Source organism: Lissotriton helveticus, chromosome 12 (genome assembly GCF_964261635.1).
Source record: "Lissotriton helveticus chromosome 12, aLisHel1.1, whole genome shotgun sequence".
In the NCBI taxonomy this organism is placed as follows: domain Eukaryota; kingdom Metazoa; phylum Chordata; class Amphibia; order Caudata; family Salamandridae; genus Lissotriton; species Lissotriton helveticus.
Window position 1 is genome coordinate 827634751 of NC_136073.1, and position 72089 is coordinate 827706839.

General features: G+C 43.4%; 1 protein-coding gene across 1 annotated transcript; it reads left to right on the plus strand.

The window, feature by feature from the left end:
* Nucleotides 1-13525: 13525 nt before the first annotated feature.
* On the plus strand, nt 13526-53626 carry LOC144797744 (uncharacterized). Its single transcript, XM_078668488.1, has 7 exons — nt 13526-13589; nt 14243-14338; nt 22913-23055; nt 38081-38348; nt 41614-41792; nt 49061-49119; nt 51034-53626. The coding sequence occupies exons 1-7, from the start codon at nt 13526-13528 to the stop codon at nt 51179-51181; spliced, it is 957 nt and encodes a 318-aa protein (XP_078524614.1). The 3' UTR covers nt 51182-53626.
* Nucleotides 53627-72089: the final 18463 nt, after the last annotated feature.

The window sequence follows — 72089 nt, forward strand, 5'->3', positions numbered from 1 at the left end:
TATCTCTCCAGCGCATGTCAAGAATCTGTCACCTGCTTGGCAGTCTCCTCCTAGGGTTGCTGCATTGCAGTCTTCTCCTCAGTTGTAAGATATGTTTCCTACTCCCTTCAGGTGAGGCACACAAGGTTTCTGCGTCTGATTCCTGACTTTGCCTACACTGGTGTGTAAAGACCATCAAGTGAAAGGTGAACAGTGGGAATGCCAATTGGCCCACATATATATAGCACACGCCATTTGAGTGACTACCACTGTCAATTTGGTTCCAATGTTGCCCTCAGACTTTTGGGGGAGCCAATCATTACAAAGCGTCTTTGGTGGGTTGTAGCTCCAGGACAATCTTATTCTTGGGGAACTTTCACTCTTTTGGACTGAAATGGAACCAGTTGGCCTCTGTCAAATTGAATGTTATTTTAAGGTCCTGATGGCTCTGGCAGAACAGGACACAGGGCGACCCCAACTCTTTGTTCCTAGTGTGCAACTCTGGCCAAGCCTTTGATCGAAGTCTTTGTTGAATGTGAGTCAGGCCGGCTGCACACTAACCTGCTGAAGATGGTTTAGTAAGCGAAAGTTAAGGCAAAATATCATTCGTAGTCTGTCCACATTTATGTGATCTTAATGTTTTCACTTGTCCTTTTAATGAGCGGGGAAAGGATCAGCCCTGGGTCAAGCAGGGAAGGGGAGATAGCTGGGCTGAATACCACTAATCATATTGAGCACCTGACACACTTTAAGTTCCATACATATACCATGAGGGCCTTTAACCTAGGGTCTCTCTCCTCACATGTACCTTCCTTATCACTTGAGCAAATTACATATAACTGGGGAATGAAGGGGCCTAGGCCTTACAAACTACAATAATTGTTAATGGGGAGAGGAGGGAGGAAGTGTCCATACTTTGCTGCAGGCCATTACCCTGTTACGTATGATCAACACCCACAAATCACTGGTTGTGTCATAGTGACAGCAGTGACCTCTGTTAACTGGAGTACAACTTTGAGTAACTGGAGTACAACTTTGAGTGGTCCACTCTCACTGATCCGAGTTTAGCATTCTATTGGTGAGAATCGGACAAAAACATGTTTACCACCTATCAAAGGACTTGTGAAATGAGTCTCCAGCACAGGAAAGCACACCTGGTTGAGCGAAATGACAAAATAAGAAGCAGGCTTTCACGTGGAGTCCTCACGAGAGACTTTTAACCCTACATTAAGGATGGGTTGAAAATGTGTGTAAGGCGTCGTCAGACTTTTGGTGGCATTTCTGGATGCTGTCAATGCTTGGTTTGTTATAATTACAACACCAGTGATTATATCGATATGTCAAGGCAACAATACTGATTATTTTGTACTATTGTTCATTTTTGGGGTTGGGCACATCCGCATTGATTTTTTTTCACCTCTAAAGTATCTTTTCTTGAAGCACCCCATACTTTCAATACTTCAGAGTGCTAGACTGTTGAACACTTTAGGTCTTTGGTTATATATTTTACATTTTCTTCTGCAACCAGTTCCTCTGTTGCAGCGTTCTACCAATTATCGGCTTGGGTTGCGCTACCAAAATGGTTCCTTTTACATTAGTGTCTCATAAACAAAGTTTTGAACTTTTTGTTTGCAGTGGACTATCTCGAAGTGTTCTCCTGTCGTTTCTCAAGTTAACTGTTGTGTGTTGTTACACATATTAGGAGAGATTATCTTGTCTTTTAGAAGACTGTCTTACATCTGGTGTATGTATGGATGTATTATGTAGTTTGTGGGACATGTGTATGTTTTAAAGTCTGCATGTGGTTTGTTTTTTTATCTCTTAGATCCCTTTTCCCCTTACAGTGGATGTATTTGCAAACTTTCATCACCTATCTTTCTTATTTCAAAAAGGTAAGTGATTTTATCATGAATGATTCAGACCCTCTTATGCTTCTCTTGATACCGACAGCTCTGTAATTGAAGTAGGTTAGTGTGGTTGGTTGTTGCTCTGAGGTAGAACAGTTTTAGGTCTCGCCTGTCGATGCGCATGCGCATCGAGCAAGCGAGACTATAGGGGCTCATCGACTCTTTATCTAACTTGCAAGGAATCGTGGCGATTCCTTGCAGTGCCCGTGACTTTTAAGCTCAATGCGCATGCGCATTGAGCTTAAAAGCGCGTGCACAGCCGCCCGCATTCCTCCGACACCTTTGAAGTGAAGCTTAGCTTCACTTCAAAGGCCCGGCTTCCACGGCCGCCAGGCCACATCAAAGGCTTCCCCAGCACTGCCCCGCCCATCAATCACCCTCCCACTGCCACCCCCCTCCCTCTCCATATGGTGCGCTCTGCCTCAGGCCTCTGAGCCGTCCCTACGCTCCCCGCCCACCCCCATCCTTCACACCCTTTGTCATTACTTCGGCCCGAGCCCGAGCCACCCCTACGCTCCCCGCCCACCCCCATCCTTCACACCCTTCGGCACCACTTTTACATGAGAGCTAGTTGCATAGTACAAGAACACATTGCCTTCTTAAAGCCGCAGGAACATTAACGAATTCTCCCACAGTCACAGTATAGTGAGCTGACATTCTAACTTGTACCTGGCTTTCTAGCTTTTCGCTTGCAGCTCTGGGCATTACGCCACATTCTTGTTATCTCATTCATCCTCCCTGGCTGACCCACATGCATGGCGCTCCTCCTCTCTTTAGATGCCGTCATCCTCCTCGCACTTCAGTCTCCCGCCACTCAGCTCGCGCCCCCTCTATGAACGAAGATGTTTACGGGCGTCGGTCTGAAACAGGCAATTGTCTTCCAGCTCCCGTGTTCTTAAACCCGGACATAGCGCAGAGCTGTAAATAACAGAACTCAACTTTTCAGAGAATATTTTGATCAATAATGTTCGTGTTTGTCTTCAGGCCCTATTACTTGAGTCAGAATGTGGCATAACGGCAAAAGCTGCCGACTTTGGAACTGGGAAACAGGGTTCGAGTCTAGGCGTCGGCTCAACATCCTGTTGTGATTCTGGGCAAATCACTTAATCTCCGTTGCTAACAAAAATGTGTTCTTGTGTAATGCAACTTGTGCTCGTGTAAAAAGCGCTCCTATACCATCGCGTCGAGTTCATGCTATATAAAACTGCAAAAACACATGAACACTCGGAGACGCAGAGCTGTGCCAGGGCACTGACTCAACTTTTCCTATTTTTTATTTTTATTTACTTTTGCCCCTTGCCTCCATCGGATTGCTTCCACGAGCCTTCTTCCGCCAGTAGTTTGAGACTTTGTTAATCACGTCTTAGCTCGGCCTCATTATTTATCTCTCGCCTATCGCCTAATGATATTTAGTGGTAGCCCTCCGCTCCTACCTTACAATTAAACTTCAGCTACAGCCCCGTTTGTCCGCTCCTGCGGACTCCCTGCTGTGTGCCTCACTTGAAAGCGCTACTGCTGTATGTGTTAGCACATAAAAACAAGACCTGTTCTCTTTACCAGTGCTTCTTTTAATAGCCTCGTATTCTTCATTTTCCAGGGTCTGTTTGCCTTAAATTACTATAGTGTTAGAGTGGTCTAACAACCCCATCTCATGAGCCGAAATGGATAGAGCCACATGGCGGCAGGGCTTGAGAACCCTGCGCTCTGGCAACTTGACGAGCGAGGAACTGGTCAGTATTACAGAGAAATAACATTAGAAAGGCCAGAATGCTTCTGTGGGCAGGTGTGTGGAGAAATGCCAGGGCCGGGTCATGTGCCGCTCAAACCCCACAGCATTTTATTTTTAGCTCATTCATCCTCCCTCGCCGACCCACATGGCGCTCCTCCTCTCTTTAGATGCCGTCATCGTCCTCGCACTTTAGTCTCCCGCCACTCAGCTCGCGACCCCTCCATGAACGAAGATGCTTACGGGCGTCTGTCTGAAACAGGCAATTGTCTTCCAGCTCCCGTGTTCTTAAACCCGGACATAGCGCAGAGCTGTAAATAACAGAACTCAACTTTTCAGAGAATATTTTGATCAATAATGTTCGTGTTTGTGTTCAGGCCCTATTACTTGAGTCAGAATGTGGCATAACGGCAAAAGCTGCCGACTTTGGAACTGGGAAACCGGTTCAAGTCTAGGCGTCGGCTCCCTCCTCTTTTGGACACTCGCATTCAGGGGTAGATTCAGCCGAATTTTTTCTCTCCCATTTTATTTTCATTCTTCCCCTTTTCTCTTCCTCCCATCTGCCCCCTTAACCAATTTAGCTCCCTCCTGATTTCTTTACATGCACCTGTCTTTTGTTATCTCTGTTTCTTTGCTCCTCTCACTTTTTTTCTCTCCTCAGTTTTTACCATTCCTCCCCTTTCAATAATGTTTCCATTGTCTCTTAACTCACTCCTCCCGACCACTTACCGTCCCCACTTCCTTCATCTCCCGTTGGACCTTCCCCTCTCACTCCTCCACATTTTGTACCATTCCCTCCTCAATTTTTGCCTTTATTTGCGTCTATCCTTGGGTCCCCCCTCACCCACACTCGTTTACCTCCTCACTCAGCTCTTTTCTATATCTCTGTACCCTCCTCTATACCTCGCTCTCTTCTTTAGCTCTCTGTGGCTCTCCCTCCACCACCCATTCTGTTACCACCTCCTCTGTGTTTATCCCAATTTTTTTTTTCTTGATATGCCTTGTATATTGAGTTTGATTATGTAAACATACAGTAGGTTGATCCTTCTAAATGAATAGGTGATAACTGTCATGTTAAAACCAGTTGTTTATTTATATCTATTGCGTAAAATATATGCACTCTCTTTTTTAAAGTTACAGTTTCCCATATATGTATAAATTAACGAATGTATTGCTTATGACTTCACTGCAATATTCATTGGGAAGAGAATTACATCGCTATGGATACTGTTTTGGGGGGACCACATAATTACACTCCACATAATTACACTGCGCACAATGCAACATACACTCCAAATCCCACTCAGTGCCACATAATTACACCCCACATAATTACACAGCACTCAATGCAGCATACACTCCAAATCCCACTCAGTGCCACATAATTACAATCCACATAATTACACTGCACTCAATGCAACATACACTCCAAATACCACTTAGTGCCACATAATTGCACGCCACATAATTACACTGCATTCAATGCAACATACACTCCAAATCCCACTCAGTGCCACATAATTACACGCCACATAATTACACTGCACTCAATGCAACATACACTCCAAATACCACTCAGTGCCACATAATTACACGCCACATAATTACACTACGCTCAATGCAACATACACTACAAATACCACTCAGTGCCATAGAATTACACACCACATAATTACACTGCGCTCAATGCAACATACACTTCAAATGCCACTCAGTGCCACATAATTACACACCACATAATTACACTAAACTCAATGCAACATACTCCAAATCCCACTCAGTGCCACATAATTACACACCACATAATTACACTAAACTCAATGCAACATACTCCAAATCCCACTCAGTGCCACATAATTACACGCCACATAATTACACAGCACTCAATGCAACATACACTTCAAATCCCACTCAGTACCACATAATTACATGCCACATAATTACACTACGCTCAATGCAACATACACTCCAAATACCACTCAGTGCTACAACACATATTGTGTTACAAATGTTATAGGTGTCACATTTGCGAAAGATAAAACTATTGGCATTGTAAATGATAAAGCTATTAATTTCGCTATTTTCAAAACAAGCACATAAATAAAAAATGTGTCATTTACAATACCAATAGCTCAAACTTTCCTAATGCGAGACCTATTGCATTGCAAATGCTTGTTTAATTTGAGCCCATGGTTTCTGGTGCTTGGCACTGGTACTTAATTGTCAACACCGGCACTCATGACAGTCTGCCACATGGTGGCGGTGTTTTCTAAATTCAGAAATAAGCACAACTACAGTTGTATAATAATTCCATATACATTAAAAATGACTAATGCCTGAAGCCCAAGCCTTTTAGCTTTGTGGCCTGGAATAGTCTGAATTGTCACATTGTATGAGTGTGATGGTTGGTAGTTGTGTTGGTTCCGCCATGGGCAGTGGGTGGTGCAAGCTTCAGTGGCCTGACGAGAGCCCTGGCACTTATTTTATTACAAATTAAGCACGGAGGTATTATAGCCATTTTAAAAGTTGTGCTGTTAGGTTATTTGTGTGTGGTTCATCTTGACGCCATTTTGGTCAGATGTTTAAACAAGTGTAGAAAGAATCACAAGTATTACGTTAAAATCAAGATTTTATTAACCAAAATTCAACAGCTAACTCATTCCACCACACCTACTGAAAAGAAGGTATTTCTTTAGGGTTCTGCGTACCAGCACTGGTAAATTTTGCTTCCCAAGGTTCATGTGAAGTGTTGATCCGATCATGCTGTTGTTTCATAAAGCAAAAAAAGGAAAGCCAAAAGAAAAGAAAAACACTTAACTTTCACCTATGACTTTCACTACAGCCTGAGTTTTCTTTGCGGCAGTTAAGAACATTTGCATTGCTTCCACAGTTCACTGGCGATAGTCTAGAAAATATTAAATGCAAAGGTTGAAAAGCTTTCCAATAATGTCACACAAAAATGACGGAAATGTACTGCAAAAAAAGAGGTAACTGAACACAGCAACGCATATATACACGCAGGCTCATTTACCATATGACTATGGGGGCCTAATGCAAGCATTTCTCAAACCTGCTCAACAATTACACTGGAAACGTTAGCTAAGGAAAATCAAGCCTAGAGCTGACAGCAGCACTACTTTTGCTCTTTTCTTTAGGACTAACTTGGCCCAAGGGCGTTTAAGTTGCTTTCTACGAGAACTTTTTTGGCGGGGGCTGTACACAGGACATTATGCAGTCTGCCCTGAATCGCAGGATGGACGAGACGAGTCCGGGACTCAAACCTCGGGCCCCAGTTCTGTAGTCCGCAGCTCCAGTCGATAAGCCACATCTCTTCTCCCATTACAGAGTGCAGGCAGACTGAAAATCCACACTAGTGAGAAATAAAATTGCATAATGCAAAAAAACCAAAAATAAAGCCGCGGTGGGAGTGCTGTAAGCTTCACTCACGAGGTCCCAGCAGCGCCTTGGCTCCTCGTGCATACATTAACATGTCTTTGATCTGTTTGTTTATAATGAATGGGTGAAGAGAAAGGGCTGCATGGAAGACAGTTTTCTATACTTCAAAGCCCCCTCGGTGTGAAGAGGAGGGTGTCTCGTCTAGCACTCGCTGGCCAGGGACAAGGGCCCAGGCCTGGTGCTCAGAGGGCGTCTTTTATGTCTACTGCAGAGACATTGTTCGAGGCTACACAATGCCTTAGTTCTTAGGTCTGGCTTGACAGCCGAGTTGTGTGTAGCTATTGTTACTAACTTTTTTAATAGAATTAAAGCGGGGTTTGGCTCCACCTAGAGGAGTATTGTTTCTTCTCTCAGACTTTTGGCCCTTGAGTAGGGTGACCAGATTTTGAGGACTAAAAACCGGGACACCCCAGAAATAAACATATGTGCCTATGTATATATATGGTAGGCTTTTAAACGTAAGTGCACACACATACACACACACACACACACATATTTTTATATATCTATATATATATAGATATATATACAGACATACATTTACTTAACATTTTAACGTGATCTATGGCAGGACCTACACCCTATACATCCTGCCTTTCTCCCGACCCTATCTCCCTTTCGCTAAGAGCATGCAGCCAAACCACCTGTGCTGCCTGACAAACATAATGAATTGCTTAATTTCTGTATTCTTCCGAAGTGCTCGTGTAAGTAGAGAAAGAATTCCTTCCAATTGGAATTCCCTGACTTTTCGTCCTCAAAACCGGGACATTTATTCAAAATCAAGAAATGTGTCGGGACACCGGGACAGTCTCCTCAAAACCGGCACCGTTCCAGTAATGGAGTGATTAGGCCTTACCTCTTGTTACCTTTCAGAGAAACCCACTCTCCCAGGGGCCAGTGACCTCTACTTGTTATGTCACTAAATAATGTATAGAACAGCATTTGCCAATTTTGTAGGCATGCATGCTTAATGACACGTGCACGAGCATGTCATCACATATGCACTGGTCATTGTGACTTTTTAGGTCAGGCCTTCCAGACAGAGCTGCTAACTGGTTACGAAAGTGATATTGTGGGCTGACCTTGAACATTGAGGGGCTTTGAGTCCTCTCCTGGCTTACATTTGGTTGTCTTTCCTGTCACTCTCATTTGCATGCTTCTTATTCAGTGTCCCACCTGTCAATCTTGCGCTTGCCCCACTCGTGGAGCACCACCTCTTTTCCATCTCCTTCTATTGGATGGCTTCAACGCATCAACGGCTTGCTTTTACAGCACTACTTTTTAGGTCTCGCGACCTATCAATGCGCGCAAGCGCATTGAGCGGAGCGAGAATTCAAGTGCTCAAAACGCTCGTCAAACCAAGGGCTTTTTGCTGCGGTTTTCTTAGAGTTCACGTGGCCACAGGCACGCGCTTTTGGGCAATAAACTTTCACCATCTGTTCCCCAGCACCTCCCCTCTCTCTCCCCGCACACAGCCTTACTTTGATTTCTCCTCCCCCTCCCCAGCCAGCTTCCCCCAGGCCGTGTTCCCTCCCACCTTTCCTCTGCCGCAAACTTGATTAACAGGAGGCCATGCTAATCACTGCCTTCTCCCAATGACCTGCAGTTTCCACCCCCTCCCCAATCACCCACAGCAATGCCTATATGCTCGGCTAGTTGGTGACTCTGCTTTCATGTTTAGCGAGCGTCATGTGAAGATCCTGACTACGCAGTTGCCGAAGATTTCCAGTTCTTCTAAACAGCGTTAGACTGCGGTTAGACAACAGAGCCGCTTCAGAGTCCATCCTCGTAGGCGTTGATCACCATCCAGTGAATGCAATAAAAGTCCCCGTCAACATCCCACAGTAAGAGTCATAAGCGATCTGGGGCTACTATAAAACTACTGCGGTTTCATGCAACTCCTCACGACCTCGTGCTGAGGACTCAGCGCACGAGTCGCTCCATTGCTTCCCTGCCTTTTTTTTGTATTATGATGCTCTTCATATATTTGGGTTCGCATTTTCCCCATGTCCCCGTCAACATCCCACAATAAGAGTCATAAGCGATCTGGGGCTTCTATAAAACTACTGCGGTTTCATGCAACTCCTCACGACCTCGTGCTGAGGACTCAGCGCAGGAGTCGCTCCATTGCTTCCCTGCCTTTTTTGTACTCTTTATAATGAAATATCGCTGCCGCACATTATTTTTAACCTGTAGTTTGATTGTGTTTTCTCCACAGAGACAGGTATGTATGTATTGCGCAAATGTGTATTTTGAAGCTCAGCTGCCATATTGTCTTAAAATGTAAGTTTCCAAGTCACTGACTCACTGTAGGTAGCCTTGCCTGACACTGCAAATAGTCCCACTCGTTGCCTTTCAGGCTAGCTTTTGTTTCCGCTGTGCTTCCCCCCCCCCCATCTCACGCCCGAGCACGTGCACACGTACTCCCTGTGAATTATTTCACTTCAAACAATGAGGCTGCAGTTTGGTTTGTAGTTTCATTACCCGTCCGCATGTATACGGCGTGGCCCCTTCTCAGCCTTCCGCGGTTGGAAAAGAAAATATGCTTGCCTTCATAAATCCAATTAAAAAGGAAGCAGCATTTACATTTCACCCCCACTCCCCAGACCCACGTATAATGGCGCACGATGTCAGAAAACATGACGCGTGTTTTCCCTTTGTGACAGAAACCATTACATTTAAAAATCCGTTACAGTTAGCTTAGTTAGACACGTGATGAATGCCTCCCTAATCCTGCCATATATTATTACAGCTAAAAGGCGCTCGATGAAAAATATTTTGTGGTTATCAGCATTTATGGGCAAATGTGTTTTTGCAGTGATATATTGTATCTTTTATTTTCTCTTCATGTTATGGAGATGAAGGAACACACACACCGATTTAGTGCTTTTTAAAGGCTAGCATTATAGACATACATGTTTATTACTGCAGGTTCCTAAGTAATGCGGCGCAGTTTTACATATGGGTGTGTGGGTCTCTATAGGTGGCACAGGCTGATGGGTGCTATGGCGACATCTCTTTTCCCTCGCGTCGTCACTGTCACTGCCGTCTCTCTTACCTTCTCCCATGCCTCTCTCTCTCCCAGCCCTCAGACCTTCTCCCTACCCCCTCTCTGCCCCTGCTGCTTCACACCCTCATCGCCGCTCCGCCCCCTCCCCTGCCCGCCTTGTCGCATTTCTCCTCCCCCCTCCTGTTTTAAACTCTTAACACGTTGCATTCTGGAACTTTTATTTCCGCATTCCCATCAGCGACCCTCAGGTCACAAAAAGCAGAATGTCTTTGGCCATCATCTTGATCGGTATATTGAGAGAGGAGCATACAGGCGCCGCGCTTGTCCAGAGGAGGCGGAGAGCGAGGCCCACTGCCTGCATGCGCCATCCGTGAAACGTGGACTTTGGTCGCGGCTTCCCACTCCAACACATCGTGTGATTCTGAGCAAATCATTTCCTATTGTGCACTAATCTGGTAGCGTATGTGCCACAGATGTTTAAGAAGGTAGCATTTGGGGTCATTGCTGGGTGAGGTGGTTGTCACATTGCATGCACGAGTGAGTGCTGCAGATCAGGTGCAGAGCGTAGTGTACAGCATCAGACGCCAGTAGCGTCATAGTCGTCATATAAACATATGCAAGGACGGGTACCGAGGGCTGGGTATAGCTCATCGCTTTATTGGCTTGCTGTCTGCAAGATAGCACAGCGAGTTGAATACTCCCTGCTGGCAAATATAGTGATCTGAAAGTCGCCATTTAAAATCCTGGCAATGCCGACGAGCCTGTCATCCTTCTGAGGTTGGTAAAGTGAGTGGTAAAAGCAACATCTGTTATTTTACAATGCTTATTTTATTGATACATTATTAGGGTGCTTTCAAACACCAGGTCTCGTATGAAACGCTCTCTCTATATGTGCAAGCATTATAGACATACATGTTTATTACTGCAGGTTCCTAAGTAATGCGGCGCAGTTTTACATATGGGTGTGTGGGTCTCTATAGGTGGCACAGGCTGATGGGTGCTATGGCGACATCTCTTTACCCTCGCGTCGTCACTGTCACTGCCGTCTCTCTTACCTTCTCCCATGCCTCTCTCTCTCCCAGCCCTCAGACCTTCTCCCTACCCCCTCTCTCTCTCTGTACCCTTTCTTTTTATGGCCCCTCTCAACGCTCTGCTATGTTGTCTCCATCCCTCAACTCTCTCACAGCATCACTCAGCTCAACCACAGCATCACTCAGCGCAACCACAGCATCACTCAGCGCAACCACAGCATCACTCAGCATCACCACAGCATCACTGGTTCAAATATGTTCTCTCAATGTTTCAAGCTTTATTACAAATGTCAAAAAAGATGTTAATATTTCACTTCTGTTCTTGGATTTTCGTCACAATAAAATACACTGAACATAATCTTCACAAAAATGATTTACAAAAGTTTAAGCTATTGCCATTATAAATTACAATAGCTTTTTAAAAATTATTAATTATTGAAAAAAAAATTAAAAGCCATTATTATTTGTAATTTCAATACATGTAAGTCACGTAAATACAACACATATTGCATTACAAATGCTATAGGTGTCACATTTGCGAAAGTTATAACTTTTGGCATTGTAAATGACAAAGATATTAATTTCGCTATTTTCAAAACCAACACATAAATAATAAATGTGTCATTTACAATACCAATAGCTCAAACTTTCCTAATGTGAGACCTATTGGCAACGCCAGTGCTTGTTTCTTTTGGGTTAAGACCTCCACAAGAGTGAATTTGTTTTCCAGCTGTCTCGCTAATATACTTCTCTCCAGGTGCATTTGTTGAACACTTTTGCCCGTGTGCTTCTTCCCGCACCCTCTTTGTTGTGGTCACCACGGGTCCTCCCCCATTGCATTTTACCAGTGTGCTTCTCCACTGCCCATACATGTTGCTCTTGCCCCCTTTGGGGCTCTACCCAACCCTACCCTCATTGTTGCTTCCTTCCCCACCACTGCTGTGTTTTGCAGCCTTCCCGCCCACGACGTCCTTCTTCTTTGCCTAGATACCCTATCAGGTGATTAGTTGCACTTTATAAATCCTGATAGACTCTTGTTCACAACCCCTCTCACTGTATTGCTTCCATTCCCCGCCGCACTCCTTGTCGCTTCCCTGCACACGTTTACTCCTTCTCTGTTGCCTGTTGCTTGTCTTACCCCCACCCTTGTTTCTTCCCCCACCTGCTCTCTTTGTTTTGCCCGCCCTCACCGGTGCTTTAAAAAACAAATCCCTTTTGCACATGTTTTCTTCTCATTTGCCGATCAAACATGGATCATCAAATAAAAAGTAAAAAAAGAAGGCATGTCAGTTTGTAGGCACATTTATTTAGCCATGCTGCACAGTATTAGGTTTGCTGCATATGTTGTGCAGCAGGGCTAAAAGCCATTAACAAAACCAATAGGTTTTTAAAGGCAAGAGCTATTGGCTTTGCCACTGCTTGTTTTTTCTTCTTTTTGCCACACCGAACAGCATAACCAAAAGGCAGTCAGTGACAGAGACAACAGTTCACGAGAGCTATTGGCTTTGCCAATGCTTTTTTTCAAAGTTATTTGTAGCTATCTCCATTCTGGCGCCTGAGGTTATCCTGCCCCTTGGGTTTCATTCGTCGTCTCCGGTTCCCGTGGTTCCCTGGGTCCGGTTTTCCGGTTCCGATGGTGCCACATTCGGGCCCCTGCGATTAATCTTCTATTTCCAGCTGCAGGTGTTTGTAATGTGTGATCTTGGTCCTATTGTCGCCATTATGAAACAGTCACACTTTGTTCACTGAGGGAAATGTTGTCTAGTCGTTAAAACCCCAGATGACAGAATGTCACCCTCACCTCCCCTTATCAAATTGTGTGTCCCTGAGACAAAACATTATCTTCATGACGCGTACGTGCAGAAATTGCGAAATTGTTAAGGGGTGCATATAAAATACAAACTCGAGGGGTCTTTCTAGTCGGAGTGTCCCCAAAATATCCTCCCTTCTGTGGTTCTGAACTTTAAAGGTCTGAAAAAAAAAGTTTCATGAGCTCAAAAACAATTGACTTCTGTGAATGGCTCTAAATGCCTTTGTTCCTTGCCAATTAACCCGGTTTAAAGTGACACAAAAGCTACTTAGAGGTTAATTAGTTTGGACGGGGTGCCCAGAACAAACAGCCCCCGCCGGGAGAGTCCACACAGGCCGGTACCTGGGGAGACGGGCCCTCCATTCACCGCCTGCTCTTTGAAGTGTCTCCGGGGAGCGCGGTCGCCGGGACGGCTCCGTGTTGAAATGTAATTAGTTGGGGGGCCTGACACCCCTTTGTGTTGTGCTATGGTCGCTGGGCAGGCGGCCTGTTGGCGAACATTTGGCAACCCCGTCCAAGCAGGCCGCCCCCTGGCATGGGGCCCGGGGCTCATATATTGGGAGGGGGCACGTGGAGGGCGCATTCACTGTCCGCCCACCGTAGGCCATGGATCTGGGGTGCCTGTCGCTGCTGCTACTCGGGGTGCTCATGGAAAGCCTTAGCTTTGCCGGTAAGTGCAGAATCTCCCTGCGCGTGGTGCATGCTGGGTGTGGCGACGTGCGCAGGCCCGTAGGGCTGGGGAGGTGCATGCAATTCAGGGTCGAGGGTCTAAAAGTGTGACAGCCCATACGGCAGGGGAGTTGGATACGTTTCCTTAACTCACTGATCTGTTTTTAGCGGAAAGTGCTATGAATGCACGTGTCTAGGCGCTTTGCAAAGGATCCTGCCCCGTCTTTGCTGTGTTTTTTGTGTCGTTTTGGTTTCCTGTAGCTCCTGTCTCGGGCCCTTAGAAACGCTTTACCATGACCCGATCCCACAGTTGGGATGTCGTCCATATCCGATAAAGGGAGGCAATTGCAAATCCACCCACCCCCTAAGGCAGAATGGGCGGTTCACCTTTTAACACCTTTATTTCACTTGGTTGAGATGTGGTAAACACCTTTCTCGGCAAAGCCCGGAGGAGCTGTCCAGCCCACGCCACAAATGGAATATTTTATTTACTATGCGTCCGACAGACCAGCATTCTTTTTTCGTCTCTTGAGCAGAGTTATCCCAGCACATCTTTGCATCTCTCTGCTGCGCTTGCCCAACCCACCGAGCTATCCCTCTCTGTGGTTAATTGCAGGCACTGTATAACGTGTGTTTTCTCTGTGCTTCCTTCAGACGCAGGAGTAGTGAGCCGGCCGAGCGAGCGAAGGAACCTGTACGCAGAGCGGGGGTGCTGCAAGCGACTGAGCCACTTCATGTACATTGGACAGGGTGAGTGATGCACGTGTCATTGTGCTCTTGCACGCACACTGTCTCTGTGTGCCTGTCACCCGTGGGAATGTCTTTTACTATCAATCAATGAAACAAAACGCACGAGCAGAGGTGGACTGGCCCGTAAATGAAGGCCGGTGGCTCTGAAAGGCTGTGCTGCTGGGGAAAAAGTCATCCTAATATCAGGAGGCAAATAAAAGGTGCACTCCTTTTATTCCACAAATCGCCAGAAGGCCTTCACGCCAGGCAGGGTATATAGAAGAATGGAAAGGGATCTTGATCTAATATCAGAGTAGAAACTATGTGAATCAGTGCTTCGTCATCGTCAAACACAAGATAATGCCTTTGAGTTATTGAACAGAAATACAATGATTCACTTCATTATCTTTTGATTGACAATGATCTAACTTTGATGACAGGATACAGGTTAAAGGTTACGAGACTGAAGCGTGTGCATTTTGGAGCCTCTCCGTCACTTAAATAGAAAGACACTCATTGATATAAAAAACAAGCATTGGAAATGCAATAGGTCTCGCATTAGGAAAGTTTGAGCAATTGGTATTGCAAATGACACTTTTTATTTATGTGTTGGTTTTGAAAATAGCAAAAGTAATAGCTTTGTCAGTTACAATGTCAATAGTTTTAACTTTCGCAAATGTGACACCTATAGCATTTGTAATGCAATGTGTGTTGTATTTACGTGACTTAGATGTATTGATATTGCAAATAACAATGGCTTTTAATTTTGTAAATAATTAAAACTTAAATAAAAAAAATTGTAATTTATAATGGCAATAGCTTAAACGTTTGTAAATAACTTTTGTGAAGATTATGTTCAGTGTATTTTATTGTGATGAAAATCCAAGAACATTGCATTTTCACCTACACACAAACACAGCCACACACACACACACACACACACACACACACACACACATAGATGTGGTGGTGGTGGATCTGGGGGATATGGTGGTGGTGGATGTGGTGGTGGTGGATGTGGTGGTGGTGGTGGTGGATGTGGTGGTGATGGTGGTGGATGTGGGGGTGGATGTGGTGGTGGATGTGGTGGTGGAGGTGGTGGTGGAGGTGGTGGTGGATGTGGTGGTGGTGGATGTGGTGGTGGATGTGGTGAAAGTGGTGGTGGATGTGGTGGTGGATGTGGTGAAAGTGGTGGTGGATGTGATGGTGGATGTGGTGGTGGAAGTGATGGTGGTGGAAGTGATGGTGGTGGTGGATGCGGTGGTGGATGTGGTGGTGGATGTGGTGGTGGTGGATGCGGTGGTGGTGGATGCGGTGGTGGTGGTGGATGCGGTGGTGGTGGATGTCGTGGTGGTGGATGTGGTGGATGTGGTGGTGGTGGATGCGGTGGATGTGGTGGTGGATGTGGTGGGTGTGGTGGATGTGGTGGTGGATGTGGTGGTGGATGCGGTGGTGGTGCATGTGGTGGATGTGGTGGTGGTGGATGTGGTGGTGGATGTGGTGGTGGATGTGGCGGTGTATGTCATGGTGGATGTGGAGGTGATGGTGGATGTGGTGGATGTGGTGGTGGATGCGGTGGTGGTGGTGGATGTGGTGGATGTGGTGGTGGATGTGGTGGATGCGGTGGATGTGGTGGTGGATGTGGTGGTGGATGTGGTGGATGTGGTGGATGTGGTGGTGGTGGATGCGGTGGATGTGGTGGATGTGGTGGTGGATGTCATGGTGGATGTGGAGGTGATGGTGGATGTGGTGGATGTGGTGGTGGATGCGGTGGTGGTGGTGGATGTGGTGGTGGTGGAAGTGGTGGTGGATGTGTTGGATGTGGTGGTGGATGTGGTGGTGGATGTGGTGGTGGATGTGGTGGATGTGGGTGTGGTGGATGCGGTGGATGTGGTGGTTCATGTGGTGGATGTGGTGGTGGATGTCATGGTGGATGTGGAGGTGATGGTGGATGTGGTGGATGTGGTGGTGGATGCAGTGGTGGTGGTGGATGCGGTGGTGGTGGAAGTGGTGGTGGATGTGTTGGATGTGGTGGTGGATGTGGTGGTGGATGTGGTGGTGGATGTGGTGGTGGATGTGGTGGTGGATGTGGTGGTGGATGTGGTGGTGGTGGATGTGGTGGTCGATGTGGCGGTGGATGTGGCGGTGGATGTGGCGGTGGATGTCATGGTGGATGTGGAGGTGATGGTGGATGTGGTGGTGGATTTGGTGGTGATGGTGGATGTGGTGGTGGATGTGGTGGTGGATGTGGTGGTGGATGCTGTGGTGGTGGTGGATGCGGTGGTGGTGGATGGGGTGGTGGATGTGGCGGTGGATGTCATGGTGGATGTGGAGGTGATGGTGGATGTGGTGGTGATGGTGGATGTGGTGGTGGATGTGGTGGTGGATGCGGTGGTGGATGCGGTGGTGGATGCGGTGGATGTGGTTGTGGTGGATGCGGTGGATGTGGTGGTGGTGGATGCAGTGGATGTGGTGGTGGATGTGGCATGACATTTTTATTATATACAGAGGGGTACTTATTTTGTACCAATCACTGACCGATGTTAATGTAAGGGTTGTAGATGGTGGGTTGCGCATGCCTTGTTTTCATTTCCATTATAATGACAATAATCCTTTCTTTGACCCTGTGCTCAATCAACGTGGACTGTATTATAGTGAATACGAGGGGCTTAGATAAAGAAATAGGAGAGGCGAGGAGGAAGGGAAACTGGGGTAAGGAACAAGCGACGGAGGAGAACAAGACGGAGGGCATTGCTGGGGGGAGGAGAATTGCGACACGGCGGGCAGGGGAGGGGGCGGAGCGGGGAGAGCGTCGATGAGGGTGTGAAGGTCTCACATGAGGGGGCGTGGTATCTTAAGTCGTGTTGCTTTGGGAGGCAAGATTAAAAATGTGTAAGCACATCTCTTTCGTAGGGAGTTAAACAAAGTTAAAACAACTGGCTCCAAAGGTTTTGCTTAAGTATGTGTGAAGTTATTAGCTGTCTGCCTCTAGTTTCTTCCATTGCACTGGCATCTAGGTGTTAGGCTCAGATGGCTTGAACAAAAGACGGGCTGATGGTCTTTTAAATCAGGCCTTTGTTTCTGCCCAGCTGGATGTTAAAATAAAGCCCCCTCCCTTCCACGCAGGTTAATACAGACAAATGCCGGCACTGCTGAATGATGTCCCAGCGTCCAAAAACGACACCAGAAGAAATTCAGCATGTTTTACTGAGCCAGAAATATCCGCCACATAACCCTTCTCTCCAACACTGTTTGGAATCGATCGGCTGATTTGTAAAATTACAAGTGGTCAGAGGGATAAATCTGACGGCAAAGAAGAAAAGGAACGCAAGGCTTAAGGAGATTAATGTAGGGATGGATTTGACAGAGAAAAACAGATATTTGAGATTATAACATTTCAAAGCAATGTGTCACCCGGAGATGGGAACATTAGATCCACAGAGTAGGAGAGAAAAGAAATGGTTTACTTTTTTGCTTTGGGTTATTTTAGATTTGGGAATTTCGAGCATCATTTGCTTAATGTAAAATCGATTTTTAAAGTGGGGTCCGCAGCACCTACTCAGGGGGTCCTTGAAAATTAAACAATATAAACTTGCTGATAAAATAAAAATGCACATAAATAGCCACATTGAAGAAAAAAAAAACCCTATAAATGAAAATAAATGTGAAATTGCAGACAAAGAAATGAAGCTTGTAACTTGGCATGCTTGAGACGCGGCCGTGAAACTGAAAGTATGGCCGACCGGCCGTGAATAATTAGGGGGTGAGAAATGCGCTGGGAGGTCTGCCTTTGATGTGGTAATGCGAGGCAGGCAGGCAGGCGGCTGGTGGCATTGTGCACGCGCTTTTTAGGGCTTGCACTTGCGCAATGACCTAAAAAGCACATGCACTGCATGGGATCGCCAGAGGAATCGCCAGTTAGGTAAACTCTCGATAAGCCCCTATATATCTCTCTCCCGCTCAATGCGCATGCGCATTGAGATAGGTCGCTCGACCTAAAAACACACGTGACAACAACACCTCCAACATTAGAAACCAACATTTGGGAGTACTGTAATTAAATGACCTCGACAATTTGTGCACATCACAATGTATTATACATTTTTAAGATCTTCATTAGTGTTGTGTATAAGGAGACACTTCAGCAGATGTCAGAATTCTAAAATGTGATATAACTTAGGAGTTTGTCAGAGTCAGGGCCACTGGAACTATACGGCAGGAAAGGACCAAATTATGTGGCACTGGTGAGTAAATTATGTGGCAAAAAAGGGCACATTATGCAGCTTAATACAGCACATTTTGTAATAGAATTACTTCATTATTTCATCATTTTTAAACTTGGTAACACTCTCTGGGCATTAGTGCCAGTTTAACACCCAAATATTGCAATACGCAGCAGAAAGGTGACCAGTCCAGCTTTGCAAAGGTCATTCTACTGTGCAGCAACACATGTAGTCGTATTTTGGTAACTTTTGAACCATTTAAGCTAGAAACAAAATTAATTTTTTTGTTAAAATCTGCAGATTATGCAGCAGATGATGGATTGTGTGGCAAATGCAGCAAATATATAATTATGCAAAAATCGCCTCACAATTGCATAGTTCCAGTGGCCATGTTCATTGTCTTGTACTCCACTAATGGCATGTTATCTTCACTGAAATAAAATTCTACACCACACACCGACATTCTACTTTTGGAACTCAAATTTAGTGAACTATAAATCGTAATTTATGGAGGTGACTAGTTGTGTTTAAAGTTTAGGAAGAATAGTGAGCACAAAGTGCAATAATTACTAGTCGAAGAATCAATAAAAAAAGTATGAGTACATTATACAACCCATAAACCTGTTGGCAGAAAAAAAAGTGACAAAGGTGGATGTAATACAAATATTATAAGGTAATTCAGTTATTTGAAAAGTAAAAATAGGGAATACTTCAGAGTAATACCATAAAACAGGCAATTACTCTGTGAACTCCTGTGTCAATAGATGGCTACCCAAATACTGTGAGGAATAGCTACTTAGGAGAATTACAACCACTGTATATTAAAATATACAAATATAGAATAACAACATTAACATAAACACATTAATAACAAATATATTGCTACAAAAATAAAACATCCATGAAATTAACTTATGAAATAAAACAAAAATATATAATAATATATTTTATAAATCAGATTAAAAAAATTACACTTAGTGTGTTTAATTCACTACTCTCAGTCCATCCTGACTTACAGTAGAGTAATTATCAGGCTTTGGTTGAGCCACATTTACTGTTCCCCCTACAACATAATGACAAGTAGGGAAAGTGTTGGATTTTGGGGTGTGCGGATTTACTATTCACACTACAATCTGAGCTCCAGCAGGGAATGTTTTGGATTTTTGGTAGTCAGATTTACTATACCCACTCCAACATGAGTAAAAGTATGGAAAGTGCTAGACTTTGTAGGATTAGGTTTACTATTCGCACTCCAACATTAGCTAAATTAGGGAAAGTGTTGGACTCTACAAAGTTCAGATTTACTATTCCCCCTCCAGTATGTTAAGTGTTGTACTTTGCAAGGGTCTGATTTACTATTTCCATTCCAATCTTAGCCACAATAGGGCAAGGTTTGTAATTTAGAGCTGTCAAATTTAGTTTTTCCAGTTCATTTTTAGCAGCAGTAGTAAAATTGTTCAACTTTGGAGGTGTCAGATTTGCAATTCACACTCCAAACGGAGCTACAGTAGCGAAAGTGTTGGACTTCAGAACAATCACATTTATTATTCCCAATCCAAATTATGCAAAAGTAGGGAAAGTGTTGAAACTGGAGGGTTTTAATGTGCTATTCACATTCCAATCAGAGCAACCTTATGGAGAGTGTTGGATTTTGGAGGGTTCTGATTTCCTATTCCCACTCCAATGCAAACAAAAGTAGGGTAAGTGTTGGACTTTGGAGGGGTCAAATATAATATCCAATCTCCAGTGTTAGCAAAAGAAGAATAATTATTGGACTTTGCTATTCCCACTCCAACCTGGGTAACAGTAGGGAAAGTGTTGGGCTTCGGAGGGGTCAAGTTTACTATTCCTGCTTCAACAAAAGCAAAAGTAGGGAGAGTGTTCCATTTTTGGAGAGGTTCCATTTTTGGAGAGGTTACATTTACTATTCATTCTCCAATCTGAGCGACAGTAGAGAAAGTGTTGGATTTTGGAGGTGTTAGATTTATTATTTCCAATCCCCAAAAACAAAAATAGGGACAGAGTTGGAATTTGTAAAGATCAGATTTACTATCCCCACTCCAATGTAAGGAAACATAGGGAAAGCATTGGACTTTTAGTGGTCATATTTACTATTCCACTCCAATGTTACCAACAGTAGGGAAAGTGTTGGACTTTGAAGGAGTTAGGTTTACTATTCCCCACTTCAATGTTAGTACCAGTAGTGAAGTGTTTGAGTTTTGTGGGTTCAAATTTACTATTCACACCCCAGTCTTAGCAACGGTAGGTACATTGTTGGACTAATTGTTTGTCAAATTAACTTTGATTACATTTTATGCTATTCAGACGCCAATCCATGTAACAGCAGGGAAATTATTGGGCTTCAGAGAGGTAAAATTTTCTCTTTCAATTCCAGCATATGCAAAAGTATGGGAAGTGTTGTTATTTCAATGAGTTACATTTACTATTCCCTCTATATTCTGAGCAAGAATAGGGAAGGAAGGGGTCACATTCACTATTCTAAATTCTAAAACATTTAAATATAGACAAAATTATATTATTATAAAATACCTTTAAAATAATAAACATGTTTATTAAATATGAAACAAATACAATTCAATGTAATAAATATATGAAATAACAAATAAAATAATAATTGTTTAAACAATTACAAATATTGTCAATTCAAACACTTGCCCTTTTATAAGTCATACAAAATTAAGTCATCTAAAAATGATGAATCTGTAATGTTACATTAAAAATTAAATAAAACAATTAAAAGTAGTAAATAGAAATTAATCAACACAATAAAAACATAAATACATTGTTCAACCAATTAATTAAACATACAAAAATATTTAAAGCAAAGATTTAATAATTTACATAATTACCGGTTAATTAAAGAAATTACATAAAACATATTAAAAATTATCATTTCAATATTTAGAAAACATCCATTCTAATCCCTTACAAAACCAACAACCCGTTAGTAAATTAACAATATTTAATTCAATTTAAAAATATTTACTTTTCATATGACAAGTTACAAAATATACTAACAATTTAAACACAAATAATGCTACAATACAAATAACCAATAATACTAAAATAACTAAAATGTATAAAACAATGTTGTGAATTATGTAAAAAAACTATACAGCTTTATTTAAGTACGATATTAAAAGCACACAATTCTTACCTTCTTTATTCTGTTCCACAATGTTCTTGACCTCTCAATATTTTTGTTGCATGATATTTTTATACAATATTTTGTCGGAATACCATCTTGATAGCAAATATTCTTATCTTTCAGTTTATCCTTCCATTAATGATACTCATTTAGAGTATACTTCATTCCAAAAACCAAAATAGCTTAAAACATTTTTGTTACTCTTTCAAATTTAATTGATAGTTGAAAAGTGCCCCATTCTTGTCACATTTTGATACTATCCTCAAAGATTCTGATTATATTTTGGCACCAATTAATTTTAGAGCAAAATTTGTTTTAAAGAAAGATCTACAAATATTGTTAGAATGATGGATGATTGAAAGGTTTTACTTTTGAAGGTGTTCCCCACAAGAAATTCAAATTGGTAACATAAAAAAATGGACACATTTGGTACATTACAGCACTTGATACTGACATAGGGATTGTGCATTGTAAAGGAAGCAGTTTTCAAACTTCCAAATAGTTAACTAATTTCAGCACATCACAAAACAAACAAATATAAACGCAAACAAATGTTAGTGGATGAGCAAAGAATTGTAGTCCTACTGTTGGATGAAGAGCATTATTCTTCTATTGCTGCTATGAACAGTAAAGGTGGTGACCTTAGAGATAAAAGCGGATTGGATTACACTTTTTCATGTTGACAACATTCAAGAATGTTATTTTATTAATTTGAAAAGTTTTTAGAAACAATTGTAATTGGTTTTGGAACTTTTCAACAAGTGACTATGTAATGTGTTACTTTGGCTAAACAAATATACCCATAGGCTTAACACAACTGAGCAAATAAGTGCAAATAAGTGAGCAAGTAAATGACTTAGTGTGTCAGTGAGTGAGTGTAGAGGTACCTAAATCACATCATCACTCTGATGACAAGTGAGAGAACAAAGGACTGAACGAGTGTGAGTGACTAAGTAAATCACTGCAACAATACATGCTCAGGTGAACAAATAAATCAAAGTAAAGCTGAAGAAGGTATCACATAAGTGAGTAGGATCTGAGTGAGTGAGTATCTCAGTGGTTAAATAGTGTTGATCTCCATCATACTTGTGTGTATATATGGCGTGGCTAAGCTCTGAGATCCAATTTGGGCTAGGGTTCTGTTATCACTCAGACAATGACATGGCTCTATAATTAAACATTTCTATTCCTCTCCATTTACAGACATCTCTGGCAGTCCAGTAAGCGTAGATGTGGGTATGTGCAGGTCCCATTGTGGGGCTCCTTCCCGTGTTAGCACCTACAACCCTGGATTCCCTGGGCTTCCTAAACACTCCTCCATGCTGGACTTCCTGAAAACCAAAAAGGTGAGTGATATGCAAGAGGGCACCTGCTTATAGGTGATGTAAGATAACACGTAGTGTCCAGGTAATTTGGGAAGCAAGATAGATCTGGGCTATCCAAGAGGGCATGTGGATTTGATTTTAAATGACATGTGGATGATCTGCTATATGAAAGGGCCAGAGGATTCTTATTTTTCAAATGGAAGTACAAGTTTGTTTTAAAAGATTTGTCAGAAACGTAAGTTTATAATCAAATGTTATGAAATGTAATGAATGTGTGAAATAAAATACAAAAGGACCAGAGGATCGGGGGGTAACCCGCAAGCATGGATGTAATGTAAGAGGACAATTAGATTTGAGACTGTCTAAGGAGAAAGGTTGCAGAAATAGAGTGATCTAAGAGTGTAACTTGATTGGGGTGATATAAAGGAGCAAGCAGGTGTGTGGTAAATGAATGCAAGACGGTCTTGGAGTGTATCTGGATCTGCATTGCTCAAAAAATGCATGTGGATCTGAGGGTATGTGAGAGGGCAAGTAGATCTGAGATGATGAGGAAACTATTTGGATCTGAAGACATCTGATAGGTCATGTAAATTTGACGTGATCTAAAATGTGAATTTGAGGTGATCTAAAATAATGCAACGATAGCATCTAATTTGATCAGTTGGTGGTTATAAAGGAATGACATTTGAGACATAGATTAAAGTGGTTGTGGAGGGCACTAAGGTGTGAAGTAGCCTGAGGCATATATCTCAGGTGATCTGAGAGTGTAAGGGGATTATGTGTAATCTAAAATGACAGAAGAATACAAAGTGATTCAAGCAGACATGTGAATCTTAGGTTCTCTGAAAGTACATGTGTGTCAGACAGTATCTATGTGGACAGGCAGATCTGAGGCCATCAAGTGGGGGATCTGATGTGATTTTGGAAGCAGCTGTATCTAGCTTAATCTGAAAGAGCATGTAGCTCTGAAGGGATATAACAGGGCATGTACATCTGTGAAATCTTTTAGAACATATGGATCTGAGGTGAACTCTATATTCAATCAGCCTGAGGCCACAGCCGTCAGTTTTCATGCATGTCTCACTGAGATCATGACCTGGATGAACCATAGTTACCTGAAAATGAACACAGATAAAACAGAAATTTGGCCAGGGCCGATCCCTGTGGAATGACTCCTGGTGGCCGTTTGAGGCTGGGGAATGCCCGTGCCCTGTCTCTAAGGTCAGGAACCTTGGAGTCATCTTCAATGACCAGTTGAACTTTTCTGCCCAAGTTAACGGTCTCACTTGCTCCTGCTTCTTTGTACTAAAAACCTTGAGAACAATGTTTCTTTTAATTTCACAAGAACTGCAAAAGACGGTGGTGGTGGCTCTATTCCTGTCCAAACTGGATTACTGCAATGCCCTTTTTTTGGGCATTGATAAGACCCAGCTGAGGAAACTGCAGTCTTTACAGAATGCTGCAGCACAATTATTTTTAAATATACCTTAAGGACAATCAACCTCGGCAGGAATTAAGCCACTGCACTGGCTTCCTATCCAGCAGCGCGTGGAATTTCAGGCCTTATGCCTGGTGCACAAGGTACTGTTCGGTGGTGGTGCCGAGGATATCCCAAACATTTTTATACCTTACACTCCCACTCGAGCTCTTAGATCTGCAAATTTGGGCCTTATCCAGACTGCTAAAATTAGTCGGGCAAGATGGGGTGGCAGGACTTTATCGAACTGTGCAGCAAAGTTATGGAACAAAATGCCAGTGGCTATGAGATTTCAGTCTAATCGGGAGTTCTTTAGGAAGAATTTGAAAACATGACTGTTTATCTCCACCTAGTCCCCCTGGTAATACTGGCTGTACTTCCTCTCACATACACTAGTGCCAAGACGCCATGGCAATCGAGCGCTCCATAAACACATATCCTATCCTATCCTATCCTAACTGAGAGGTAGGCGGGTCTGAGAAAGTACGTATTTAAAAGTGATGTGAGGGTTTGATTCATTTAAGGGATCAAGGAAGTGGCGGAGTTCACATGTGGAACAAATTGCATAGGAATTGAAGGGAGCCAGAATACAGATCCACATGAAGCAATATGAGATACAGAGAAGAGAGCATTGGAATCTGACATCATCGAAGGTTATTAATCTGACATGATCTGAAAGGTGGCATGTATCACGAGTAAGCATAAAAGAAAGGTTGGAACTCGGATGATTTGATAGCATGCATATCTGATGCTCAGTTGCAACAATATAGTGCAAGTATCAGAGAAGCAATGCAGGTTTCTGGTAACAGCAATCTTTGAGGGGAAAGCATACCAAGAATAAGTGTTGTACAAGTGGCAGGACAGAGAGGACTCTCAAACAAAAGTACCTGTTCCCTTTCACCTTGGATTTTATTCTGACCCATTGTTCATAGCGGCTCTCAAAAGATTTGCAATGAGAGTGTCGGGGCTTCCAGTTATGACCTTTAGAAAACACAAAATAAGTTCATAGGCAATCTGCAAGTACATATTGATCACAGAGGATACTAAAATCCTCATTGGTTAGAAAGAGGACATGAGTCCCAGATGACTTGATGGAGAAAGTGAATTTGATGGAATTTGTGAACGCATGTGGCGCTCAGGTGATCTTGGATTGAATATGGATTCTAGATAGATAATGTCATCTGATTGGTCTTGTAGACGTGACTTAATCTGAGTGGATATATTAATCCCAGGCGGTCTGAAAGGGCCCATGGATTGGTAAACCAAGTGGACGTACAAATACTAGGTTACCTCAGAGGGCAAATGAATGGTGTCAGATCCTCTGAGAGGCCACGTTGATCACCAGTGATCTGACCGTGGGGACGGGACAGATGGATCTTTATCCAGCCAGAAAGGGTGCACACACGATGAAAGGTGGCTCGGTGAGCGAAGAGGGTCTGTGGATCCCTTTGTGATCTGAGATGGAACTTAAATGATCTCTGGTTATCCCAGAATGAACATAGATGATGTCATTTTAAATCAGAAAGTTAGTTGAGTACAGGTGATCTAGACAGTACTTTAATCTTTGGTAATCTTTAAGGGCCTGGGAAACATTTTTATTCAGATAAATTGAGCGGTTGTGTGTCCTCTGGATAATTGAAGATTCAGGGGACCACAGGGCAGCAGGATTCCAAATATAATTCCTCCAAAAGAAACCAATGCAGAAGTTCACATGGCACTTGGTATTACATTATTTGAAAAAAGTCCATGCGACAACAAAGCAGGCCAGCAATCAAGTCTCATGGAGCAGTCAATGCTCCAAAAATCATGACATTACCATCCCTCACAAGGAGGATACTTTTCTTTCTTTTGGATTCTTTTGGAGGCATTATAATTGTTATCTTGCTGCCCTCGTGGTCGTGTGAAACTTTGATTATTCTGATGTTTACTTCAAGGGGGGGCTTTCCCCCTGAATAAGTACCTTGCTGTATAACCTCACTTACTCACTATGGTGGTCTGAATTTTATACGGTAGTGCTCCCCTAATCATTAAGGATACTTCAGGTGTCCCCATACTATAATTGTCTTGATGAGACCCTTGTAACCCTCTATGGGCCGAAACGTCATTGACAAATAACAAACAGGTAAAGGCATCATTATTAATTGAACTAAAACCTTAGGCGGTTTTATGTTCATAATAAGTCAAACCTTTTGTAACTGTATTTTGTTGTTCATTATTTCATTTTGTGGGGTTACATTGCACTAATTTATGCATTCATTTACGCATTCATTCTTGTGGGTTTTTCATGTCATTGAGCTTGATTGGTAATTAAATATTTTCTTACTTTATGGTGGTTTTCTGTTTCCCTAATGCCATTAAAGCATTGATTTGCACGTATGAGGTCATCCAACCTTAAAATACACATGTTGACTTGAAAGGCAGGATTGTTTTTGTGCAGAAAGTGATACCTTCCTGTACAAAAAACAATCCTTAGAGGCTTATCCATCTTTCTATGTGTGATGCAGAATGCAAGATGTGAGAAGAGGTAATAACAGGGAAAAATAATGATATTTCTCCTCACTATGCCCCTGCTGGGTAGGCACACCATTTTGGTTTAAACCCTGGTTTACAGGTATTTGATAAATGTGGGTTTGCATCAAAATACATGGGTGGGTGCCTGGGGACACCCATTCTCCACACATGTAATGCCTACCCGGAGCAAAGTAAAGCAAGGTAGTGCTATGCGCTGCTTTATGTTACTTTATATTACCAAAACCACTTCAAGCCAAGCAAAGTGGCTTAGCATGGCTTAGTAAATGGAAAAAATGATTTTACATCAGGGTTGCACCACAAAAGTGACACAACCCCGACACAGAATACTGATTCTCCTAGATTTATTGCACAGAGAATCGTGATTTCATGAAAGACAAGGACATTATGCATAAAACTTTTATTCACCACTTCTGAGCAGCACTTCAAAGAACTTTAGAATAGAACTTTAACATCAAGCAATTGAAAAGAACACTAATGTTCCATAAGATTCTGACGTCTGCCATCTTCTTCCTCTTTTGTTTCTTCTTCCCAAATTTGCTTTAAAATAAACATAACATCTTCTTAAAACTACTTCTTGTACCAACACAGATCCAAAAACGTTCCCCAATTTTCTGCAAATAATAATAAAACCAATGAATTATTTAATCCAAAACTCCATTCAATCACCAAAATTCTCTTCTTCTTTCCTGAACTTAACTCAAACTTATTCATAAATACATATACCTCTTAAAAACATCATGAAACCCAACGACCTTTCCTCCAAACCCAATGCACAGAGTGGGGGAGGGATAATGCTTGCCCCCTTGTCTTTAATAAAATCATGATTCTCTATGCAATAAATCTATGACAGGAGGCTAGCATTATACATGTTCAAAGCCATCTAATACTTTTTTTGCAACATGCTCAATAGGTTTGAGATAAAACTTGATAAAAAAAACTCTGCATTTGACCAATCAGCTGCTTATAATATGTCATGTAAACTACCCTCACTCAAAAAAGCCTTACTAGCCATTGCACCACTTACAAAATGAGCTGAAAAACAATTCAAGTTCACACCAGCCTCTTTCATAACTGATTTAACCCATCTGGAAATTGTAGCTGTAGAAAGCGCCTCAAAAGGCTTAACATACAAAATCACTAATTGATCTACACCAACTCGAAAACTCTATTCTCATATTCCTTCAAACAACTTACAATACAAAGTTTCGGGAACGCATCCAACAAGGGGTAAAATAGAACTTGACATAGTCTTAGTTCTCCTCCAAATCTCAAACATAACTCATTGAGGTTGGTAAAGCCTAGAACTAACATCTAAAGCTTTAACAACTGATACTCTCTTGATAGAAACCAAACATAGTAAACTCGCCAACTTCCATGTTAACTCTCCCAACCCCAGATACCTAATAGCAGGCCATCCTTCAAACAACTTAAATATCACATTCACATGCCAAACTGAACCATACTTAGCCATAGGAGGTCTTTTTAACCTAATACCCTTCATAATTCTACACACCACAGGACTTCTTCCTATCCCTGCACCCTGGATTAAAAATTTCGAGATAGGGTGAGCAACCCAATATACCCTTGTGGGCTTGGGCAAAAGTTCAATTGAAAAGTAATGGGCAGCAAGGGATTTCGTTAAGGTGTTTGAATAACAGCTGAAAGGGGAATGAATTTAATTTAAACACCCTCACTGGTTTGATTTGAGTAGCTGAACTTGATGATGAAGGACCAGTAAATGGTGTTACCACACTAATAAAGAAAAGCAATAAATACAAAGACCAGGTTTTTTTATCAAAAGATTGTTATTTTCTTGAGAATAAAGATGTTACTGATGTAACAGGATACAGAATAAAAAATGGGGGTACAAAACAAAATGCATTTCAGATGTACAAGGGAGTTGATAATATATTCCTATAATACATCTAAAAGGTAAGTCTAAACTGCTACACAGAGTAAAGCAATGACTTCAAATCAAACATAAATGAAAGCCAATTGTAGTCGGTCAGTAATGTGCAGAATTAGACACAACAGTCGACGTTTCGGTCTTTGGCGAATTAATTTCAAAAGACCATCATCAGGACATGGGTTTTTGTGCATATATTTGATGACCCTTAAAAGATATCAACCATCCAGGTTCTATTCTCATCAAATGTTCGTGTTGGAAGGGACAATGTTTCTGTTATTTAGGCAGGGACTCCAAAATAGGAGATCCTTTGAATGATATCTCCGGAAGTAGATAGTTGAACGTCACTTTTCTTAGTTTGCGTGAGCAACCACTCCCGCATTTGAGACTGTTTCGCTGCTGACGTTGACCACGCTGTAGCTACATATCCTATCTCGAGAAATTGTGACGTTTGTCCAAACTGCAACTGAAGCATCAAACTTTGATGAAAGGAAGTAAAAACTAAGAAAAGTGACGTTCAACTATCTACTTCCTGAGATATCATTCAAAGGATCTCCTATTTTGGAGTCCCTGCCTAAATAACAGAAACATTGTCCCTTCCAACACGAACATTTGATGAGAATAGAACCTGGATGGTTGATATCTTTTAAGGGTCATCAAATATATGCACAAAAACCCATGTCCTGATGATGGTCTTTTGAAATTAATTCGCCAAAGACCGAAACGTCGACTGTTGTGTCTAATTCTGCACATTACTGACCGACTACAATTGGCTTTCATTTATGTTTGATTTGAAGTCATTGCTTTACTCTGTGTAGCAGTTTAGACTTACCTTTTAGATGTATTATAGGAATATATTATCAACTCCCTTGTACATCTGAAATGCATTTTGTTTTGTACCCCCATTTTTTATTCTGTATCCTGTTACATCAGTAACATCTTTATTCTCAAGAAAATAACAATCTTTTGATAAAAAAACCTGGTCTTTGTATTTATTGCTTTTCTTTATTAGTGTGGTAACACCATTTACTGGTCCTTCATCATCAATTTCAGCTACTCAAATCAAACCAGTGAGGGTGTTTAAATTAAATTCATTCCCCTTTCAGCTGTTATTCAAACACCTTAACGAAATCCCTTGCTGGCCCATTACTTTTCAATTGCATTGATTAAGGCATGCCCAGATGAAATTGCTGACCTTATAATTAATGGTCCTGTATGACAACCCTGTCTCAAACAATTCTGCCAAAAAATTAGATACCATCATCTCATCAGCCCCCACGGGATCCAAATCCCTCTCCAAGCACCAACGTAACCATACTGACTATGCACCCTTGTATCTCTTTCTAGTCCCTGGTGCCCAAGATTCTTTGAGTAAAGTTGAAGCTGTTCCCAAAAGATCTGAGAATCCTTCAGATGTCCTGATATCCTCCAAACTAGAAGGTTGAGCGAAGGTTGAGCGAACCGTCTTTCAGCAAAGGATGATCTATTCCTTCCTGACTGTCCCGGGGGTGCCGGGTTTACAGGGATGTCGACCACCTGAGGGGGTTCTCAGGCTCCTGGGGGCTGGACCCGTGACACTGACCAATCAACCTTCCATTGTATGCTCGAATCAAAAAAGTTTCTTCCATCAGCATCTCCAGAACTGCAGGGAACCATGTCTGTGATGTCCAAAAAGGAGTCACCAACACAATCTTTGTGATCTGTTTCCGAACCTCCAAAAACACCCTCTGAATCATCGCAAACTGGGGAAATGCATACCCCCTCCTTTTCTTCCAACTCTGTGTGAAGCTATCCACCGCTAATGCTCCTGGATCCGGTCTCCAACTGTTGTAATCCTTCAACTGAAATGTCAGTCTGGAAGCAAACAGATCTATATCCATTGGAACCCACCAACTTTGAACCTGTAGAAAAACCTCCTTGTCCAGCATCCAATCGCTCTAATCTATCATATTTCTTGCATGCCAATCTGCTACCATATTCTGTTGCCTTGGAAGATACTGAGCCTGAAGTGAAATTTTGTGTTGCATGCAAAATTCCCAAATGTCCTGTGCAATTTCTGTCAATCTTCTCGACCTGCTTCCCCCTTACTTGTTTATATACGTGACTGCTGTGAGGTTGTCCATCTTCAAAAGAACTGAACTCCCTTGGAATAGAATCCTGAAACTTTGCAAAGCAAAGCTCCCTACCTTCATGTCTAAATAATTAATATACTCTGTTCTATCCTGCTCCAAACTTCACCTGTTGTCTGTTCCAAACAAGAGCTCTCCAACCAAGCTTGCTCGCTGCTGTTTCTAACACAAAATCCAGTTTCATACCAAAAATTGCTTGTCCACTCCATAATATCGAATTTTCCAATCACCAGAATAGCTCTCTCCTCGCTTCTTCTGTCATTTGAACACAATCTCCGTACCATAAACCAACAGCCAGACCTGAACTCTTTAAGTGTTGTAAAGCTCTGTAATGAAAAGGTCCAGGAAACAATGCATGTATTGAGGATGACAAAAGGCCGATAACCCTTGCTAACTCTCTCAAACTTACCATCTGTTTCCTCAATAAATATTTCACCTCTTGCAGAATCTTTTTTTATCTTCTTTTACATTTTCTGGTAACAACAAATGACCTTTGACTGTGTCCACTACAAAACCTCAAAATGTGAATGCTTGAGCTGGCTCCAAAATTGATTTCTCTACATTTATCAGAAACCCCAAGGACTGCAACAGGTCCTTGACAGTCTCTAATTGTGACCTCAGCACTGTCACATTCTGATTTATAATAAGCAGATTGTCTAAGTAAACAATCCGAATTCCCCTTCGTCTCTAAAAAAAAAACCAATTATAAAACCAATTAATCTCATAAATTTTGTAAAACACCATGAGGCTGAAGATAAACCGAATGGTAGGCAAACAAACTGATAAACATGACCTTTCTACCTGAATTGGAGATATCTCTGACTCTTGCTGTTCATTGGAATCATGAAATAAGCATCTTTCAGATCCAACTTCACTAACCAATCTAGATCTTGTAACACATCTCTCAAAAGATGAACACCTTCCATCTTGAAATGTCTGTAAATCACATAGTAGTTTAAGTCCCTTAAATTTATCTCTGGTCTCCATCTATTTTCTTTCTTTTCCACAAGAAATAATGTACTCACAAACCCTACTTGATTCTCTCCTACTTCCACAATAGCGCCTTTCACAAGCAGACTCTCTATTTCTGCCATCACTATTTTTTCTTGTTCTTCATTGAACCTAAACTCTCTCGGTTCCTTTATTTGGACTGGCTCTGAATTGAACTCTATTTTGTACCCTGCTATTGTCTCCAACACCCAAGCGTCTTTTGTTATCTCCTTCCAACTTTTAACATTTTTTGTTAACCTTCCTCCCACCTCTCCTTGGATAAAACCAGTACAAATCCTCATACTCGAACCTACCTGATGCTTACGCAGAGGATTGTCCTCTTCCTCTTGATCCTCTAAATCTGACTCTTCTTCCCCTCTGAGCTAACAATCTGTATTGATTTTGGGATCCTCTTACAAACCCTCTGTTATTACTATACTGGGATCCTATAAAAACTCAGGCCGGGAGGTTGCCCTCTCCTCCCAGCCCTGCCATAAAAACTATTTGTCACACTAAAAACTTTCCTCATATTCACCTGAGCTTTATCTGAGGCATTGAACTCATGTACATACTTCCCAATGCCTTGACCAAGCCCTCCCCAAAAAGCAAGCCTTTTGGGTTTTCATTTGTTTCCTTTCATGCAAATTCACCAAGTTAGGGTTTATTTTAAACAATACTGCTTTCCTTCTTTTGGCAATCAACCCCGCATTTGCATTCCCTAAGAAGCAAATCGCTATATGGCACCAGCCCCTTAACAAATTAATATCCAAATCCGTACCCTTAAGAAACGCCTCTTCAATTAAATCAAACATTCTAGCCAGAGGACCTAAGGTATTCAACAGCTTGTCATCACATTGCTTCAATGCCTTCTCTAGAGCCTTTCTTGGATCTCTTCCTAATTTAAACATGTAAGTAATTATGTCAGGATCTAGATTAGGAGTCAAACAGTCCTTTTCTCCAATCACAGGGCGTGAACATTCTGCCCTCATGATATTTCCTTCACCCTTCTCCAGTAGTATTTTTCTTAACCAGTACCTAATATAATCTGACACATGACTCATAGGCCACCAGTCAGATCCCCGGGGGTGACCTACATCCTTCGGATCAAATTGTTTTTTCCCAAAAGGGTCAAGCAACATTTTTTCTCCTCTTATTGGAATTCTCACTCCCCAAATCATCCTCCAAATTGTCTTTATAGTCTAAATCTGAAATATATTAATCCATGTCTGATAAATAAGTAGGGAATTCCTGCCCATCTTTAATGTTGCTATGAACATTCATTCTCTGTGAACCGCTTGGGACTCCATTTTCTTCAGCACTGTACTCCAGATGCTTTATTTTGCTTTTACATTTTCCTCCTACACCTCTACTATCTCTTTCCTCATTTTCTGAAACAGAAAAATACTCCTTCTCCTCATTCCCATGAGGCCTCTTCATACCAGACATTGCCGCGTTACCGTGTTTCTTTATTAAAGCTCTTAATTTCCTCAGATAATACGTTTTTAACCAAACTCCCTGACTCTCCAACACTCACTTCTTCTTCTGACATTTTACAATTTTTTTCCTACTTAAATTAGCGCTAGTAACCGAAAAACTGAATGACCCCCTTCACCACAGCTGATCAAACCTGCTCTTTCCGTTATTTTGCTCATACAAATGGTTGCCTAGCAACGCTTAGACCGTCTTAAAGTAAGCCCATAGGCTTTAGAAATAAAGAGAAGCGCTTATGCCCAATCTAAAAATCTTAATAGTCCAAACTCCAAATACTTATTTGACATTTTTATTTTTTTATCCAATTCTGCAATTGGATCTTCTAACAACAATACGGAGCTCCTCTTCGTGTCTTCGTACAACGTACAAAGTCACACATGCACAGAAACAACTCCTAAAATGTCTGCCCGCGTCACCGAAGCAACACGTGCGCTCTGTTCACTGATCTTTGATCACTAACATGGATGGCCGAACAGACAAGAGCCTCAGGCCGTCATGCCATCCTGAAACATTCTAAAGTCACACACCATCAACGGATATACGCTACATTCTTCCTGCACAAAACTAATTATATTGAAAGCAACTCTAATATAAATTTAGCAGCAAGTTAACAAATAAACATTTGTTTTATAAAACACTCACACGTCTAAAAGGAATTAGCCCATATATTGGACTGTCATCCATCAGTAATTAAAACATACACACAATCTTTCAACAATATAAAGTCAAATCATCAAATAAGCGAAGAGTACTTATCTGCTCCAGAAGCAGCAAATAAAAGAGGAAGAAGATGGCAGACGTCAGGATCTTATTGGACATTAGTGTTCTTTTCAATTGTTTGATGTTAAAGTTCTTTTTTCTAAAGTTCTTTGAAGTGCTGCTCAGGAGTGGTCAATAAAAGTATTATGCATAATGCTAGCCTCCAGTCTTGCCATGAAATCATAATAAATCTGGACCTAAAACTAAGTGGACTTTCAAATTTTAGTAAGTAAAATTTGAGCATTTTCTGAAAGGTTCACTATTTTTAGTTTTATCCCTCACATTCATTAAATTAATTGTATTTGTTTATATGTAACCTAGAACCATGGCGTCTTTTTAGCAGAAAGGAAATCTATTTCCAGTATTTTTGCAATTTCCCCAAAATGTATTATTTTATTTTTTGGGGACTTTCAATGCGTTTTCTAAACAATACAATTTTATTGTGTATATTTTTCTACGTCCCAATTACATTTGAGCTGCTGAAAAATACAAAATCCTGAGTGTATTACCAAGTAGGCCCTAGATGGCGCCAGTGTACAACTAATGCAGGCAGGCATGCCCTTTCCACTCCACGAGCAATATCCGAGTCGAATTGCTTCCCAGGATTCGAAGATTGGCCGCCATTTTGGAGTCGAAAGGGATCAATCTGAGGGCCAGCGCTGTAATGTTTGGAAAGAGTCAGACACATGACAGGCTTCACCCTCAAAGGCTGTGGCAGAGTAAGTCTCACAACTGGATGGGGCCTGTGTTATGCTCGTGATGCTAAATGCTGTTTTTTAGGCAGCAAAAAATGAAGATCAGATCACATCTCAAAGGTATGTAGGCGTGGGACCTAGTCACTCATAGGGCCGGACTGGCCGTAGTGGGCACTGGGCATTTCCCTGGTGGGCCGGAGGGGTGGGGGCCGGTTTTGTGTCCGCAGGGGGGCGCTTTTCTTACAGGGTGCCGGTTTTGCGGCAAAATTGGCCCTCTGTTAGAAAAGCGGGAGCAGTGGATAGCGGCTAACAACCCCCTCCCCTCCCGTTCCCAGGGCCGGTAGAGCTGCAACCTGCCAGGGCTGGTTGCTGTTTCCAGTCCGGCCGTGGTCACTCCGAGGTGCTCAACCCTAAAAAGTCCGTAAGGCAGCAGCAGTAGTAGCATGCCAAGCTGCATAGCTGCCAAGTTTTCCAGGTCCATGCGTGATGTGCTGGTCCAGCCCAAGAGGCTCACATTTGAAAGTCCCGGATGACTTTTGAAAGGCCTGTATGGGCTGAGACGAGTTAGTCACAGTCTTATCTGTGAGAAGTTATTAGGGCTCGGGCAACCAGTTACTTGCAGGCTCTTCTTTAAATTACCTGTCGGATTAGGCAACGGTTATCAACAGCTTTAGCCCAAGCTTATAGATCTTTCAAAGTAAATGGTTAGTAAAGAGTCTGAAAATCACCTGTAAAACCAGCTCGCTGCAACTGAAACCTGCAGCATGCAAACACGCATGTGTTAGACTCCTAGTTAATGCACCACATTTTCTGATTTTTTTGTATAAAACATATGCATCCCTATTCGCATGGGTTCAAAACGTTCGGGCTCCCGGCTGAACGGTGAAGCCTTCTTGTGCCTATGGGAAGAAATGATTTTCTAGAACTACTACAGAATCTATTTTCTACTTTGATGCAGTATCGGTTATGTTTTTGAAGGTAGTATGCATTTAAAAAAAAAATTTACTACTCCACTCTATTAAAATTCCCTTCAGCTTATAGTAGGACTAGGACTAGAGATGTCAAACTCTCAACAGAACTTCCCTAAAACATTTTGGAGAAGTCGTATAATTAATGACATTGAATTTTGGAAGTCTTTGCGTTTTTTCTGGCCATCTAAAAAGGTCCATGACAACAAAAATGGAAGTCAATAGTTTAATTAGAAGGAAGAATATTTCGTCTGATTAAATGTTCAGTGCCTGCCTGAGGACAGCTACAGTTTTATGTTATAAACCCAATTTATAAAAAATATAGATAGAGAGTCACAGCTTATTGTATATATTGTCCTTGTGCTGTTGACTTCACGTTACATCATTAATGATGTTGTGGATGATCTAGTTATTTCAGTCATTAACAGCTGTAAAATTGTATATGTGTGGAACAATAGCGCCGCCCTATGTCTTCTGTGTGAATTACAGGCTTATATTCCATTTGCCCTCCTGTGACTTCAACGGAATGCAAGCCAGAAACATTGGCTTTTCCAAGGCTTGTTCAGATCTAAGAACGGAAGGCAGAACAGTCGTTGCGATTTGTAGGGATTGTAATCTAGCACACAGAGTGGAGGGAGAGCCCAGGGACACTTCAAAGTTAAACAAACATGGAGGCATGTCATCAGTGCTCTATAGACAATAATACATTTTGTAGTCATAATGTAACTCAATATGATCTGTGGCAGTCTCTGAATTCTTCGCTCAGCGTTTTCTTTTTAAAAGATTGCCTTTTTTTTGGCGTCAAAGGACATGTGATGGCACATCATGTTGCATCATTAGAAAGTGAGGAGTCCTGTAATCTTCGTTTATGATGTTATAGTGATGTTATAAGGACTCTCTAATGTCATGGTGATATCATAAGAACCCAAAGAGCTTGTAATGAACTTTCTGCTACGTCCTTATTTTGAATAAGGAATCCCAAATGGTTCATTTTTGATTAATAATATTGTTGAAATTAAAGCTAGATTAAAATTCAATTAAATAGGGCACTTTGGTGGCAGAAATCAAGTATGGTAATCTTTTGTCTGTAAATTATGAAATAGAACTGATGACATACATGAAATAATGTTTCAAGGGAAACACTCAGGTTTGTTTTGCTATGAAATAGTTAACATCGCCATGAATTATGGCCGCTGATGCTAGAAAAAGGTTCAAACTTCAAACTGACAATCTATGCCCCACTGGGAATTGCTTTCTTTTTTTGTAGCTTTTTCTGAAAAGATTAGTAGGAGAGAAACAGAGGAGGGTATACTAAAGTTATAGTTGATTGCATAAGGGAGAGATTACAATGTCATTTATATGCTATATTGTAAAACATTTTAATTGCAAGAAAAATAGATTTTCTTCCATCATGTTGAACAATTTTTTTGTCATGTTAGATTTACTTCAGTTCTCCGCCAGCTTTGTGTCTCACTACACCAGCAGAATTCCAAAGCTGGCCCTTTTGGGAAATATCAGCCCACAGGTTTTGCGGAATGATGTGCCTTGCTGTGCTTAATCACTAACATCGATTAGGAGTAAGGTCATTGCTCGCCTGTGTCCCTCTTCTAAATCTACAGCGAAAATTTGGAGTGTGCAAAGTCAAAAAGCACGCAACTTTGATAAATGCTTCTCTAAAACTTTGGGAGATTTAAGAGCCACAAAGATAGCTTGTTGATCAATGAAAACTCCACCTGCTGGCTGGCATTTCCCTACAGCTAGAAGTCCTGCCCAGCTTGGGTGGGACATCCAGCTGTAGGGAATCACATTCTAGTGCAACAAAACTTTCCATTGGGCAAGGTTTGTACACTTTGCCTGTCTCAACGAATGGTCAAATTTCCATCTTTCATTAAATTTAACATGTGAAGTTTACATTTCTCACACCCATAGAGATTAAAAGCTTAATGTTAGTCTGCACACTGATGCATATGTTATGCGTTTGGCAAATCTGGGATAGCTATTACTGAAATATATGGGTTTTTTTTACTCAAACATATTCTATGACTCCCCGTTTCATGCCCTTATAATCTTATAATCTGTGTTCTACTGGGTATTTACAGTTACGTGAGCGGGTGCCGGAGTCGACTCTCGAATCAGAATTGGAGCCATCCTGCCCCAAGAGTTCCACTTGTGAGCCTAGCAAGGTTTTACTGGAGCGGGTCCTGCTCTTCGAAGGTGTTCAAGAAGTGGAGGTGACCGAAGATTGCCAGTGCAACCCTGTACCTGAGGAGTGCATCCGAATGCCTTTTCTGAAGGCCTTCTTTCCAGACAGCCCGTTTGAGACCACGGTCGACGTAGGAAAGTGTTCCAACCCATCAGAGGCAGCAGGTAAAGTAAAGGGAATCTCAAATAAGAAAAAATAAAGGGTTGTACAAGGAGCTTTGGACAGTGAAGAGTACACACCATCAGTGCCAAAGCACTTAGGCACACACGTCAGGCTCATATGACCAATACAGATCCATAGCACAAACTAGCCAGTCTTAATGATATACTGCATTGCTAAACAATACATAGGTTTACTCCAATCTTGTGGCCATTGTCCAGTGCGACTCACCTCTAACACTGTGAAACAAACAAATAACATTTCAAGAAATCAGTGTGTCGCTGGCCAACGAGAATCGCAGACTAGTTAACGCAACACAGGTTTCCAAAGTACTTCAGGACCAGACAACTAGTATGAAAGAACTATACAAATGCATTTATCTTTACAAATATTTTAATCTGTCTGTCTGGTTCTTCAGACAGTGTCAATGGCACAGTGGTTCAGGACAGAGTTGTAGAACGTACAACCCATTTAACATATTTATTTTTCTTAAGAGATCATCATATGACAATTTCTAAAAGTAAAATTTGACTTACTAAGTCCATTTCTGGGATGACAGATATCACATTTGCATGAACTCCAAATTCACAATTGTCGCAAGTTGGCCATGTGATATCAGTCTTAATCTTGGGTTCGAGGCTTGAAGAAGTTGGTGTGAACTTGCGTTATGTTTTGTCATTAGTACAGCCAAACAAGAGTGTCGATCTTTCTTCCTACCCTGTTCTCAAGAAGTCCACCACTATTAGGAATTATGGGATCCTGGGCTTTAAGTGGGCCGGGTCCCTCCAGGTCTCAGATCTAGTAGTAAATAAAATCAGACTTTAAAATGGGTCCATTTCGGGCCCAGTATTAGTGTCCTTATTTTAAAAGCAAAAACACTGATCGATTTATGAACAAGTGAAATAGGTAATCCATGCCATTCCTATTTCTATTTCACACACTTTCACACACTTTACATAATCTTACATTCCCTTGGAATATTTGTTATTTCCAGAATGTTATGTTGTGGTATTTTTTTTTTCAGGCATCATGTCACTCTTGTGTAATGCATACTTTGAACTGAGTCGCCTCCAGGTGTTTTAATGGGCCACAATTGAGCTGTGGCTGAAGCCAGCGCAAGTTTCTCTCAGTGCCTGCCAGTGGCCCTCTGATCCTTGAGGTCACTGCCGAGCGAACAAAGCAACGTTCATGTGTGCCAACTGCAGTTGTGTGGGTAGGGCAGCACATTACGTGAGGTTTAGTTTACATGATTATGCCACACGTAAATTATATAGGCCATGCCCCTTAAGGGACCCTCTACTTTTGTTCATCCCGCTTAAAGTCTTGATAGTAGCATTTCAGGGTCACAGCAGCAAAGTAAGAGCTGTCCTCTTCCCCCCCATGGCCTTCATTAAACTGTCCACGAACTCTGACACCCCCAACTAATGTGTCACCCCCAAACCCAGTCCCTGCCACACACTGCACAGTCATTTGTGACACCTCAGCTTGGCATTGACAGAGGGGCATCACCAGCAGGCTAGTGGGTTCCCATTCTTTGTAAAATAAAATCCGTATTTGTAAAGTGCAAACTACTCACCCTTACGGGTCTCAAGGCGCTGTAGGCCATCGTGGAAATTAAGTGAGCTATTGCCAAGAGTCACATGGTGCTGAGCTGAACTGCCGCCAGAGCTTGGGATCGAACCGTGAAACTGTGCTCCGAAGTCAGCTGCCCTGGCCACTGCACAAGACTGTAAGCAACCACTGTATCTTCTCGTCCTGTCACCCTTTTAGTGTTTTTATGTTGGCATGCACGGCATAGGTCAATTTCGGGTATAGTATAGCTATTGCATGTCTGCACTTCCTATGTGTTAAAATCACAGATAACATTTCAGAGTGAGGAAGTTCCTTCTGCCTTTCTTACCAATACGTTGTGTAGCATGGATTGCCCTGTCAGCCCATTCTGCTCTATATGTGATTCAAATGAGTGTAGATTCCCCAGAGTATAAAGATTCCGTATCATGATCATGCCTGCCTCCAGTTCTATCGTCTTGTCATACTTTTTTGTCATATCTTCACATCTAGGTAGGGACTACAGTGGTATTTCAGTGGCATATAAAGCAGAGTCGTCCACCCTGCTGCTGTCCAGTCCAGCTATCATATCCTTGTGTTAGCTTTGTTTGCCCTAAGTTTTCAGGTTATGCACAGACATGGGTCCCTTGCTCACTTTGCCACTGGATTCAAGCTAACCTGGCTGTTGAGGGCTGTTAGCCAGAAACCGGTCCCAGGATTCTTGTTTCCATTCCAGGGAAGACATGGCTTAGCAGTAGGGGCTGGACTGTTCCTATGAGGCACAGGGTCAAGACTGATTTGCATATAGCTGTGTCTGAACTGGGGTGGCGAAGTAAGCTAAAGATCGATGATGGATTCAACCCATATGTGTGACTGGGGGTGAGTGTCTGAAAGTTTCAGAGCTCTGTCCATCATCTCTTTGTGTTTGCTTTGTGCAGTCCAGCTATAGCACTCGGCACGGATAAAATACAGACCCTTGTCTAGTATACTTGATGTATCCAACTGACCTCATATGCTGATTACTTCTGCCAATCAAAGAAAGCCTTCTGAGTTCCATACAGGACTGGGCACCAGCAAATGTTTCTTCACATCACCATGTAATTATCACAGTCTACCACATGGTGGTGCTGTCTGCCTTTTCGCCCAACACGTCACATCAGCAGAGGGTTTAACAATGTAAGTCTAAATTAATAAATAATCGTACCAGAGCGATTAGATCCTTGTTGCAGCTTTGCGTTACATGGAATTGTCTAAATTGGCATGTACGTGGGAGTATCATGGTTAATAGATAGCATTGGTACATGCATTTGGCAGCACAGGCAGTGACAGTGTGCGGTGTAGCTGTGGTTGCCTCTTGAGCCCAGGCACACAGCACTGTCAGTCTTGGCCCAGTGTCACACAGTGCAGCAATCCTCTGCCACCTCAAATGAGTCAGGACTCCTTTAATATCAATGTAGTGAGCATGAGCGACCTTTAATATTTTTGTATGCACTTTACATGAGCTGAACACCAGCCGAGTAAGCGTACGCTCTGTTTTAGACTTGTGTGCATACTTGAGCTTTGACTTGTAATAATTGTGCACTTACATTCTATCTAGAGCTTTCTTTTGTTGTTTTGTTATTTCTGCTTTACAAACTATCACTGTTGGCACATAAGGCAACCTTTGCTTTCCCTATTTTTGAAGTTGCGATGTTAAATGGTATACACCCTTCTCCCTCGCAGGGCTCTCCTGCTCTCCAACTAAATTCGAGACTGTGGTTGTGGAGAATCCAAATGGGGCGGAGCTTGTGCAGACCGTGGAAAGCTGCGATATGAGGCAGTCCTGCTACCGTGTAGCACACCTGCAGTTTTACTATGAGACGGCCTACAGCACCGCTGGACAGAAGGAGGAGCGTCTGAAGGTAACCAAGAAGCACCATAGCCTGTTTCTGAGCACTTCCAATTTTCTTCTAATAATTGTTGTTGTAGTCATTTTTGTAGGAGGTCAAGTCATTGTAGTTGCAGTAGTAGTTGTGGTATAAGTAGCTGTAGCAGCAGTTGTGGTAGTAGTTGTGGTGGTTGTGGTATAAGTAATTGTAGTAGTATTTATAATAGTAGTTCTGGTTTTAGTAGTACTAGTAATTGTATTCATAGAATTAGTTGTGGTGTTAGTAGGTATAGTAGTAGTTGTGGTTGTACTAATAGTTGTATTTGTAGTAGTTATGGTATTAGTAGAAGTTTTAGTAACCTCGATAGTTGTAGTAGTATTAGTAGTTGTAGCCGTAGTTGTTGTCGTAATTGCATTAGTCATAGTAGTTCTAGTTGTAGTAGGTGTGGTATTGGTAGTTGTAAGTATAGTAGTTGTGTTTTTGTAGTAGTAGTTGTATTGTTAGTAGGAATTGTAGTAGTAGTATTTGTGGTATTAGCAGTTGTCGTTGTAGTAGTAGTTGTGGTTGTTGTAGTAGTTGTAATAGTCATAGTAGTTCTCGTAGTAGTAGGTGTGGCATTGGTAGTAGTAGGCATAGTAGTTGTGTTGTTATAGTAGTAGTTGTATTAGTAGCAGTAATTGTAGTAATAAATGTGGTATTAGCAGTTGTAGTAGTAGTTGTTGTAGTCGCTGTATTAGTCATAGTAGTCTAGTAGTAGTAGGTGTGTTATTGGTAATAGTAGGCATAGTAGTTGTGTTGATATAGTAGTAGTTGTATTAGTAGCAGTATTTTTAGTAATATATGTGGTATTATCAGTTGTAGTAGTCGTTGTGGTTGTTGTAGTAGCTGTAACAGTCATAGTAGTTCTAGTAGTAGTAGGTGTGGTATTGGTAGTAGTAGGCATAGTAGTTGTGCTGTTATTTTAGTAGTTGTATTAGCAGTAATTGTAGTACTAGTATTTGTGGTTTTAGCAGTTGTAGTAAGCAGTTGTAGTAAGAGTTGTGGTTGCTGGAGACTAGTGGCTGGAGTAGTAGTTATTGTTATATTGATTTGTATGGTACATACATGCTACAGAAATTGCCGAAACCATTCTCTCCCATGACCTGGATGTCGCCTTCATCACTGAAACATGGCTTAACACTCTATCCCTTCCCATCATGGACACGCTAGTGCCGCACGGTTTCGCTATTATCCACAAAGACAGGCCCGTACACAAAGGGGGCGGAATAGCTATTATCCACAAAAATGACCTCTCCATCACTGAATCTCCCTCCGTCATTTACAACTCCTTTGAATGCCTTTCGGTCAGCCTCAATTCGCCGAACCACTGTCCAATTCAATGCCTTCTCCTCTACCATCCTCCGGGCAACTCCTCCGAATTTGGCGCTCAGCTAACGGACCTGATCACACAAACCGCTCTGGATAGCGACTTCAGAATAATTCTTGGCGACCTCAACATAAGATGGAATGTAACTAAAAACCCACTCATCCAATCTCTCACCTCCCTTCTACATGACTACGATTTAACCCAGCACTGCACAGAGGAAACCCACCATAGAGGAGCAATCCTTGATGCAATCATCGCGGATAAAAAGACAATCTCGATCGACCACATCATCCCGGTGGACTGGTCGGACCATCACGCCATTCTCTTTCATATCAATCATTCGGTTCTGTCCCTCCCACCTACTCAAACCTCCCCCAAGTGGGTCAGAAACTTTTCGAGAATTCCTCCTGATAAGCTAGAAGAGGGACTTAGCTCACTCCTCTCGAACTTGACGGAACTCCTCTCCACTACGGAACTCACCTCGCTGTACCACGCCAACCTGGAGCTCGTCCTAGATCCGCTGGCACCGCGGAAACTAAAAAAACCAAGAAGCATCCCCTCCAGATCCTGGTTCTCCACAGACATCAATGAAGAAAGAAGACACCTACGATCCATGGAAAGATCCTGGAGGGCCAACCCCATCTCCCTCAACAGGGACCAACTCAAGGCAACTCGTAAAATCTACTACAACCATATCAAGAATAAAAAGTCGTCCTTCTTCTGCTCCGCTCTAGACAATGCTAAAAACCGCCCAAAAGAACTCTTCAACATCATCAGGAACCAAACATCCATTCCTGTGATAGACAATAGGGTAGCATCCAAATCTCAATGTGACGACTTTGCCATCTTTTTCAACGAAAAAATTGCCAAAATCGATCGCTCACTCTGTGCTATGCCCTCAGCCATTCCCTCCGCAACTACCCTCATCAGGCCAGCAACCTCAGCCATTCGCTGGTCCTCCTTCTGGCTTATCCAGGTTGAAGTGATAAGCAATCTCATAGCCACCACCAATCCCTCATCCCACTCCCTTGATCAGCTTCCCCCGAGAATAACAAAAGACCTGAAGCTCACTCCAGCCCCAACTTGGGCCAAGATCATCAACAGCTCTTTGAGCGAGGGCTCCATCCCTGACTGCCTTAAAATAGGTCAAGTCACTCCACTACTAAAAAAACCCGGCCTGGACCACAAGGACATGAACAACTTCAGACCAGTTTCGAACCTTCCACTCTTATCGAAAATTCTGGAAAAATGTGTGTTGTCTCAGCTTTCCCAGCACCTAGAAAGCATGAATCTTCTCGACCCACACCAATCAGGGTTTAGAAAAGGCTGCAGTACAGAAACCGCAATCCTAAATGTCCTGGACGTTCTTCACATGTCACTCGACTCCAACCAATGTAGCCTTCTCATCCTCTTAGACCTTTCGGCTGCATTTGACACAGTGGATCATGCCCTGTTACTCAATGTCCTCCAGAAGAGAGCAGGTATGGCAAAGACGGTCCTAAAATGGTTCTCCTCCTTTCTCAACAACCGCACTCAAAGAATCAAAATTAAAAGCTGCAAATCGGACCCTCTCCCCATCACTAGAGGTGTGCCTCAAGGGTCAGTACTCTTACCTCAACTTTTCAACATCTACATGGAGCCCCTCACGTCAATTCTAAGGAAGTCCAACATCCCCTTCCACCTCTACGCGGACGACACACAACTCTACCTGGAAACCACTTTGATCGCAGACATCCACAGACTGAACTGCACACTCATTGAAGTTCAACATTGGCTCTCATCCAACAACCTCAAACTCATGAAGGAAAAACCGAAGTGCTCCTCATCTCGAACAAAGATGAAACCCCCCAAATTCTAGAATGGCTCAAACCCTTAAACGCCCTGAATGTTCCACTTGTTCCTACAAACTCCGTAAAATCCCTAGGGATCACCCTTGACCCTAAACTGGACATGAAAGAACACATCTCAAAAACTGCCAAAAGTGCTTTCCTGAACCTGAAACTCCTCTACAAACTGAAACCCTTCCTCCCCTCGAAAGACCTGAAACAGGCCACTCAGGCTCTGGTACTCTCCAGAATTGACTATGGCATCGCTACGCTGACTGGATCAGCCAAATCTCACCTGGGTCCTCTGACCTCTACCCTCAACGCCGCAGCAAGAATGGTCACGGGAACCAGGAAATACGAACACATCTCCCCGGCTCTTAAGGATCTGAAGTGGCTCCCTATTGTCCAACGAGCCAGTTTCCGCACAGCTTGCCTCACTCACAAAGCCCAGCATACAGGCAAACCTGAATATCTGGCCAACAAGCTCAAAAAGGCCGGTCAATCTAGGAACCTCAGAAGCTCCAACACGCTCCTACTCATTCCTCTGAAATCCCAGAAACACAAAACATCCAGCAAATCCTTTGCGGGCAATGCTCCCAAGATTTGGAACGCCATCCCCCCACATATCAGAACGACCGCCTCCTTCCCGATATTCAAGATGTTACTCAAAGCCCTCTTCCTTGAGCGCTCTGGATAGTAGTATGATCTCTACGTCTGACTTTTAAAGCCCTTTTTCTCTGCGGTCCAAGAGCTGGATGACTTGCTTTTGACTCTACCCTGTTTTTGCGCTCCTGTTACTATTGTAAAGTCTTTCTCTCCACCCATGTGCTCCCTGCTCTGTTCTCCTTCCTCACTGCCTCGCTGATGCCTATTTGTACGTGTTGTGAAGTGCTCTGATACCCTCGGGTCCAGCTAGCGCTATACAAAACTTTAATAAATAAAAAATAAATAAATAAAAAAGTATGGCAATGCCTTACGACATAAAGGCCATTGCAAAGGGCTGAATCTTTTAAAAGCTGTGGTTTAACATTTCAAAGGACATCTACCACTGAGTCAGCAGTTGTCGCTCAGGTTGGATAAGTGAACCGATGTTAACTTGCTTTCAAGTCGGACCAAATGTCTTTAGTGGGGACATTTTCCTCTTTTAGGATGGAGGTGGCATTTGTGGCTTCAAGGCGGCTGAGTAAGTCACTTTGAAAAGTCTCCTTTCAAATTTCATTCAGGGGATGACAAATGTACTTATTTTTGCTTCAGTCGTTGGATACCTAACAGACTGACTGTACGTCCTCCATTTGTTGTTTGAGTAAATCGAGTTCATCAAATCCGATTTGCTTTGCTTGAACTGAGGTTGGGATTGGGCTCGTATAGCAGTGTTAACTGAGACCTACCTGCATTTTGAAAATTATGCAGTGTAAATATTGAATATAATTTTTTTCTTTTTATTAAACAGTTGTGATGGTATAATGACAGGCCATAGGACCACTCAGCAGTATCAAAAGCACAAACAAGGCATCAGTACAGGTTGACGCAGCACATAATACTAGACCGAGCATCAATGTCATCAGCATTTTTCTCTAGTTTGGCTGAGGGGGAGATACAGATATTTCCTCTGGATACATTCCACTTTGCCCATTTATGGTCCCACTTTGCCGGGCACCCTCAATGCTTGAACACACCTTTTTCTGCTATCATAGTATTGTCCGTATCCTTGGCCCACTTCGAGTATTTCGTCGGGAAACCGGTTCCCCACCGCTGAGCAATGTTTCTTTCTGCTAGTGCAAACCCTTGGAAGGCCCATGTACGTTCGGTACTGGTCAAGTCCGTAGCTTATCTATGTGAAAATAGGCGCACTCCAGGTATCAAAGTTACTCTTACGAGAATAATTTTAAACCAAGGGTGCTCCACTACTATTGTGTGTTGACGACACACACTAATAGAAGTGAAAAACGTACAGGGCAAACCCTGATTGTAGTGAGCACTGTTCCTCCTGAGAAGACGCTCTCTAATGACAAATTTATTGTTTTTCAATATATTCTTGATCATATTCTGATTTTACAAAAACTTATTATAAACGCATACATTTTAACCTTGTTCAACATAAGGCATTATTTGTTATATATACATTGACAATTCTATGTTTCCAGAATACTGCCCCTGAGGAAGAGACTTGTGAGTCCCGAAATGCATTGGGCTTCGAGCTTTGTGACATCTATTGGCCAGTTGAAAGCTATGCACCGACTGAGATGGGAACTGTAACATATGGAAACATTGTATTGGAAAATTGCATTGTACAATACTGAATTTTATTTCAAAATTAAGGATTTGTTTTGTACAAGTGAATTATGTTGTTATCAGATGCAAACGTAAAAGTACGCTGATAAATGTAAGAATTGCCTTACACTTCATGATTTATTGTTTAATAATACCTTTTTGAAAAAACAGAATATTGATTGAGAATGTTTCTATATTGATAAACAATAAGTTTATCATTAGAGGGTGTCTTCGCAGTAGGAACAGTGCTCACTACAATCAGGGTTTACCCTGTAAGGTTTTCAGGTCCGTAGCTTCCAATACATCCAGGAGACAGAGTTGTGGGGATAGTGTGATAGAGATTTCCTGCCCACTCTCACCAGATCTGAGACAATTTTCCCCCAGTATGGTTGCAGCTGTGTGCCAGATCATGTGAAAAAAAGGTACCTTCGGAAGTGCACCCCCTAAGGCAACTGGAGTCATTCCAACGGCCCATCTTGACCAGTGTGTGTGCTGCAAGATATGATCTATGTAAAACTTTAAGTTGGACCAGTCGTATTGACTATCATTTTTGATCGGTAAACTTACATCATTTATCTTGATGTCGAAAGATACCAGTGCAAATCTCAAAACACAGTAGATGTAGGTGTGACTAGTTCCATTACTTAAATGGCAGAAATCTAATACACCAAAAAATACTCGCAAGTCTGTGTTTGGACAGACATGGGCCTACGTGGAGCTGAGACTTATACTTTCTTGTTTGTGCATGAGTCAAAGAATTCACAAGCCTTCCAGGCGGAAGTTGTTTCTGCTTTAACTCCCCTTAGCCGAGTCTGTCTCCATTAACCCCCCCCCCCTCCAAAAAAAGTTTCATCATTGAGGAAAATCAGAAAGAAGAGCGTTCGGATAATTGGGAAATGTCACCAGTGTATTTTATTTTCATTTTTTTATTCTCACTGAAAATGTTTCCAAAATAAAGGCTTCCCTTCCCACACATCCCCCTTAGCACTTGGAGTAGCACTTCTACCTATTACATTTAGGTGCGAGCTTTAAAGTAGAGATAATACGTGTGGGAAAGGCATTGCAAATGTTTGTGAAGGCCAAAAGCAAACACCCTGTGGGTGTCAACTCCTCTTGCATGGCTCACTCTCCCGAGAAAAGACTCTCACCTCTGCAGTACGTTTAAGACGGCAACAAATCTGCAATTGGGCATACATTTTACAGATTTAAAGTTTTTAGACTATCATTACTTGTAGTGAGCCATTAACAAAGGATGTAAATCCATAGGCGAGGCAGCTGGATTGCTGTCACGGTTCACAGTTAGAAATGGTACTGAAAGAGAGATCACATTGATAATGTATTGTGTCCAGGATCACACGGTGTGCTTAAGTAGGGAAACCGGGAATAGAAGCAAGCTCGTTAAATTGGGTGTTCGACCACAGTTATCCTGAGCTCGCATCTCTCTCTCTTCTCTCTCTTTTCTCTCTTCTCTCTATTCTCTCTATTCTCTCTCTCGACATTAAATGTCTTATTCTCCCTCTCTTTCTCTGCTTAATGCATCTCTCTTTCTCGTTCCTCTCAATAATGTTGTCTCTCTCGCCTTCTTTTTCCCGCTAAATACATTTGCAGGCTAAAAGTCCAGGCCCTCAGTTGTAGACAGAGGCGCTTTCCGGGCTGTTCTCATCCCACGGAACTGCAGCCCTGGTAAATGTACCCCCCTGAGTATGTTGATTCCCCTGACAGACCCACAGAGCGCTCCCCTTCATGTGAACAGCTGGTCCAGGCTGCAGGCCTGCCCTCCGCCAGCAGGGGGTGCTGGTGCGACGCTTGCTAATGGCTTTGTCTTGTTAATGTTGCAGGAAATTGATGTTGGCCGATGCCTGGGGAGCTGTTCGGCAGGAAACCACTGCCTGCTCAGGTAAGCACACAGCTGTGCGGCGCTACCACCTCTGCGGGTGGGGGGAGATGGACGTTACTACTATGACACCCAGGAAGGGGAGGGTGAGAGAAAGGAAGCGAAATGGAGGGTCGGAGGCACAAAGATACACAGACAGAGAGATGCGGATACAGAGGAAGAGATGGAGAGAGTAAAAGAAAAACAGACAGAGGCCGAGAAAGAAAGAAAGGGACAGAGAAAACCAGTGGTCTTGTCCGTCCACAAAATGTACATTGTAGGCATGCCTTGGGTTCAAGCACCGCTGTCTGCCATGCCTGGGAGGGCAACAATGGCTCTGGCCGCTGCGTCAGATGGCCTCGCTGCCTGGTAGGGGTTGGGGAGGGTTCAAATCGCAAGTTCCATTAGCACCAATTAAGGCAATACTTTCTAATCCTCAATTCCGATTGGGCGTTGTATGCAACCACGAGCTTCAAACTCAAATGGGTGGGTGGGTGGGTGGATGAGTGGTTTGGTGGATGGATGGATGGCAGAGTAGATGGATGAATGGGTGGCAGAGTGGATGGATAGATAGATGGAAAGGTGGGTGGGAGTCACGCAGAGTGTATGGATGGCACAGTGGATGAATGGATGAGTGGATTGATGGATGGATGATTGGCTGGTTGGATGGATGGCGCAGTGGGTGGGTGGATGGATTGATGGCACAGTGGATGATAGATGGATGGATGAAAGGGTGGATGTGTGGATGGATGGATGCCAAGAATGCAAAAGTGTCTTAACTTTTGTTTGTGGTAGGAACCAGTTCTGTCAGAAACCACCTTGCATCCTGGGAAATTCATGACCTACTTCTGAGAGGTCAAAGGGCAGCCTCATCTCCAGTGTGCTTCAGACAACAAACAGTTTGGGATACTCCAGATTTCCATGTCGGCCGGTTCAGCTTAGAGAGTCCATTCATTACTAGTAACCTGGCATCTGTCCCTTCCAGGTGGTATTTCGTACTGCCAAGTGGTTCCAAAATAGCGCCAAAAATTGTTAAAATATCCTCCGTGTTGTGATTCGCAAGGATCTGTTCCTTGTGACCACCACCCACTACCCAAAATGATGTGGCAAGTAAAAAAAATTGTAAGCCACATGCAAGTCTTTAACCGACAAAGGCACGTTTGAAGGGACGCACGCTTCAGACCATGATATTGTTCTGATGAGCTAATTTAGGATTACGCAAAGAGATTACTACACATTTCTGACTGTCTGGCTCATTTTCTCCAGGGCATAAGTTGCCTCCTACCTCCGCATCAGAGCTTTAAAAATGCAAAAAACATGCAACTCAGTAAGTGCGATATTGCACTTTTCCAAAAGTTTTACGAAATTTCTTTGGGTGTGTAATAGTACATCACCTAAATGTAGTAGCCTCATTACTGCGTCGTGTTATTATGAATGGTTTAGTTCTAAACTCTGTTTGAGCACCTCCATATATGATTTGAACTCGTTGAGGACCCTTAGACCAAAAAAAATGGAATCTGATTATGAATCCCAAATACCTTTGCTTGTGCCTTGATTCTGGCAAGAAGGCCCTAAACTAAGGGATTAGGGGTGCATAGAGATGGCCTTTGTACCCTGCTAGACCTGCTAAGCATCATGGCTTTAGGGACATCTCATGCTGAGAACAGAGGCCCTCTGGTTTATAAGAAACTAGTACTAAATTTATAGGAAATATCTCAATTAGTTACATGTTAGTTTTGTCGTTTGTGATTCACTGTTCCCAGCACTATCGACGTTACAGGTGCACTTGCTGGTCAAGATTGCTCCTACATTTCCTGTAGGCTTGTCTTTCCATGTCTGCTGTGAAGAATGTTTTGGAATATCTCTAGAATGAAGAAATTAAGGTAAAAGGAAACTAAGAAATAAGGATTGTTATATCTTATCTTTTTTTTTTATTAGGGACACCAGGAACAAAGACCACTGCCTTGTTTGGGCAGAGGGGGAGACTCATGGTTGTGTACCTGACGAGTATGAGACGCACGTGTTCCGGACCCGGAATGGGCACATCCGCACTGTCTTCGCTATCCAGACCTGTAAATGCCAGTGATATAGACCACCGACAGACTGATGAGGGGCACCGCCGACCTACATCGCGGCTTGTACAGGAGCATGGAGTGTACAGCAACCGACAAACTATCGAAAGATATCTGCAAGAACTTTCTCCACCTTGTACAGAAAAACAATGTTCTAATCGCAGTCCTCCACCAGAGCCTCTGATAGGCCGGTTACTTCTAGGCTTATGACTAGGCTAGACCCTCTCTGCCAAATCAACATATTGCATCACTAAAGCATTGAAGAGAACATCCTTGGATCCCGTGTACATGCATGGGATATCACGTCTAAGTGTAAAGCAGAAAGCCACGTTGATCAAATCTTCAACATAGATGTTATGGGATATTATTTGTCCAGTTCTGAATAACAAAACAATCCGCATCTTCAGTACTGCTCATCAAAGCCAAGGTATTAAGGACTTCTGATGAAGGGATTTAGAACAAGTTCTCCATCGCCAATCACCAATTTAAGAAAGTACCAAATTGTACACAACAGACGTCCTCCAGATGACATAGGTTGTCGATAAGGAAAATTACTCTTGTGCTGGAAAAGGAATGTATGCCCTCTGAGGCCTCAATATCAGAAAAACTCATTTTCTTTATTTGCTTTCAGAAAAAATAGTAAGTCAGCAACCAGCCTAATTTTTGTCCTTCAGAATGAGTTCTGGGATGCCATCAGTGGTTTCAGACTCCATTTAATTTCATTGGTTTCAGACTCCATTTAGTTTCATTGGTTCCAGACTCCATTTAGTTTCATTAGTTTCAGACTCCATTTAGTTTCATTACATGCAGACATGGTAACCATGTGGCAGGGAATTGGCCTTTGTGGACCAATGTTGGACACCATAGAACTAAATAATTCTTATTCCTAGACAGGTTTACTACTATGGCTTATCAGCAGAACATGGCACCTCTCTATTGGAAGTCCCCACCCTCCAGAGGGCAAGATCGAAATCGGGAGAGAATTACCTATGTGTGGCCAGCGAAACGCAGCCTCTGCCAGAAAGGGCGGGCCAGAGTTTGAGGCTTAAAAGTGTTGCTATTAAGATTGTTCCCCCAGTACACTTCTATAGCCGCTCCTTGAAATGTTCCCTTCTGCTGTAAGTTCAGTTTTATGCGAAGACACCAAATAACACCTTATAGATTGGTTTCGCCCAGCTACAGATGACGTTACAATACTTTGTCCTTTGTGGGCGGGACAACCAGCTGCAGGAAATTGTTTGGTGCGGGCTATATTTAGACACATAATGGACGTTCAGGGCGGTGAGCTACTTAAAATGGACGTTCAGGGGACTGGGTTACTTAAAATGGACGCTCAGGGGACTGAGCTACTTAAAATGGACGTTCAGGGTTCTGAGCTACTTAAAATTTAATCTCGGGCAAAGTCGAGCAAAATTCAAGAAAACAATATTCCTAGGAACAGTCACACAAACCATAGACACAACAAATGCTAGCAGATACTTTTCAACTCTAATTACAGTTATCGAGGAAATACTGTCCAAGAAAAACACAATAAAATAAAGTGTACCCTTAATGGCAGAAGCACACACACCTGGAGGGGAAACCCTGCACAAGGTTGGTGGCCCAGGGCTGAGCTTTACATCCCTGTCTGTACCTAACTGGGAGGCTAAGCACACACTTCCCCACAGTTAACTCAGTAGTGCCAAAAGGGGCCGACATAAAGGTTGTCTGTTTGTAGAGCTGTGTGTCTGTACCTCTTAAGAAGCTGCAAAATCCCAGCGCCCGCTTAAATACAAGTTGCACGATTGCGAATGGCAGGAATTGCTCGTTTTGCACCTTTTTTTGGTACCTTTGTTAGAGAGTAGAGCAAAGCCCTTTTTGGCACCAGGCCTCACCAAAAAGACCAAACTACATTTACTTAGTTTTTGATACTTTCATGTGAAATAGAGAGAAACTGAAACATTTTCTCCAAATTTGAAATTAGATCGTTTAAACAAAATCAATATGTTTAGTTTTCTGTTATGGATGCAGCATACGTTTTGCAAAATCTGCTTTATTTGGGTTTTTTTTACAAAGATTATTCATGAGTCGTTTTTATGTGTTACACACTACATACACACGTAAAATGATTTTTAATCAAACTAAGCATTGTTTGCAATCACTATAGGTCTGATTTAGAGGGCAGTGTTAACATAGAATGTGCTGTGAAATAGGAGAATTAACCTTTTCTGTCTCCGGCGATATATCTTCCCTATTTCGCGTTAAGGGCATGGTGGACATCTGATTGGTGTAGATTTTCCTTGGGTGGCCATGTTATTCATATATAATTGTACCAGAAAAGGGTGGAGTTTTGCCGATTTATAATAGCCAGTCTTCCACCATGTCTGGTGGGGTTACATCCGTGCGATACCACCATGGAAAAGGTTTTTGAATACTGTGTTATATTTAACTATAATACCTGCCATGATTGGACCCCTCAATAACTAAGGGGTACCAAACATATAGGCACTAACAATTCAACAAAACCAAGAATTTGCTATATTTTATACAAATGCAAGGTTTATGTAAACTGCCAAGAGGCGTTTTATATGTTGTGGTAGTATATTTCTTACATTTTTAGAAAGTGCAAATAGAGTTTTGTTCATTCAATCACAACCAAATAATACTCCATAGGAAGTGCCCATATGTTGGCTCTTAACGTGCAAGCCTTTGTTCTGGCAAGCATGCAGTCTTGGCCGTTGTTGTATGTGTCCACATATGGGAGAGGGGTTAATTTGTGTCCCTGTTATTGCTCGGCCTTCTCTGCATTGTTATAACGACTAGAGGTGGCATAGGGCTGGAATTTTAAATTCCTTTGCATAAGGGGTACACCACACTCACACATTTCATACTTATCACTGCCTTGTTCAATAGAGATATTGCATCCATACCCAATTCATTCATTTAGGAATGACTAGCATAACAATATTAAATTAATATATGCTAAGGATAAAGAAGTTGCGGTCTAAATTCTGAAGCACTGGTCTTCATCAGAGCGTCTAAGAACAAATGCTAATCCGATTTCTAACTACTTATGTGTTACTTCTAACCAAATAGTCCTACAATAATTTCTCTCAATAATAAACTTGATATTCAGTGCATGGAAAACAGATATTTCTGTATATTTCTTCATGACATACAAGATAGTTGTTTTGGCCTGTTTAGCATTTCACATATTTCACTGTTATGACAAAGAAACTTAGATTACCGCTGAGTACAACTCATTATCACACTTCTAAAAAAGATAGGATTCTGTAAATATGATAAGAAAACCATTAAGTGATATGTAGCCTGAAAGAGCATCCATTTTCTTGTGGAGGCAACATACATTAGCCCAGTCCCCAAATATTAGTGACAGGAAAGTGTCATTTTCAGTTATCTGCACTTTTTTGCATTAATAATGCACCCCTAATATATTTGAACGAAAAGTCTATCTGTCAAATTTCGGCAGCTTAATTATATATTGTTTATAATTCAAGCAAAAAAATCTCACTTAACAGTTGGGATTTAACTTTTCATGATACATTTTCTACAAGAGATAAACTAAAAAAACAGTGCAGTAGCACAGACTAGCAGCAGGAGTAGACATAGCTTTGACAATCTTAAAAATTGTAAGCCACAAACGCATCATCTACAAAATGTAAACATAAATATGATGAAATAAATATTGTATTTTTGTATCGTATAATTTCCTGTTTATGAAATGTGTATATTTTTATGTCATGTGTTATTGTTACATGCCTATCTGTTATGTGTTGCCGTCAAACACTTATTCATATGTATGTACATCACAAATGATTTTATAAATAAATGAAAGTAGTAAAAAAAGTGTTGTGAAGAGAAGTACTGTGACTTAGTGGGAGATACTCGCCTCCACAAAAGGGTATTTGTGGATGGGCAGGGCATGATTCTGGGGTGTGTATAGATACTGATTGGTGGACATTAAAGAGATTGCACGCAAATATCAGAAACGGCAATATAATAAATAGTGTGATTAACTTCTTCTTTGTACCAAAACATAGATGGTCTTTTATTTAGCAGGGCATAGCAAAAACAAATGGCAATATCATCCTATGCAAATCTCCGTGAAGTAACATAAATTAGTGATTTTTCTATGCATTCATTTTTAAGGATGATCATAAAGGGACCAACATATTAGAGAGAATCAAACATTGGTTATATAGTTCCTTTTGAGGACCAGTTTTGCCAAATTTTGCAGGATTTAGATGTTAGTTTGAATAAAATAACTAAAATATTCTAAATCAGGTGAAAAATTGGTAATCGCCAGTTACTGAACAATGCATATCTTTTAGAACTTGCCTACAGAAAACATAAGCTGTCTGTTATTGACAAACTTTGGGCCTGATTACGAGTTTGGCGGTGCGGGAGCCGGCGGCCTGCACCACCAAACCCGTGCTCGGGACACCTGCCATATTATGAGTGTTTCTCATGTCTGGTGCACTTTTTTGGGCGGTCCCATGGCAGTGCCTCTGAAAATCAGCACTGCAATGGGAACGCCCAAAAAAGCTCCTGCACAGCATGGACTATAAAGTCCATGCTGTGCAGGAAATGTGGTGTGTGCGCACAGGGGGCACATGTTGTGCCCCCTTTCATTCACTCCAGGGCCCAGAGGCACAAGGGGGCCCTGTAGTACCCCCTTTGTTTCCTCCCCACGGTTTTCATGGAGGAGGAACCGCCATGAAAACCGGGGCGGAGAGGAAACTCGTAATATGCTTCGCGGGACTGTGGCAGTCCAGCCAAGCATATCGCTGCCTCTACACTGCCGCGCCATCACTGAGGAACAGCGGTTCCCTGTCACAATCCGACTTCCCTACTGGTAATGGGGCTGTTGGAGCGCCGGTGTGGCGGTGGCTGGACTGCCACCACCATGCCGCCGCTAGTCTTTGAGTCCTCAGACCACCAGACACACACACATATGTAATTGTTTTTGAACACGTGTGTTATTATGGTTTCACTGCAACTTAAATAAAACTCCTTTCTCCACAAATCTTGATATGTGTGCTTTCATGTGGAGCAACATAACAGAGGCCCCGGCAGTTCAATTTGGGCCATTCCCGTACCCTAACCTTAGCTCATCAATTCATCCTTCGGCCCGAGTTGCCATTTCATTATTATTTCTTATTTTTATCCATTAATTTGTTTTATGAGACCCACAAAATGACTGTCAACCGTCTGGCATCAGTAAACTACAGTAAAAGAAAATTCCAATGTATCTGCCAGGACATCAGTAGGCGTGTGCACGCATGACAGCATCATAGAATGTTTCTTTTACAGTTTAAAAAAAAGCATTATAAAACAACTGTCCATGCATGCTCACGCATGCTAGCACATCAGCGGCCATCTTGAATTTTCTTTTTATTTATACGATGCAAACAAGAATTGATAAATCCAACAGTTGTGTGTCTTGCTACAAATCGTCGACCTTTTGACTTTGTCAATGCTTGTCCTGTATTCTCTGCCCACCTTTTTAAAACAAAATATGCATCTTATTTCCGATTAAGAAATTACCAGTCGAGTCCACCAGTCCGTGGTATGTCTGTATAATACATAAAAAATTTGCTATGAAGAATGCTTTTAAATAGTCTATGTGCTGGCAATTGCTCAGAGTAGCATTACACTACATCATTTTTACCCACTGTGCCACTCTTGACAAAGACCCACATTATGCAAATCAGAACAGCCCCTGCTCTTCAAGGAAATCCTGAATTGCCTGGTGAGGTCCAGTCTAGAAGGGACCACAAGCAACTCCAGACTGATTCTGGCCTACTTACGCCATGTCAGTTATTTATAGCTTGGATCCTTTGGCACAGTGAGCAAGGGACCCACGTCTGGGTGTGCATTTGGAACCTTAGGGGGTTATATAATAAACACAAAAGGTGAGGGGATGTTCCTATTTGAGCAGGACGAAGACAGATTTACATATGGCTTGGTCTAATCTGAGGTGTCATGGTGGGCAAAGGAATGATTGGTTGGAATGATGGCCAAGCGATTGTCAGTGGTTGGGCTTATAGCAGGCATTCCTCCCATCACCTTTTGTGTGTTTGATGTTATGCCCTGAATGTCCAAGGGTATGTCCAGAAGTAGGTCCCTCGCTTACTGTACCACTGGAGCAAATCTGTACCCTACTGAAGAGACCCAACCACTATATTTCCTGGGATAAGTCAAGCGCAGCTGCTTCTACTCAAGTTTCCTCTGTGGGTGAGAATAGAATGGTTACTGAAAGGAGATGGTTTCCAGGGTAGTAGAGGAAATGCATTAGCCATAGTTACCAAGAGGTGGTAGTACTTAGAACTGATAAACTAAGCAGACTAGAAAATGCTTAATTTGTGCTTTGGGGTTGCTTGTGCTGGGCACTGGCACACATTTATGGTGACCGGACCTATTTTTATATCATCAGAATTTGACCCAGATCGAGAGAGAGTATGGTAGAAAAGGAGAAATGGAGAAGGAAGCGAAAAGCAGGAAAACAGTGACAAAGGGTGGAAGGAGGGATAAACAAGAACCAGCAAGAGTGAAATAAAACACAGTGTAAGGTGGTCAAGAAAGAGGCACTTATTTATTTATTTATGAAGTTTTATATAGCGCGAACAAGATCCCAAGGGATATCAGAGCACTTTACAATAGGACGGAAGGAAGGACATCATAATTTGAAGTCAAGACAAGACTGTGTTCACATTCAGCAACCATGGCATTGAGTAGTGTTGGAAATTTGCCCTTTCTGTCTGGTCAGAACTCTTTGCATTTAACCCTGCTAACCAGTGATAAAGTGGTTGTACTCCTCCTTTCAACATGGTAAAATTGGCACACACCTGATTGGTTTATTTAATTTGCCTATAATGCCCTAGTATATGGTACCATGTGTACCCAGGATCTGTAAATTAAATGCTACTCAAACTCATAGTATTGCTCACCCGTGTATTCTAGTTCTGTTTTTAATTGATTTAAATAATGTAATTTAACATTATTTGCTATGGGGTTCAACTTTAAAATCCCTTCCTCCTTTATTAGGTCGAGCCTGTCCCATTCCGCAGGAATGGATAGGATCGAATTCAAGTGCTCGATCGGCTAGTGAAACCACTGACGTTTCTTCACAGTGCATGTGAGGTCACGTGGCCACAAAGCGGGTCACGTGACCACACAAGCACGAGCATCTCCGTAATCCGCCTGCCCCCACCAGGCTCGCATTCCCGCCCCCTCACCAGGCCGCACATCTGCCTGCCACACTTCTCCTCCCCTAATTATGTGGCCGGCCGTACTTAGTTTCCTGGCCGCTTCCCGGCCGCTCTTGTTTTTAGCTCCCCTTACCATTTGCTCCTGCCTCCGAGAGCTTCAAAGGGATCTGCTTCACACTTCACGGCCGCCGTGACTCACATTTCTCCTTCCTTCGTGCCCAGCCCCCCTCCCAGCGCTGCCTTGTTTTTCATGCTCGAATCCTTCACCCTGCTTTGGCCTGTCTTTCGTTCTTGTTCTCTCCTGTCCTCTATCTCCCACCTTTATGTTTAATCCTTTCTGCCTCTTTCTCTGTCATACAGATTTACATGCACTTCCCAGAGCAATGGAGAAAGCCAAAGCACCCCTCCCCACTCCCCTTTATGTTTCTCTTACTCCACCTATCTCTCCTTCCTCTCGCTCGCTTTTTTCCCCTCCCTCCCCTTTCTTTCTTCCTTCCTTTCTTTCTTTCGTTCTTTCTTCCTTCCTTGCTTTCTTTCTTTCGTTCTTTCTTTCATTCTTCCCTTCTTTCTTTCATTCTTCCTTCCTTTGTTCGTTTCTTCCTTGATTTCTTTCTTCCTTTCTCTCTTCTTACTTTCTTTCTTCCTTTCTCTTTTTCTTTTTCTTTCATTCTCTCTTTCTTCCTTTCTCTCGTTTTCTTTCTTCCTTCCTGCCTTCCTTTTTTCTTTCTGTCTTCTTTCTTTCTTTCTTTCCCCCTTTATTTCTTTCTTTCTCTTCTTTCTTTCTTCCTTTCTCTTTTTCTTTTTCTTTCATTCTTTCTTTCTCCCTTTCTCTCGTTTTCTTCCTTCCTTTCTTTTTTATTTCTTTCCATCCTTCTTTCCTTCCTTCCTCTTTCTTTCTTTCTTTCTTTCCATCCTTCTTTCTTTCTTTCTTTCTTTCCTTCTTTCTTTCTTTCTTTCTTTCTTTCCTCTTACCCCCCTATCTCCCCCTCTGCTTCTTTCTCTCCACCTTTCCCTTCCTGTGTCTCTCTTTCACCCCCTCTCTCTACCCCCCCCTCCCGCACACACACATTTCCATCCACTCCACAGTACAATGAAGAACAGTCAATTCCCCATTTCTCACAGATTGAGGCTGCAATCATTTCATTATAAAGTGCAAAATGTCTAATTATCTTGGTGATTGCGAGGGGGAAAAACCGAGAAAGCACATAATATTGAAATGAATAGTTCAGATTCTTGAATACGGAAATAACTTGATTAGTGCTGGGGATCCGGTGTGCGTTGTCTGGCAGAGAACGAAAGACCCACAAGCGAGACCTATTGGCAATGCCAATGCTTGTTTTTTATTGGAGACTGTCTACGTACCAGTGGTTGGCCGGGTGTGGTGCTCGACGTACTACTGCGCCTTTTTGGTTGTTGTAACTTTATACTCATAAACTTAGTTCCACTCATGTTTCAGGGTTAGGGGACATTTGAGTTAACACTTTTGAGTCAGTGATACCTAGCCGAAACTAGAGCAGTTACTCAAAAGTATGAGGGTAGACATACATATGTACAGTGTTTAATTTGAGCCAGTGGTTTACGGTGCTCAGCACCTGCACTTAATCATCAACACCAGCGCTTTTCATGAGCACCAGTTAAGGACACATTTATTTACGGGGAGATTACATGATTTGCCCAGAATCACAGGCTGTTAAACTGACGCTGAGACGCAAACCTGGTTCCCCAGCTCTGAAGTCGGCAGCTCTGGGCATTACACCACATACTCATCCCACTTTCATGGCTCTGTAGCTGCTTATGTTTTAGGCGGTGCTAACAGAAGAACTGGGCTCGTGCAAGTTGCCTCCTGACAAGTGCCCCAACACTTATTTTTTTACAAATGAATCATTGCGTATATAGATTTATTTCTGTGTAAGTTTACCTTTGTGAATAAGCCCCTAACCATAGAAGAAAGTAGTGGAAATTTCGAGTTACACCTACCCCGTCCCCCTTCCACGACCATAAGGAAATAGTGCATTCTACTATACTTTCTAGGTGTGAAAGGGAAGTAATTTCACCCTCTGTGTCCAATAACAATGTAGTTTGATCCGTCTGCCTTTCCCTTAATGCCGACGTCAATATTATACTACAATAGCAGATGCTGTTCCACTTCCACCCACCCAAGCAGTCAAAGGGGCAGATTTACAAGCCCCTTACGACAATTTTATGCCGCCGTTGCGTCACTTTTGTGGCGCAGCGGCGGCGTACACCATGAGCCATGTTGCGCCTTATTTACAACGTGACTCATCTAGGGAGATGTGTCATGTTGTAAAGCCCTGCGCCACATTAAACCTACATCAGGTTTAATGTATGTAGGGTGGCCTTTTTTTCGGAAAAAGCCTCGGAAAAGTGACGCAGTAAAATCTACAAGATTTCACTGAGTCAATTTCCCGACGCCGCTGCGTCAAAACCCTGCACCTGCTTGAAGCAGGCGTAAGGCGTGCAGCATGTTAGGTATGGGCAGCCCCTGAGCATTGCTGGAGTTGCGTCGCGCTCGCAACACGACTCCAGCAATGCGCCACCCTTACATCCTCAGATGTGTCACGCATCTGTTTATCCTCGCACCCAGTGCTTTAAATGGGCTGGTACTGTCCGGTACGGAGTACCGGCACTTTTTTATTTTGAGAGGGAGAGTACCGGCACTTCTCAAGGGAAATGCCATACCTTTAATAGGAGAGTACCGGCACTCCTCAGAAACAAGTAGGTACTCTGTTACAGAGTACCTCCACTTCTATTTTTCCATTTCAAGCACTGCTCGCATCCCTGCTGATATGCAGGGATGTGCCAGTCCTTGTAAATATGCCCCAAAGTATTTGATTTTGTGGGTTTATTTTTTTGTCAAATGACGACAGTCCCGGTTGTGCAACCTAAGATTGGTTACTTTATTTTTGCTGTTGTCTGTGCCCCTCTTAGATCTCCGTTGAAGCCAACCCCTATCCATGCCTGAAAATGTCACTCACGTCAACTTTTTTATTCCCAGAGACGAGCGGTAGAGGCCGTGAGTATAATTACTTATTCCTTGTTTCATCAGCCAGACCCAAATACCGTATTTGAGCACCTCCTACACGCACCGGTTATGTAATGCTAAGTAAATTTGTATAGCGCTGTATTCTCATCGGTGAGGCGCTGCAACGCTATCGGTTCAAGGTTCCTACATCCTCAGTCACAAGGTCTCCTTTCATGTCAATATCCCATGGTACAGGCCTCACGCACATTCCTGAAATACGCAGCTGTGCAAAATGTTCAGTTTTAATCTTAACTAAGAGAACGGAGGAAATGGCTGCTGGGGTACATTTTATGCCCCTAAACTTCCAGGTCTTTCTGCGATAAATACAAATACCGTTGGCATTTGATAACATATCCTCATCTGTTGCTAGAGCTCTTTCGAAGGGCGAGGGTGCTTGTTTCTGCTTGTGTTTAATGGTCATTGTCGAGCGGGGCCGGAGTGTCGAGTGCAGCTGAGCACACACACCCTTCCTCGGTGTGCAAACAGTCACAGTGTGATGTGACACGAGGCCAGGTGGGCCATTTGGCTGGAAGCCCCCGCAGGAGCAAAATGTTCAGTGGTGGGAAGAGTTTTTGGAGCAGGGGAGCTCTGTGTATACTGCGGTTCTTGTCACAGAAAAAGGTCGTAGGACTGTGCTATTTTATGGCATTTTAAGTTATTTTAGGGTGACCAGATCTTGAGAGCAAAAAAACCGCACATTCTGCCAAAAATAGAAGGACAACAATTTTACGTCAACGGAGCGTCCCAGAATGACAGATCTCATCAACAAAGGATTACAGAAGAGGCACTAAGAAAATAAATAAAATATCATTTTTGAAACCAGCATCATACCTGTTAATTATATCGCTTACTAACAACAGCTTTTAACTAGCACAGCTTTAGAACACCTAAAAAAAAGTGTCTCTCACTGTTTTCAGTCGACTTTGTCTAAAAACCGAGACACGAGCCAATTTTGCCTAAATCTGCCTGGACAGCAGGTGAACAACCGGGACTGTCCCGGTAAATCTCTAAGTTATATTAGTGGCAAAGCCATGATGCTTTGGGCCCCATGCGGGCAAAGCCCTGCGCCTCGCTGGGTAGTAAGAGATAGCCAATCTTGGGGTACAGGGGTTCCATCACACCCCCGGTTCCCGGGGCCTGCACTTCAAACAATAATAATAGCCCAGCCCCCGAGTTAATTTACGTTACATTATTAAACATGTTATATTTTGGGCTATCTCATGTTACTTGAAACAGGTATGTCTTATGCACATCCAGAAGGGCTGGATCCATGCCAGGTATTCAGGATCCCCAAATAAAATTAATTAAAACAGAACGATTAAAAAGTGGGCTCCAGTACTTAAGTTCTCATTTAGAGCCCGTGTGGTACATCTAACCGGACAGTGGAGGCGCGGGCCTCTGTATCCCTGGCGGAGTGCTGGACACCACATTATGTGATCGCCACTTTGCTAAACGAAAGTTCCTCCGCTGCCTCAGCCTCGTCTCAATGCTGAGTGGTCGCCATGATTTTTTGGCCTGTTATGTATTAATAATTAATAATCCCTCAAAGCGGGGTTTGTATCTAAGAGAAACATAACAATGGTCCTTATGGACAGGTGGAGTCCTCCCCGTATGTTGTCACTCATTGTTTGTTTTCCTACTGTGCTCCATCATGCCTCACTTCGCGGTCACACCAGCGAAAAAATGGTGGTAATTCAGCCTCAGCCGCTCCCAAGTATGGATCCAAAAGGGGTGGATCCATAAGAGGCAGTGTTACCCAGAACCAGTCCAGTGGCATAACGAAACTTAAGGGTGGCCCCCTGCAAACTATATAGAGAGGGGCCCCCATGTTCCGGACCTAGTGAAGAGCTCTCAGCCGCCGCCCGTACAAAGTGCTGAGGGAGGGCCCCTGCACCGCAGGGGCTGCTGAGGCTATTGTTATACCACTGAACCAGACCTGCTTTTGTTTCTGCCTTCTTGGGAGATTTATATTTGAGGTCGAAGCCTACCAGACTCGCCGTCTGGTTTGTAAAGACATCTTAGGGACACTCAGAAAGCTTTCCTGGGAATGCATTCTGCCCATTCCTTACCAATAGCTTTGTGGTTTGTAGCTCACATATTCTGGATTTCTTTTTGCTGACTTTATTTGCTTTAGGCTGGCCAGCTTGTATTCATGCCCCCAAAGGAGTACAGCCTTTCCACACTACCTCTCTTTGTATTCTTCTACAAGTGCTCCTTTCTGTAAGAAAGCCTGTACATTTTGCTCTTATCTTGTCATATGTGCTGTGCATTCAAAGACAGAGGTCAAATGTCAGGCTATGTCTTATGAGGGAGCTTGGTGTTTACTTTTCTTTCTCTGACTTCCAAGTGAGAGGATTTATATGACAATCTTGCTGGATATGGGGGTGGGGTTCCAGCACACAACAACATTTAAATGAACTGTGCAAGTTTTTCTGAATATATCAGAATTACGAAAGAATAAATGTAGTACATTTTTAATTCTGAGGTGTGTGGCAAACCAATACTTTAACATGATCAAAACAAATCAATACACTAGGTGAGACCATTTCCACACATTATTGATTCAAATGTGCGCTGTAGTTTTATTAGTAAAACTGTGCGTCTGTGCAAATGTAATGTCATCTCAAATAAAAATGTCTTGTCTGTAATGGCAGTGCGCTACCACACCATGCGTACACCACTCCAGTCTAGGCCACTCTACTCTGCACAACTCCTCTCTATACCACTCTACAACACTGCACTCAACACCACTGCACTCCACTCTGTGTCACGCCACTCTACACCCTGCACTCTACGGCAATCCACATTATGCCACTCTAATCTACTCTGCACCACTGCACTTTATGCCACTGCACTCTACACGCACTTTACTCTACACCATTACACTTTGTGTCACTCCACTCTTTGCCACTGCGCTGTACCATGCACCACTTCACTCTAGGCCACTTCACTCAACTCTGAAACAATCTACTTTACGCCTCTCCAATCTTAGGGCCGAACCCCCCAGCATGACCCCCGCCCCAACCCCATTCAAGCCCACAAAACAACTAACCAGTCAAGGGTGTGGGTAAAAAGTGGCCATGTTTAATCTTCCAAAACATTCATAAACATGACAAGATCATACTTAAAATTTGCATTTCAGAATTCAAATATTTACACTTTTAATATGTACAAGTATGCTAATTTGTTGAAACCACTGGTTATGTAATAACTACTTCCTCCAGCACCAAGGGGCCCTCTGGCTCGCACCTCCAAGCTGAGAATCACGCAAGGCGCAACCCACCTGCATCCTTCAGCGGTGAGCCCCCCAGCCCACGATCCTTGTCCGTCATATCCAGGGGGCCACCCCTCTACCACCAGACTGCCAAGAAGGCTCGTGTGACCTGGCGCCCTTGCCTCCCCAGCCGATGTCCCTATTCTCCCTGCGGAGAGCTTACCGTCTCTCCCCTCAGTGCTGGTCTTGGGAGTATGTAAGCGGGCCTTCCGTTCTCTTCCAGGGGATCCTCATCAATAGTCATAAGCATTAGAATATTCCCGCCCATGTGCGGGACCCCGGAAACACTATATTATATGTGCCCCACATATATATACTCATATAGATATAAATACATATATATATATAACATGCAATAGCAGCCAATAAAAACAGAGCTGAAATATGCTGTGTAGAATTTCCACCATACATGCAATAATAATAAGCATTAGAAACATGAGAAACAACACAAAGTTTGTTTTAGAAACTGTTTTAATGCTCAGAAAGCAGTAGAAATTCTTATAACTCACTGAAAGCATAGAAAGCTCCCAGGCTGCATTGCAAACACACAGTCTAAAAAGACTGAAAAGCTAACCTGTAGCTACATTGCAATAAACTGACACCGTGCCTTTAAGGCACTCATGACCCCCAGTATCCCATCATGCCTCAGGGGTGACAGTTAGGTCAGTTGTTCTTTCCGGCTCCTTCAGAGAAGGACCCTGGTTACACAGCTCCACTAATTTTCCTGTTTTTTGACAGAAAAACTCTTCACTTTTGACAATTTTTTTGTTCTTACTCGACATTTAACATCTAGTCAAGTAAGATACTGTCTTTTTCAGTCAATTTGGTGAGCATTTTCTCCTGAAAATGCCTTCACTCTTTGACAAATGCCCTTCTTGTGGCAACAAGAAGGCCAAGTCAGACAACCACGACGTCTGTATCCTGTGTCTGCCTGAGGAACATGATCCAGGCACCTGTCCTCATTGTGAACACCTGTCAGGAAGAACTTTAAAAGACAGGGAGAGGATTCGCATTTATGGCCTAGCTCATAGGTCATCAAGAGGAAGATCTCCGGTGAAGAAGGGCTCCAAGAAGACTCATTCATCTTCCAGAAAGAAGTCTTCATACCCCTCACCCTCAGCGTCGGGCTCGGCGCTGAGAAAAGAACCACCGGTGGATCATTCATCGTCTAAACTACCGTCGACGGCGGGCTCGCCGTCGAAGAGAAGACCAGGTACGTCGACGACGTCGAAGGATCCAGTTCCATCGTCGAAATCCCCTCCGTCGGCGTCAACCGGGCGACGTCCGACGTCGAGGAAGGGAACTCCGCCGCCGTCAACCGGGCGACGGTTGGCGTCGAGACCCAGGACCCCTCCGCCGTCGTCAACCAGGCGACGACCGGCGTCGAGGGAGGTCACTCCTCCACCGTCGTCATCCAGACGTCGACCGGCGTCGAGGAGTGTGACTCCTCCGCCGTCGTCGAAGAAGCGACGTTCGGCGTCGAGGACCAAGACCCCTCCGCCGTCGACAGGGAAGAGTCGATCGGCGTCGAGGATGCAGTCTCCGTCGGTGTCTCGTCAGCTCTCGGCGTCGAGGGTGTCCAATACCCCTCCACCGTCGTCGCACAGACATTCGACGTCGATGCAGAAATCTCCGTCGACGGCTGATCATCACCGTTCGACGTCGAGTGAAAGACCTCCGTCGACGATTAGACATCGTCAATCGACGTCGAGGCAGGGTGCTTCGTCGACGACGTCGAGACTTCCGTCGACGACTGGGCATCGTCGTTCGACGTCGAGGGAGAGGTCTCAGTCGAAGGCCGGCACTCACCGTTCGACGTCGAGACGTGGAACTCCGTCGGCGGCTGCTCATCGCCGCTCGACGTCGAGAGACCATACATCCTCGCATAGACCATCTAAAACAAGATTGTTTGATCCGCCGACTCCCCGAAAGCACTCGACCACGAGGGAAGATCGCTCGGCGTCGAGAGGTTCAGATGTGGTGATGGTAACGGAGTCAGCTTCCCGTCATTCCACCTCAAGGTCCTCTGGCTCCTCAACTACGTCTTCGAAGTCCAGAAGTCCAGTACGCAAGTCACCTGAGCGTCGGACGGACCCTTGGGAGGATAAAGTCAGACTTTCACCTAGATGGTATAAGTCTTTGGATCATTGGAGAGATTCTGGAGCTGCAAAACGTATGCAGGACTACGCCAGCTCGCAGCACAGGTCTCCTCTTCAGGATCTAGTGGAGGAGATGGACAAGCATAGCCCTCCCAGGCGCAAATCTCCGGTGAGAACACCAACTAGATCTCCCAGAAGGACCCGATCTCCCAGAAAAGACCCAGAGGAGCGGGTCAGGTCTCGCTCTCCTAGACGTGAAGTGCGTTCGAAACGATCCAAGGAGAGGAGGCACAGTGTCCACCGTAGACGTCGACGAACTCCGTCTACTTCCTCGACCTCTTCTACCAGGTCTTCCAAGAGGGACTACTCCCCTACTTTGACGGACAGTCCTACGTCCCGATCCTCCCCAGTGGATGACATTGGCACGTATCTGGACGTCTTGCAAAGAGGAGCTCAGAAGCTGAACATTGAAATGTCTGTCCCTCAGGTTACCACGACAGTCATTTTTGAGACTCTACACAAAAAGGCGATCACCCGGCCTCTACTGCCATTAGTTCCGGGGATTATAGATCCTGTCAAGGAGGTATTCCTAACTCCGGCGGCTATCAGAGCGGTGCCAGCCCGCATCCAAAAGAAATACAAACCGGCCTCTTCTGACCCGGTTTTTGTAAGATCGGACCCGCCAGCAGACTCTGTTATTGTGGCGGCGGCGAGGAAGACACACGCAGTGGCAGGTTCTTCTTCCGTCCCCCCAGAAAAGGACAGCAAGACCCAAGACTCCTGGGGTCGCAAAGTTTGCAACTCAGCTGCGTCGACTCTTAAGGTTTCTAGTGCGGCTGCTCTTCTGGGTCGGTACGACAGAGCTTTATGGGACTCTATGGAAAGGTTCAAAGCCAAGCTGCCAAAAGAAGACCAGCAGGACTTTGAAGAGACCGTGACTGAAGGATGTCTGGTGGCGAATCAGATGATAAGCATGGCTGCGGATGGTGCTGTCCTGTCGGCGCATTCCTATTCTCATGGGGTTTGTGCCAGGAGATCGGCATGGTTACGCTTGACAGGCCTGAAGCCGGATGCTCAACATCGCATCCTTAATCTCCCCTTTTCGGGTTCCGCTCTTTTCGGTGAGCATGCGGACGAAGAAATGACCCGAATGAAGACGGAACTAGACACAGTGAAAGCGGTGGGCTTGGAAAAGAAGAAAGAGTTCAAGCGTCGTTTCAAGCCCGACAGGGGGAGAGGGGCTCAACAGAGGGTTCAAACCCCTCCATGGTCCCAAAGTAAAGCCCAAGGAAAACCCCAGTTTCGAGGTAAACCTGGCAGAGGTAGAGGAGGTCATCAACAATCCTCTACCACTACAAGAGGAGGAAAAGCCTGATCAGTGGCTTCCTCTGGCGCCGTTGCCCACTCCAGTGGGAGGAAGTGCTTCACAACACCTGGCAGAGTGGGTCAGCATCACCAAGGATCAGTGGGTGCTGAATATACTGCGCAATGGATACAAACTACGTTTCCTGGCTCCTCCAAAGAACATACCTCCAAAGAGCGCTTCCCCTCACCAACTAAGCTTGCTCCGAAGAGAGGTAACAGTTCTACTACAAAAGAGAGCGATAGAGGAGGTTCCTCTCGCTCAAAGAGGAAAGGGAGTTTACTCCAGGTACTTTCTTGTCCCCAAAAAAGATCAGGAGGACAAGTTCAGACCAATACTCGATCTACGACTTCTAAACAAGATCATCATCAGAGAAAAGTTCTGCATGCTGGCTCTTCACCAAATATGCCCACATCTTCAAGCCGGAGATTGGATGTGTTCGGTGGACTTGCAAGATGCGTACTTTCACATCCCAATTGCTCAACAACATCGCAAGTACTTGAGGTTTGTCGTAGGGAGCAAACACTATCAGTACACGGTGCTACCCTTGGGTCTCAAGTCCGCACCACGAGTCTTCACCAAATGCATGGCGGTGGTGGCGGCTTTTCTGCACAAGAAGGGACTCTTCCTATACCCATACTTGGACGACTGGCTCCTAAAAGGTCCGTCTCCAGTGCAGGTAAAGCACGATCTACATCTGTGTCTTCTCCAATTGCACAGGCTCGGTCTCCATGTGAATCTGGAGAAGTCAGTCCAGCGGCCTACACAGTCAATTCACTACCTAGGCTCCGTTCTGGACACAAAAGTGGGAAAAGCGTTTCCTTCGGAGGAGAGACTTTTTTCCCTGAACCAGAAATGTGGAATTCTGATAGACTCTCGGCTTCCAACAGCCCGACAAGTCGCATCCCTGCTGGGTTCCATGGCATCCTGCATCTTTCTCATCCCAAACGCAAGGCTGAGAATGCGGCCTCTACAGCAGGCCCTGGAGGATCAATGGGACCAGGCGACAGGACTTTGGGAGGATCGCATCAAGCTCTCCCAAGCGACGAAAGACGCCATCAAATGGTGGACACGGAGAAAGAATCTGCTGGTGTGGGTTCGGTTTCACCAGCCTCTTCCAAACCAGTCGATAGTGACGGATGCCTCTCTACAAGGTTGGGGAGCGCATATGGGTCCGCTTCAGATTCAAGGCCTGTGGTCTGCGCAGGAGCAGACATACCACATCAATATGCTGGAACTCAGAGCGGTATTCCTGGCTCTCAAAGCGTTTTTACCAGCGATAGAGTCCAACTCAGTCCTAGTTCAGACAGACAACACGACCACCATGTTCTATCTGAACAAACAAGGAGGCACAAGATCTCGCCCTCTGTCTCGAGAGGCTCAGGCAATTTGGCATTGGCTCCTCTCTCGAGGCCTCACGATAGTGGCGGTGCACCTGCCAGGCGAGTTGAACTTAAAGCAGACGCACTCAGCAGGCACTTCGAAGATCAGCCAGACTGGGTGCTAAACGACGATGTGGTGGAAGAGCTTTTTCATTGCTGGGGTCGTCCAGCCATAGATTTGTTTGCAGACGACGAAAACTCCAAATGCCACGCCTTCGCGTCCAGGTTTCACCGGCCTGGAACTCAGGGGAATGCTCTGCTGATGGATTGGTCAGGGACGTTCGCTTACGCGTTTCCTCCCCTGGCTCTGATTCCGAGAGTAGTTTCCAAGCTCTGCAGGTCGAACATGGAAATGATCCTGATAGCTCCGGATTGGCCGCGGCAGTGGTGGTACCCGGACCTTCTACATCTGTCTGTGTGTCCACACAGACGACTCCCTTGCAGGCCGGACCTGTTGAGCAAAATGAACGGGAGGATAATGCATCCCAACCTCCCTTCATTGAACCTAACAGCATGGCTCCTGAGGTCCTGCAATATGGACATTTGAACTTGCCTCCTGAGTGCATGAACATTTTAAAGGAGGCTAAGAGACCTTCCACGAGAACGTCTTATGCGTTTAAGTGGAAGCGGTTTTTCCTATGGTGTAGGGATCATCACCTTGATCCGACTAAAGGACAGGAGGACGTCATTTTGCCATACCTCCTTTCCCTAGCTACTGCTGGTTTGAAATACGCTTCTATTAGGGTGCATTTGTCAGCCATAGTATCATACAGAAAATCACCAGATCAGGTGTCTTTCTTTCAGGTTCCAGTGGTTAAGGACTTCCTCCAGGGGTTGAAGAAAGTGTATCCCCCTGTGCGAAATCCTTCTCCTCCATGGGAATTAAACCTGGTGCTATCCAGGTTAATGTCACCACCTTTTGAGCCCATCCACAAGGCCTCTTTGCAACATCTCTCTTGGAAGGCGGCCTTTTTGGTGGCGATTACCTCTGCTCGCAGAGTCAGCGAGATTCAAGCTCTCTGTGCGAAAGAACCATACACTATCTTTCATCACAATAGGGTAGTCCTAAGGGCTCATCCAGCTTTCCTACCTAAAGTCATCTCTGATTTTCATATAAATCAGTCCATTTCCCTCCCTTCATTTTTTCCAAATCCTACGACCCCAGCCGAGCGGTCACTTCACTCCTTAGATCTTAAGAGAGTGCTCAAGTTCTATTTGGAAATGACCAAAGGGATTAGGAAAACGGATCAACTGTTTGTGAACTATGGTTCAATGCGAACAGGTTTTCCAGCGGCCAAGAGGTCCATCGTGAGATGGATTGTCTCTTGCATTAAATTGGCTTATCAGCTTGCAGGCAAGCCTTTGTTGCAGTCGCCCAAAGCGCATTCCACTAGAGGGAAGGCCGCTACAGTAGCCTTCTTGCACGACATCCCAATGTCAGAGATATGCAAGGCTGCGACTTGGAAATCAGTTCATACCTTTACGAGACATTACTGTCTCGAGTCTGATTCCAGGGCCGATACTCAAGTAGGACAAGCCTCTTTGAGGAATCTATTTGGGTAGCCTACGGCCTGTACAAGCTTAGTGAATACTAGGCTTAATATGGTTTATTACTGTATTGTTACTCCTTTGCCTGCAGGGAGATGAGGTGAGGCTCGCTATTCTATTCTAATGCTTATGACTATTGATGAGGATCCCCTGGAAGAGAAGGATTAGTTACTTACCTGTAATCCTAGTTCTCTTCCAGGGGTATCCTCATCAAAGTCATAAGCAACCCTCCCGCCTCCCCGGGCAAAGGACATTCTTTAATAAGGAGATATGGTTAACCTATTTGTTATTGGGTTTATTTTCAGTCTCCGAAAAGAACAACTGACCTAACTGTCACCCCTGAGGCATGATGGGATACTGGGGGTCATGAGTGCCTTAAAGGCACGGTGTCAGTTTATTGCAATGTAGCTACAGGTTAGCTTTTCAGTCTTTTTAGACTGTGTGTTTGCAATGCAGCCTGGGAGCTTTCTATGCTTCCAGTGAGTTATAAGAATTTCTACTGCTTTCTGAGCATTAAAACAGTTTCTAAAACAAACTTTATGTTGTTTCCCATGTTTCTAATGCTTATTATTATTGCATGTATGGTGGAAATTCTACACAGCATATTTCAGCTCTGTTTTTATTGGCTGCTATTGCATGTTATATATATATATGTATTTATATATATATGAGTATATATATGTGGGGCACATATAATATAGTGTTTCTGGGGTCCCGCACATGGGCGGGAATATTCTAATGCTTATGACTTTGATGAGGATACCCCTGGAAGAGAACTAGGATTACAGGTAAGTAACTAATCCTTACCCCCCCCTGCAAATCAATGTTCTTTGGCCTCTTTTCCACCACTAGGGTGACCAGGGCCCACAGGTCCTTCACCCTCCCCACCAGCAAACAAGTTCTGTACAAAGGACCAAATCCCTTTGATCCACACATCTGTGCCAATGTCTGACATATGGACGCCATCATGATGAAACATCAAGTCCCCTGAGATCAGTCTAT

Coding starts and splice junctions, on each gene's coding strand:
- LOC144797744 (XM_078668488.1), top strand. CDS start 13,526: ATGGATCTGGGGTGCCTGTCGCTGCTGCTACTCGGGGTGCTCATGGAA. Junction 14,339..22,912: donor CTTCATGTACATTGGACAGG/GTGAGTGATGCA, acceptor CTCCATTTACAG/ACATCTCTGGCAGTCCAGTA. Junction 49,120..51,033: donor GGAAACCACTGCCTGCTCAG/GTAAGCACACAG, acceptor TTTTTTTATTAG/GGACACCAGGAACAAAGACC.